Source organism: Polyodon spathula, chromosome 2 (genome assembly GCF_017654505.1).
Source record: "Polyodon spathula isolate WHYD16114869_AA chromosome 2, ASM1765450v1, whole genome shotgun sequence".
Classification (NCBI taxonomy): Eukaryota; Metazoa; Chordata; class Actinopteri; order Acipenseriformes; family Polyodontidae; genus Polyodon; species Polyodon spathula.
The window spans coordinates 56280308-56352396 of NC_054535.1; the positions used below are offsets into that span (position 1 = coordinate 56280308).

The following is a 72089-nucleotide window of genomic DNA, read 5'->3' on the forward strand; positions in this document are numbered from 1 at the left end:
AATCAATATTCTTTATTGCCACTGAAAACGCAATATAAAAACAGTTAAACACTAACGTTTGTTACATATCTGTGTTTTACCCAGGTCATGTGTTAATTGGTAGAACTGATTATTTATAAATAATTATTACGAATAGAGTACGAATGTGAGCAATGTTGGATTTTGTTTGTGGTTCTGTGTCTGGATTTAAAATTGGGGTCATCAGCCATGGTTTTAGTTAAATTGCGCTGTCAGCTGCAAACATACTTTTAGTAAGATATTAAAACAACTTTAATTGCAATATGCTACTATGAACAGGCTGGTTTTAGGGTGACGTCAGGCCAAAAAGGAGTACACAGAGACAGGCAGTACTGGTAGGTGAAACTGAGACGCTGCGACGCTCAGTGCGTTTATTGCAAATAAAAAGTTTAAACAAAAAAACAGCACACGGCACTTGAGACCAAAATAAATAGACAAACAAAACGGATTAACACTAACAAACAGTGGGCGATCAGACAAACAAAACACGGTGAGTCCAAACAGTTGTTCTATTTACTTTCTTTTACTTTATTTTACTTTGTTTTACTCTCCTTCTCCACACCTGTTATCCACTCACTGAAAACACAACCCCAAGTGAGTAAAATGTGCATCTATATATACTGTTGTGCCGGGATTAAATTACTAATTAATTATTCACTTGAATCCCAGCACGTGAACTAATTTGTGCAACCCCATACTCACATATTATTAAATGCTTTATCCTGTGCATCATTACCTATACACCAACATTAACACACCACACGCAACATATAACACAAAATACATACAGGGGAGGTGCACACTGCCACAGTTACTCAGAGGACACCCTGACAAATACAACTTACCTAAAAGCCAGCCTCCTCTTAGAAGCCCTTGTTCACATTTTCTAAATAAAACACTGTTCTGTAGAATGGATGTATCGTGGCTTCCACAAGGGTACTTGGCAACTGCATCAGTGATCATACAGTGAGCATCACAAATCACCTGCACATTTATGGAATGATAGTGCTTTATGTTTTGGAATTCAGGTTCATTATATGACTCTGGGCATAATGCAACATGCGTGCAATCTATGGCAACCAGTACATTGGGGAAGCCTGCCAATTGATAAAAAGCATGTTTGGTATTCTGCCTCACCTTTTGGGAATTTGATATACTGTATTACTCTATGATATAGTGCTTTTGTGACATCAGTCAGCATCTTTGACATTGACGATTGACTGATGCTCGATCTATCACCAGCTGTCGTCTCTATGGCTCCTGTCGCATAGAAATGTAGAGCTATTGTAACCTTTACTTTTACAGGTATTGCGTGACTTCAGGCTGTTGTCGATTCTTACTCACTTTTCAACATATCACACAACTCTGTTATTGTTCCAGCATCTAATCTATATCTACACAGAACCTGCATAGGAGTTAGCTTTAAAAATGTTAGTCACAGTCTTGCTATCATGGGATGAGGGTAAGGTTGTCTTCTCCTCCCTTTTCTCTCTTGCTGCACGCTGAGACTCAATGCTTCTATGTCCTCCATTGTTGAAAACAACTAACTTGCGACAGAGGTCACACCTTAAATACAACACAGGATAAAATACTGGAAGGTAAACCAAATGGCATACTACAACAATAAAAAGTACAAATAAATCTATTTGAAATATAAACTTAAACCCAAGGGAAAAAATATCTCACAAATCGTACTAGTTACATTTCTAATTGCTTTTACAATCACTATTGTAATCTTTACTCATCCCATTTAACTAAGCATAAAACATTCTTTTTTTGTTAAAAAAAATGTTGTAGCAAACAAGTAGTTTAATAATAATAATAATAATAATAATAATAATAATAATAATAATAATAATAATAATAATAATAAGTTCATTTTAATATGATAGAGATAACATTGTAATATGAATAGAACTATAAATGTGCTTTTACTGTTCTCAGTCCCGACAGAGTAGAGGAATTCTTTGGGTTCCCTTTGCATCAAAGTCCGGCAGCACTTTTTCATTGTCGATAGCCACCTAGTGGTGAATGTTCATCAGTGCCAGTCTGGTTAGTCGCGTCTTTGACATGGTGCTGCGCAGGTAAGTTTTCAAACAGCTGAAGGAGCGCTCAGCTGAAGTAGTGGGCATGAGCATGGTAAGCAGTACTTTTAAGATGTGGGTGTAGGGTACAGTATCAGTGTCCACTAATATTTTGCATATTTCACTTGGCAGTATTGCAATGCCTCCAGAGCTCAACTTCTGCATCAGTCATTTGTACACTGGGCATCATAGCCTCATACTCCTCTTTTATCTCACTTTACATAGCTTGGGTCAGCATTGGCAACTTTTTGTGTAGGGGATATTGGGCTTTAAGTCCAGGCAAAGAACTGCACACTTGATCATTCAACTGTGTGGTGAGATTGTCCAAAAATGGAAGAAATAGGTTCAAGTGCCAGTATTCCGGTGGCATTAAAGCTGGGACATTCGATCTCTGTGTTTAAAGTCTAGCTATACGAGGCATTGAGGCAATTATTTCAATATTTGCAGCCAGTGCATAGGCACTTTCCCACAAGTTGTTATAGGTGCTGTCTACTCTTTTATCCCCAAGCAGTGAAACTAAATTGCTGGCTTGACTGGCTTTCTCAAGATTACAAGACTGGTTCTGAAGAGCATTTGCTGAGTGGAGCGAGATACTGCAGTAACCCTTGGCACACAATAATACAGACCAGAAATTCAAATAACTCCATTGCTCTGGCTATGGATACAGCAGTGCCACTACACTTGTGGTCTGAGTCTGTTTTTAAATGATTCATTGGTGGCAAACAAATTTTCATATTTCACAATGACAGTGGAGAGACATGCATTATGCTGCAACCAGCAGGTGTCAGAAAACTTCTGTTGCTGCTTAGTGTTACTTTTATCCTGAGAACATTGCATTAGTTTGGAGATGCAGTCACAAAAGCCACAGTCTCTTGAACGGTATTCAGTATCTCGTGAGCCAAAGGGATTCTCGTTGAGTGTGTAACTGCAAGGTTTAGTGAGTGGTTTCTGCAGTGCACATACACTGCTGAGGGGTATTGCTCCCTGAGGCGGGCCTGCACTCCACGTATTTTACCACTGATATTTCTAGCACCATCATAGCCTTGTCTGACCAGGTTAGAGGAGTTCAAATTGAACTGCTGTAGGTGGTTCAGAAGCAGGGTGGCAAGCTTCTCACCTGTTGTATCGCTTGCTGAAAAAAAACCCACAAAGTCCTCTCGCACAGAGAACTGTCCCGATGATGAATGATTCACATACCAAAGAATAAGGGACACTTGTTCTGTACAGCTAATGTCAGTACTCTCATCTCCAAGCAACAAGAGCCATTTAGCATTTCATCACAAATTCGCTTTCCGCACAGATCAATAATTTTGTTTTTTACTTTGTGGCTGCAGTACTTTGCATTGCCTGGCACTTGCTGCAACTGCCTTCTCAGTGCTTCAACTCTTTCGCTCGGTATTGTAAGAAAGCTCTGAAGTTGCTGCGCTCATCGGTGTGACCCCTGATTGAAATGTTTTGTTGACTGCAAACCACAATTAAATCTACTATTACTCTCAGAACTGACTGGGCTTTATTTAAAGATGTAATTATGGACTGTTGCTTGTTATCACAAGCATGTAAAAAATTCAGCAGCACGTATTTGAGCACGTTTGTGTTGTAAGGTGTTTTGTGACGGTTTTCTTTGTGTTGCTCCAGTCCACAAGAGGCTGTGATCATAGCACTATGTCACCAGATGAAAATATCATAGAGGCAAAATATCTTAGATTGTGTGGTCCAGTGGTTAAAGAAACAGGCATGCAACCATGAGGGCCCCAGTTCAAATCCCAGCTCAGCCACTGACTCATTGCATGATCTTGAACAAGTCACTTAACTTCCTTGTCCTCTGTCTTTTGGGTAAGACGTTGTTACAATTGACTGCAGCTGATGCATAGTTCACATACCTTAGACTAGTATTTTGTAAAGTGGTTTTGGTCCACTATGAAAGATGCTATATAAAAACAAATATATTATTATTATAATACAAAGCACACCATCCTTTGCTTCACTAAATTGCAATGTTGGATTCAAGGCCTTGACAAAGAATTAATCTGGAACTTGCCAAAAATACAGCAGAATGGTGCTGCCCACATCCTTTGTGGCTGAAATTGGTTTTTAAAAAGCACTTCATTTTATTGAGTAGGATGCTGTATTAAGTACATCTGCACTCACAAGTCCAGTATCTTGTACATATTCAGTCTCAGATATTGTAAAGGTGTTGTGAAACCTGTTTTTTCCCTCTGCCCCTTCTGAAACTGTCCAGAATGAAAATTTAAAAAAATGCCAACAATAAACAAACACAATTGTAAATAGTGTTTATTACACCATAAACTAATAGTGCTGTAGAGGATTAATACAAATTCAGCAATTCTATGACTGAAGCAGCAAGTTTTTTTTTTGTTTTTTGTTTTGTTTTTTTTAAGATGCTCTTTGCAATGAAAACAAGTTTGATAATAGTGCGAGTCTAAAAAGTCTAAGATTAGATTAACACTTGGTGTTAACATTTACACAGTTAACAATAATATATATATATATATATATATATATATATATATATATATATATATATATATATATATATATATATATATATATATATATATATATTCTTATATTATAAGTATTCATATAATTCTTACTTCTATTCAGTAGTACAATGACCAGTGTAGCCGACTCGTTTTTATTCATATCAAGAGCAAAATGTACACGTGGTATTTGTTTTTTTTTGACATGGAACGGTTTTTGTTCGTAGCTCGTACTATATTATATCGACAGACTTCTTACATGAATATACCAAGTGAGAAATAATTGTGAATTGCTCAGTTGGCCAAAGAAATCCCACACAACGTTTGTGTGTCTGGGCCTCCCACTTCTAGTTCTATTACTTTCTGAACTCCTTTTCTTTCCCCTATCTTCTGTACTAACAGTCTTGCTATGTGAATCTGCCATATTGACTTTTTCCCACTTGACACTCAAGTATCACCACAAAAAAATATTTCCAGTTTTGTTTCATTTAATTTTTCACCTTTGCTAACGTAACAACAACATTGTGTAGGCTATAACGCGAGGATTGAGATTTAAAAGAAGGGTAGAGGTTCTAAACAATATTACGACTGTGCTGCTGCTTGTAAAATAATAACAATAACGAAGTGCTGACAAAGTAGCAAAATCGTAGTAGTGTTCATGGTGGGTGATACAGTTTATTAAGTGACTGCTGGTGTAGTGCCGTTCTGATTTAGTGCTGACCCCTGGCGACAGTTCCGGAACTGTGCTAGCTGTCTGGTAATGTGCAAGACAAGACAAGATAAAACAAACAAAACACCTACAGTATTTTTCCCTTTAGGAACAGGGTCTCTCACAGTTCTTCTTAGTTTATTTATACAAACCAAAACGAAGGAAGAGATTACAATTCTCCGTCCCCTTTAATGCTATCACACATGACCCCTTACTGGTCAATGCGTTATTGCAACCCCTTCCTGACTGGCCAACTTCCATTGAACCCTGGGAAAGAACTGTTAGACCAGCCCGTCCAAGAAACTCACTGCTTAGCGCCCTCACAGGTCGGGAGGATGATTTACAACCAAGAATCATTGTATCTCTGTCACATATCCCACCGAGTGAAGCCGAATAAACAGTTGGCTGAATCTATCTATCCCATTACTCCCCCATCCCGGGAAAAATAATCTGCATTTTGATGGTCTTTCCCTGCACAGTGTACCATGTGGTACATGAAGGGCAGATACGCCAGATAATAAGAGTTATCCGGGCATTGCTATCCTTTATTGTGCTTAACCACTTGAGTGGGGTGTGGTCTGTGACAAGATCAAATAAATGTCCCAGCAATATACACTGCTGGATATTCATGATGTGGGCGTAAAACCTGGTCCATCAGTCTCTGAAAGGCAGTGGGCGCACCATGTAGCACAAAAGGCATGGTTTTAAAGTGAAACAGCCTTTCTGGTGTTGAAAATGCAGTTTTCAAACAGAACTGCAGGTCAAGGCGATCTGCCAGTATCCCTTTTTCAGGTCCAGAGTAGATAAACTTTGCCTTTCACAATCTGTCTAGAAGTGCATCGACCCGAAGCATAGGGTACGCATCAAACTTGGCAATAGCGTTTACCTTCTGGAAGTCCACACTGAAGTGATTGGTGCTGTCTTTCTTGGCCACTATGACAATTGGACTGCACCACTCACTACTGGAAGGCTCAATCACCCCAAGTTCGATCATGTCCTATACCTCTTTGCGAACGCCACTTCGACAACTTTCCAGGATCCGGTAAGGTCTCTCTTGTACTTTGACACCTGAGGGACAGCGTAGCAGGGAGAGATCTGTGCTGACTTTGCTGCCGTGTTCACAGTGCTGCAGGAAGAGGGGAGCAGTCGTCCAACAACCACCTATGAGTTATGGCAGTGACACAGGGAGGTGGGAAAGTGGGTGTGTGGACTTTCTCTCTCTCTGAATGGCTGGGAGGTGGGTCTTGGGGAGATTGTTAGCCCTATAAGATAATGCTCTACTGTTTTCATGGGTCTGCCCTTTTAGACGCACCAAGTGTGCGGAAGCGCTGGTCCAGGACTGAGAACCAGCCGGGAGAAAAGAAACGGGAGTAAAAGAAACTGAGAATTTAACAGTGAGATAGTGAGAGCGGGGAACCCTTGGGCAGACCCCCGAATATTGTATCAGAACAGGCTAGTGAGCCGGTAGCATAGGTTGGTGATGCAGGTCACATGGGTAGCGGCGACCGGGATATCACTGCCAAGTGCAGCACTTTTTCCTTTGTAGTTTTATTACTGTTTTATTTTCCCTTTTTCTTTTTGCCTTCTATTCTTGAATTATTGTTTGAAGCACCTGCGAGTGCGCTTGCACCCTGAACTGTTTAACATTTTTTGCTATTCCCATGGTTCTGTTTACCATAGTTGGTAAGCAGACCACGGACCCTTGAAATAAAACTGGGCACCTGTGTGGTGTTGTCAAGTTCAACTGTCTGTCTCCTGTGTCAGTGAATTACCCACCACCCTTCCACAGACAGACAATGTCATGTTCAACCAAATTAGTCCTGCCGGGCAAGTCAGAAAATACATTGCTGAACTCCTCAATAAGCTTACACAGTTACTTTTGCTGATCTGGAAGCAATTGTTCCCCCTTCAAAATTATTTTATTGCTAGAAGTCTCTGGACTGGGGCCATCCTCTATATTGCCTGGAGCTATAAATAAGACCTCCCTTGCCTGCCAGGGTTTTAATAAATTTACATGATAACTTTCACATCATTACAGCGATCAGGCTGTCTAATTTCATAATTCACCGTTCCTATAGCCCAAATCACTTCATATGGCCCCTGCCATTTAGCATATAATTTGGATTGAGGTTGGAAGCAGCAGTATTACCTTGTCTCCTGGTCGAAAGATTTTAATTAGTGCATTTTTATTGTAATGCTGTGCTGAGCCAATTTGAAGTTGTCCTGGGCCAAACAAATGACCAAATCCAGGCAATCTCTCAGTAGGAGCACATGCTTCACTACATTTTTGGATGGGCCTTTGTGCTCCTCCCACACCTTTCTCTACAGATCGAAGCTATACAAAAGCTCGAAGGGGGAGAACCCTGTTGAACTCTGTGGCATCTTTCTCACTGCAAAAAGTTGGTAGGGAAGAAGTGATGGCCAATGTTTTTGCTCTTTTGTTACAAAACGTCTCAGCATCTGCTTCAAGGTCTGATTAAATCGTTCCACCAAAACACACATCTATGGATGGTAAACATATGTACTAATGGGACTTAATTTTTACATTTTATATACCTGTGTAATGTGTTAGACAAAAAGTTGGTCCCATGATCAGTCAAAATCTCCTTAGGGATCTCTACTCTAGCCATTATCTGCACTAACTGTGGCTATTGCATAATCTACCACTACTAATATATGCATATACCTGGGGTCAGAAGGTTGCAAAGGGTCCACTATGTCCATTGCAATGCGTTTAAAGGGAGTGGAAATAATCGGCAGTAGAACCAAAGAGGCGGGGCTCACCCGACCCAACGCTACTTGCTGGCAGTCTGGGCATGTGGCTCCATATTTCAACACCTCAGTATAAAGACCTACCCAATAGAATCAAACCAATATTTATTCCTTTGTTTTGTCAGCTCCGAGATGCCCCGCAAAAGGGATATCATGCGTCAGCCGGGGGAACCAATAATTGTGTTACAGGCTGTCCTGTGCCCGCGGCTAGATTTACTCTATACAGTAATTGCCCCTTGATACTGAAGTGTGGAAATACTAGCGCCCCAGCGCCATCAACATCCTTACCTTCAATAGACCAGACCTGCCCCCAAGCATGCACTAGTGACAGGTCATTATGTTGGCCCCACACTATGTCCGCGCTTGAGTACCACATGTCTGGTATATTGAGAGGGGTGGGAGTAGCATCTGCCCTGGATGGCCCAGTAACCTTGCCCTCTAGGTCACAATGCATTCCAACTCCCTTTGACTGGCGTTTGTTACCATCCGAGCCCTCTGCCACCAGACCCCAGCCTTGTCTCAGTGATGCTTCCTCCCATTTTGTAGTCCTTCTCTCTTTATTTGTTTTTCTAGGACAGAAAAAATAGGAGAAAACATTTCGTCTGGAAAAGGAAACACATTACCAATTTGTTCCTTTTTTTTTTCTGCCATGTTTAGGTGTGCGACTGAGATGGGCCATTATTTGCATTAATTCTTTGACTTTTGTCTCGGCCCAGAATAACTGAATGTGGCAACCTTTCCTTCACCCCTACTACCAGGTGATGTTTCATTGGTCCTACCGATAAGTATACATTTAGTGTGGGGTATGACGCCGTGTCTCCATGGATACAAGAGATGGCCATCTGACCTTGTGGCCACCATGACACACCACCCAAGAGATCTAATTAAGGTTTGCTCACACCATGTCCACTAATGCATGTGTTTTCACATTTCCTAAAACCACATCAATCATACAAGGCCCCTCCCAACCATTTTCCCCATGTTTACCTATCTCAGGTGTCCAATTACATGTGACCACATCACTCTCCATGGCAGCGGGGCATGACCTGGCCAGATGTCCCTGTTGGTTGCACCTAAAAAAAAGTTGGGGGGACAGAAGGAGCACTGGTTAAATATCTGTCCCGTTGCTGGTATGGTAAATGGGGCAGGGGCAGCACCTCTACTTCAGCTGGGGGCCAACCTTGGTCTCCATGAAGGGGAGGCAAGGGAGCCCATTGGGGTCGGCGCTCTCGGAGGTCTGGGTCCCGTGGTTGATGATGGTAGTGGTGGCGGAGGAGAGAGAGGAGGGGCTTGGCTGCTCCAAAGGGCGGAACCAACAGTAACCCTGTCCCGGTGGAGAGTAGAGAGTTCTCATAATACTCTGCCAGTTTCATAGTGTCTTCCAGGGTGTGGGGGTTGTGGCTTCATATCTAGGCTTGGGTATCAGTGCCGATGACATGGCAGAATTGCTCCCCAACCACTGTTTCCCCCATTTGCAGGTTGGCCACCAGGCGTGTATCCAGGGATCTTCGGTACTACCTGAACTGTACCCGGTGAGTCTCTGCTGTAATGTTGAAGCAAAGGAGGATGGCCAGCTTGACCAGGTCGTAACTGGTGGCGTTGAGGTCACTCATAGACTGGTAGGCTGCCTGAGCCTCCCCAATCAGACAGGGTCCCAGCTGGTTCGCCTAGAACTCCCGCAGGCATGAGGCGGTGGTAGTCAGCCACTCAAACATGACCAGGTATGCCTCTGGGTCATCCTCCATCTTCATCGCCCAAGCCTTCGGTGCTGACATCACTGGTGTTCCTGTAGGGGCTGGTGCTGTGGAAAATGCCAGTCCTAACTATGCAGTGTAGCGCTTCTCCCTCTTTCTCTCCATTCTCCCATCTGCTGTCCAGCACCTCCAGCAGCTCTGCCAACGCGTTGCAGTCCATGATCTTGTGTTCTGACACCACATTTGACAATATGGGTGAGTGGGGATAGGAGCAGGAGTGATGCAGTGCAGTAATTAAACAGACCCTTGTATTCCAGTTTGGAACAGTGAACAGTAGTGCTTGTGGTGGGTGATACAGTTTATTTAGTGACTGCTGGTGAAATGCCATTCCAGTTTACTGCTGGCCCTAGGTGATGGCTCCGGAACCGTACTAGCTGTCTGGTAATGTATGACAAAACAAGACTATAACAAGACAAAACAAACAAAACACTCCTGTACTTTTTACATTAAAGGAATCCAAGAAAACCTAAATACAGAAGAAAGATACATCGTTTGCATTGTGCTGTAGTTCATTTATTTAAACAAGGTTTCTTCCTTGCCCCCACCAACTGAAAGTGTCCTGTTTTTTCACTCTTGCTATCTGGTCACCCTAGAAGAGCAGGTCACTCCAAAAACAGCACACCCATGTGAGAGATGCATTACACAAGTGATATCCACCAGCAAAATTGAGATGTCTACCGGTAGGTCTACTGTTGTGAAATTGTGTTTACATCGATAAGTGGAATGTGCTGTGTCATGTCAGGTTGAGAGGCCTGCACCACTAACACAGATCAACCAAGAGTTTTCCAGTTTCATAATGAATGAGCAACAATATACAGACAGAGAAGTTTAATGGGAGGGATGTCCTCACCATTTATCATTGGGCTGAATACATTGTGCGGTCACACCAGTATGTTCTGTGTCCACCATAGCTACAGTATCTTATGACAATGTTGTCAGGGAGCACACACCTGTTCTGTAAATAGCCATCCTTATGCAGTGCACTTCACACAAGACCCCGACTCCAGGGAGCAAATTGTGATGCTATGTCTGCAAAACCAATCCCCCCCGATGATAGATGTCTCTTGTGTTATCTGCAGAGAGCTGCATGTTGTTCGTCTTACCTGATGATGGCGGTCTGTGGTTGTTTGTATTTTGTGTTGCCTTGGACCTTTTGCTTCTTGTAAGGGAGCAATACTGAGTTATGGTTGAAAATCCAAACATTGAAAAATCTTCATTTTGTTGTCTTAATATCAACTCTAACTGATGCATTAACATAGTTTTTTGCTATATATATATATATATATATATATATATATATATATATATATATATATATATATATTTTATGGTGTATTATCCACTGCTTTCAACACCTCCACTTTTGTCTGCAAAGACAATGCATGTTTTATTGCACTGCTTCTTAAAAATTGCATTAATGGATGATCATTATGGCAACTCAATAACTAATAATAATGGCAACTCGAAATGCATCATAAGATCAGTAGTTCCAAATCAACACTAAAATGCAGTACCAAGACACTACTGTGAATGCAAGTTAATACATTTCCCAATATCCTTTACGCTGTTGTTCGAACTAGGGCAATTTGTTTTATTCAATTTTTTCATCCCTGGAGAATCCAAACTAATTTGCACAAACAGGTAATTTGTGTTAAGTGAATTTATATTATAAGAAGTAATTAACAATAAGCGACTGCTAAATGTGTCCGGGACCATGTAGAAAATGATCAAGAAATCCGATTTATTCGCTTTAGTTTTAATGAGAATTGACTGCATATACACAAAAACAACTAGTGCAAACAAAATATTTCAATTTGCTTCAAAAAAAAAAAAAAAAAATGGTGCACATTACTGGGAACCCCTTATTATTTAACCCCTGTTAACATGCATCATTTAACAGGCTACTCCTCACTCATTTACACCTATTTCAGAGGCATGGATTGCAATTTTTCCCACTCAAACCCCTTAAAAATGGCCTTCATTAATATAATTCCATTAATTTAATACAATTCTGTAGATACATACATGTCATAATCCTGTGCAATAGAAGCCATTATCTTAAGTTAAAACTCAAATTTACTATGAGATAGTAAACTCAAAGCGAGGAAGAAGATATTGGAGGGAAGGTCATTCCTAGTCTGGTACAGAAAATGTCAATCCACACTTAATCACTTTTGGCCGATCCTGTAAAATACTACAATATGCGTGTGATTGTAGTATCTGAAGCTACTTTCTTTGGACAGTTAATTGTGTGAACAGTCACGTTTAATCCATATTGTTATTGCTAAAATAGGATTCTCTCCTACTCCCAGTACCTCAAGCAAATCAGACATTGATAGAGCACAGCACTTAGTATGGGAATGACCACAGGCAGTGATTAGTTTAAAACATATTAACATCAATAATAAGAACTAACCAGGCTCAAAACAGGCTCAACCAGCAGAGTTCCAATTTGCAAGGACCTCAGTGGCACCATGTGTGATCTAATTTATGGTTTAGTTCTCTCCAAGGATTGTGGTTCCAAACATTGCTCTGGGTGTTAATTAGGTTCAATGTAAGTTATTTTCACCTCTAAGGAAAAATTAATTCCACCTCCCAAAGACTTCATATCAGCAATACAATTCCTTGCCATGTAACCACTTTTGCTGTGCTCTGCTATACTTGGTTGTTCTTTGAAGGATTCTTGCCCTAGGCACTCACAGTCTAGGACGGAGGAAGTTGGGATCCCAAGGCAGTGCCAACAGTTTTAAATGAAATTTGCCTTGAGTCGTGACGGAAAGGCTCACTGGGACCTCGTTTCCCAAGGGTAATATAAAATCATTGCAGTCTGTGATTTTGTTATAGCTGACCTTCAACGAAATGTTCTCCTTTGTCTGTTTCTTTTGTAGGTTTTTTCTGCAAAACAGCCACAAACACTTACTGTTACATTTTGAAAAAAGTCTGCAGATTAACACTCACATACTTTAACCAGACAGCATAGCACATTTATAAACACATTACTGAGCACAATAGTAGAATTTAAGGACTTAATGAGTAGGGTTAAATATTACATTCTAATTTTTAAAAAAGCCCTTGAGGATAAAGTTCATTTAGTGCAATTATTTTTTTTTTAGTTTAAACCTTTCTGGAATAACTTTTGACAGCTAGGACTTAATGTAATCATTTTCCATCTATAATTGTATGATGGTAAAAGAAACAAAGACCACTACACGGACATCTAAAATTATGCTTAACTACTGATACAATCTCTTGGAAGATGAGCAAAGATGGTCTTAAAACTGTGTTTGAAGTACTGGTACCTGACGTAAGCCAGATTTAATCTATGTACTGTAAAATCAGATCGTCAGAATTGGTTGCCTATTTTACCAGCCTCAGATCCCTTGCTTACTAAAGTTCTTGGTATCCCTGAATAGATAATTGTGCAGCAAGTCTCTCAAGTGCAGTAGTACCCCAAATATGATGCATTTATTGGTACTTATAATGCAGAATGACTTAGTTCTTCATTTTATTAGTGCCACATCAATGTATGGTATTGGCTGGAAATTAATAATATTTGGTTTACCACCAGACTCATGGGAGGGATTGCTCATTAAAACAAAAATGGGATGATTACAGCCTTCTTTTTTCAGTGGTAAAGCTGACCATGTTCAGAGCGGGAAAGTTTTCAAAGTAGATGTTTTTAGTATTTTTTCTTTTTTTTTTTTATCTGACAGCTTTTATCTTGACTTTAACCACTGTCATGTAACTAACACACCATTCAGTGTCAATGATTACAGCAGTACTACATTTTCTTTAAATGTCCTCTTCTAAAGTCTCTTCAGGGGATGTGGACATTTAATGAAACAGGTGCTATTGTATACATTTACACATCAGTCTGACAATTCGTTTTATATGTAAAAACTTTTTGTTTTATCCATGAATGACTTATTTTTGCTATTCAAGAAACGTGAAACTGATTTGTTTCTAGCTAAAAAGAAACATCTGTGACTTTCAATTGTGTTCAATTTACCCCCAGAACTCAAGTTTATTCACCATATACTAATAATGCATTAGGATGCTGTCAATGACACAATTAAAAAAAAAAAAAAAAAAAAAAAAAGCCTTTTATAGTTCAAAAGATTTCGTTCTAGAGGCAAATAAAGCCTTATGTTTAAAATAGCTTTTGGACTTGAGGTTAGTGTTTAATATCACAGCACTTACGATGATACACTCTGAAACATAGTATGCTCTTTATTGAAAAAGGGCTGTATTTAGATTCGCCACAGTTTAGATTAATTGGATAGACCCCACTGTGCCCTGCAAAAGTACACAATCAGTTAGCCCACTGTCAAAAAGTTTTGCTGCTTCGTTGAACTAGCAAAAAAGATGATCCACAAGCCGGTAAATGTGGCTGCCAGTCACCCAAGTCATCTCATTCTGCCTCATTAGGTAATTCTCTCCATGTGAATAGATATAGAGGAAGTCACAGGCAATTAGCACAGTAGGTTAGTGTATTTGGCTGCAGGGGTTTAATGAAAACCTCATATTAAAAATGTTTCATTTGGATGCATTTTCATCTTCAGGTCTCCTGTAGCAGGAGAGGGATTATTTCAGTATTTGACTCATGTTGTGTGTAGCTACTGTATAAAACAAAATTGTAACAATGTTCAAATTATTTGTACTATTAATATATAATATCTATATATATATATATATATATATATATATATATATATATATATATATATATATATATATGGACCGTGAAGCTGAAGTCTGACTTGCTATACTAGATCAGGTCCCTAGTCAAGCTGGGGTAGTGAACCCAAATAATAGAAAAATAAAATCGATTTGTAGTAAACCACCAAGTGAACTCAACAAATGCTACGTTTAATGCGTGGGTAGCGCTGATATTTGTTCAAACGGACTCCTCAAGCCGATCTGGAAATGATCTGCTTCATCCCTTCATGTCAAAGTGAGACTAGTTTGAATTATTCTCCAGGGTAGCCCCAAATGTCTCAAAACTAGACTACTCTGGGGAGGAATATTAATGCAGTAATAAATACATTACAGATCTATGCCCTTAAATACAATTATCAAACCATCCTGTTTATTTATTTATTTATTTTTCTGTACCAGAAGCCGATCTGAGTTATGTGCGGGTGGGAATGTGCTTCATCCTGCAGGCACTCAAAGCAGCCATGCAGAATAAATCCAACCAGTCTCACGTTTGCATAAACTGACAAAAACTAACAAACCATGATCTTGGGGTTATTGAGCAGTTCAGTCAAATATATATATATTATATATATACCCGATATATATAATATATTATATATATATAGTTAAAATAAGTTTTTAAAAAGTTGTAGATGAAAATAACATTAAACTACAATTTTGAAATAAGTTAGCTTTAATTTCTCTTCATAGGGGATTGACTTCAGTTTCATACAAAAATAAAAAAATAAATCCGATGGTTTGATAATTTATTATTTTATAGGGTACATGTGGTCTGTGCTGAGGTAGGGCCTTTCAAAGGTTTGGTGAAAAATTAAAAGGTTCCTGACTTATAATACTAAAAAAAAAAAGATAACAGTCCAGCATCTGGGACTTTAACTGTGAAATACTCTCAACAAGGGCGGGGACCCTGAAGGAATGATCTTGTTACATGAGCCATTTGCTGATTGGGTCAGCAAAACTGTGTGTCATTGACAGGCCACTGTGGGATCTGTAGTTCTTGGAGAGCCTGTAAACAATTCAATCAATTAAGAGGTGTTCTCATTGGACGCTGCGTGCATGCCGCCTCTTCGCTCATTGGTCTGCAGCAACTGCAGAGCAATGAGCGAATGCCGAATGCGGCAGGGAAGTGGCCGGGGAAAGTCAGTGGGTGGATGCATCACAGCTGCATGTACAAGCAACAAACAGTAAATGCCAGCAGGAAGTGAAAACTCTTTTTATACAGAATACACAACAGTAAAAAAATATATATTTATATATATTTCAAGTAATGAGGAGCAAAACATTATATATTGTTTTATAAAACCTAATTTTACCCCCCCCCCCCCCCCCCCCCAACCCACCACCATTAATCCACAATTACCACAATTACCCCAAATATTAGGTAATTCAGTTGTTTAAAATAAAATAAAAACATGTTGCTTTTAAAAATTGAGATATTTTCTGGGTATAGGCAAAGAGAGTGGGAGTTAAAGGCATCGTTATACATTGATATTATTGAGCATTATCGTATACACATGGTTAAAATATGCCACTATCCCATCCTATCAAACTTTTGGGATCGGGGCGGGACTGTAAATGTGGAAACAATCAGTAGTACTGTGCATCTGACAGCACAATACCTGGAACAATGAACAGCAAGGAAAAAAAGATAATTGCGATCGCTCTGCTGTACCAGAGAAAAAAAAAAAGGATCACTGACATCCTCAAGAAAAGAAAAAGGTACGGCGAATATCATTGGCTGATACAGGAGCACCGGTTTGACAAAGGCAGATTTCAAACCTAGTTAATGTTGTAATTATACAACTCTGGAAAATCTGAAATCAGAACCACAAGCTTTTACTCCATGTTATTTATTTATTTATTCCTCGCAAAGGAGCCTCCTATATTCCTTTGATTGGCTACTGGTAGTTTACGTCACGTGCGGTGCTACATCCGGTGTGAATGGCCCTTTATACACGCGCTCCCATTTGAACTACAGCTCCAAGAACGCATACCAAATGGCGTAAGTGTTTTTTTTTTGTTGTTTTTTTTTTCTTTTTATAGAACGTGACAATACTTTCACAAACTCAGCACAGCATAGAGTTCTACGAAGCCCAATTTTTATGACCCGCTTCTGACCCAGACCCTCTACTACAGGACCCGACTCGCTTTAATATGACCTGCAATCCGACTTCAACCCGCAAGTGTTTGTCCTTTACCTACTGCCTGTGTCAACTGATTCTCATGCTCTCATTCACACAAGATATCGCTACCATTCTACACAGATTGAGTTTTGTGGCTGTCGTTTACACATACATAATGACAGGTTTTACAAGCAATGAATCCAGTCACATCTTTATTATTTTCATTCGCTGTGATTCCAAAAGAATCCCATACTTCCGATTTACCTCTCGAACTACATGATATAAACACTGCGCTATCTTTTGTTTCACCTTGTTCACAAACATTTTTAATATCACCAAGCAAAAGTGATAAAAAGATCTTGAGACGTACCAAACAAGTAAGAACAACACAGCTTATTCAGCTGACTCCTCCCTAATCGCCTCCTGCTTCAGTGCAGGAAATACTGGTACATTTACCTTCTTATATGTTATTTTTGGATAAGTTTACACACGAGTACAATGAAAATGTTTTTGGTGATTCAAATTCATACCTGAAAATTATTTTATTTTCGTTTCTGGGTCAGGGAAGTGGGTCAGCCTGGAAAGAAGCGCGACTCTGTCGTAAGACCGTATTGATTTGAAAGATAAATGAGAAGCAGCTGCAAGTAATAAGGCAGCTGCAACCGTTTACCTAGATATCATGCAGGATTACATATAGGGGCCAGGGTAACGCTGATCTTTTCCTTCGTTTGGGTTAAACGATTGGAGAGAGAGAAGGACTGAGAGAGGAGCTCTCAGAGTGGATTGTGTTCGTGTTTTGTATTGTTGTGTCTGTCCGTGTAATTGTCTGTTTTTGTATTCAGCACTAGACAGTTAAGCACACCTCCGGAGCTGTCGCCAGGGTCAGCATGATCCGGAGCACCACTACACAGCACACAAGCTGTGTCTGCACCGAGCATCTGCACGTCTGCACGCACCCAGGACTGTTGACCGCGTCTTGTGTTTTGGTTCGGGACTGTGCCCTGTTTTTGTTATCCCCGCGCTTTACACATTGTTGTGTATAGACAGGGATTTATTATTTTACGGTCACCAGACCTGGATTATAATTAAAGCACCTTTTTTTCACTGAAATACCGTTGTCTGCCTGTCACTCCTGCATCGCATCACCGCTACACTTGTTCCCCTTACCAGCCACTTTGCCACACGTGGTGTCAGATTCGGGATTATGGACCGCAACACACTGGCGGAGCTGCTGCAGGCGCTGGAGAGCAGACGTGACGAAGAGGAGAGAAGGAGGGAGGAGCGCTACAAGGCGCTCATTGAACGGGTAGGGATGGCTGTTGCTGCAGCGACGACCCTGTCCACAACACCGGTGATGTCGCCCCCGAAGGCACGGGCGATGAAGATGTCGGTGGAGGATGACCCGGAGGCATATTTAGTGGCGTTCGAGCGGCTGGCTACCGCGGCGGCTTGGCCGCGGGAGCTCTGGGCCAGCCAGTTGGGACCCTGTCTGATCAGGGAGGCTCAGGCAGCCTACCAAGCCCTGAGTGACCATCACGCAACCGATTACAACCTGGTCAAGCAGGTTATTTTCCACGGCCCAAACATCACTACCGAGACCCACCGGGCGCGGTTTAGGGAGTACCGGAGGGCCCCGGAGACACGCCCCAGGGTGGTTGCAGAGCGGTTGTGTGACCACATGGTGCATTGGCTGACCACCGGGAACAAGATCGCCCAGCAGATGGGGGAAGCCATTGTGATAGAGCAGTTCTGCCATGTGGTCGGCGCCGAAACCCAGGCGTGGATACGGCGCCACAACCCCGACACCCTGGAGGAGGCTGTCAAACTGGCGGAAGACTTCGAGGACTCCCTGACTTCTGCCCAGGTCGGAATCCTGTCCGCCCCTGCACTTCAGAGCAGCCGACCTCTCCCTCCCTCTCCTCCAACACCACCACCCCCCTCGTTCCCGGGACCCAGACCTCCTAGACCACCAACCCCATTGGGCCCCCTTGCCTTCCCCCCATGGAGACCAAGGGTGGCCCCAGCTGGGGTAGAGGTGCTGCCCCTGCCCCGTTGCCATACCAGCAGAGGGAAAGATTTCTGACCTATGCCCCCTCTGTCCCTCCTATCTGTTTCAGGTGCAACCAACTGGGACATCTGGCCAGGTCATGCCCCGATGCCATGGAGTGTGACGTGGTCACGTGCAATTGGGCACCTGAAGCGGGTAAGCGTGGGGAAAATGGTTGGGAGGGGCCTTGTCTGATTGATGTTGTTTTGGGAAATGTGAAAACCCACACGTTAGTGGACACAGGGTGTGAGCAAACTTTAATTAGGACAGCTCTCTTGGGCGGTGTGTCGTGGCGGCCACAAGGTCAGGTGGCCATCTCCTGTATCCATGGAGACATGGTGGCATACCCCACACTAAAAGTATATTTATCGGTAGGAACGATAAAACGTCACCTTGTAGTCGGGGTGGCGGAAAGGTTGCCGCACCCAGTTATTCTGGGCAGAGACTGGCCAAAATTCAAAGAATTAGTGCAAATAATGGCAGTCTCAGCCACACACGTAAACGTGGCAGAAAAAAAAAGAAACAGATTGGTGATGTGTTTCCTTTTCACCCCAAAATGTTTTCCCCTCTTTTCCATCCTAGAAAAACAAATTAGGAGAGACAGACCACGAAATGGGTGGGAGCGTCTTTGAGACAAGGCTGGGGTCTGGTGGGAGAGTGCTGTAATGGTAACAAACACCAGTCGAAGGGAGAGAGAACGCAGTGTGACCGAGAGGGCGAGGTTACTGGACCGACTAGGGCAGAGGTTATTCCAGCCCCTCTCAATGTACCGTACCCGTGGTACTCAAGCGCGGACCTAGTGAGGGGCCAACAGAACGACCCGTCACTGGTGCACGCTTGGGGGCAGGTCCGGTCCATTGAAGGTAAGGATGTTGACTGCGCTGGGGAGCTAGTATATCTACATTTCAGTATAAAGGGGCAATTACTGTATAGGGTAAACCTAGCCGCGGGCACAGGACAGCCTGTAACACAATTGTTGGTTCCCCCGTCTTGTAGGACCGAGGTCATGAGGCTGGCGCATGATATCCCTTTTGCGGGGCACCTCGAAGCCGAGAAGACGAGGGAACGGATATTGGCTCGATTCTATTGGCTCAGTCTTCATACTGATGTGTCGAAATATGTAGCCACATGCCCAGACTGCCAGTGAGTAGCGCCGGGTCGAGTGCGCCCCGCCCCTTTGGTCCCACTGCCCATTATTTCCACTCCTTTCGAGAAAATTGCAATGGACATAATGGGCCCTTTGCTACCTTCTGACTCTGGGTATACGCATATATTAGTAGTGGTGGATTATGCAACGCGATACCTGGAGGCAGTTCCATTGAGGTCCACTAGTGCAGCTGCAATAGCCACCAAAGATTATGGCTACAGTAAGGATCCCCAAGGAGATTTTGTCTGATCACGGGACCAATTTTTTGTCCAATACGCTACAGCAGGTGTACAAAATATTAAAAATACGTCTCATCAGGACGTCCGTTTATCATCCACAATCGGACGGTTTGGTTGAACGCTTTAATCAGACCTTAAAGTCGATGCTGAGGCGATTCCTACCTCCTTTTTGCGGTGAGAGAAGTGCCGCAGAATTCAACGGGGTTCTCCCCCTTCGAGCTCCTGTACGGCCGGCAGCCTCGCGGCATCCTCGACCTGCTGAGGGAGGGGTGGGAGGAGCACAAAGGCTCGTCCAAAAATGTAGTGAAGTATGTGCTCCTACTACAAGATCACCTGGATTTGGTCGGTCGTTTGGCCCAAGACAACCTCAGATAGGCTCAGCACCGACAACAGCAGAATTACAACAAAAATTCACGGATTCGAACCTTTCGACCAGGGGACAAGGTAATGCTGCTACTTCCCTCCTCAGAATCGAAACTGTGCGCTAAATGGCAGGGGCCGTATGAGGTGATTCGGGCTATAGGGAAAGTAAATTATGAAATTAGACAGCCCGATCGCCGAAATGAACGTGAAATTTATCATGTCAATTTGTTAAAGCCCTGGCAGGCAAGGGAGGTCTTATTTATCGCCCCAGGCAATATGGAGGATGATTTAGGTCCCTGTCCAGAGACCCAGAGCACAAGATTGATTTCAATGGGGGAACAATTGGTTCCGGATCAGCAAAGAGAGCTGCGTAAGCTTATTGAGGAGTTCAGCGATGTTTTTTCTGACGTGCCATGTCACAGTGCGAGAGAGACCGTACCGGATCCCGGAAAGTCGGCGAAGTGGCATTCTCAAAGAGGTATCGGATATGCTCGAGCTTGGGGTGATTGAACCTTCCAGGAGCGAGTGGTGCAGTCCGATCGTCATAGTGGCTAAGAAAGACGGCACCAACCGCTTCTGTGTGGATTTCAGAAAGGTGAACGCTATTGCTAAGTTCGATGCATATCCTATGCCTCGGGTCGACGAACTTTTAGACAGACTGGGAAAAGCGAGGTTTATTTCCACTCTGGACCTGACGAAGGGATACTGGCAAATCCCTTTAACCCGCAACTCCAGAGAGAAAACCATATTTTCAACACCAGAAGGGCAGTTCCACTTTAAAACCATGCCGTTTGGGCTACATGGTGCGCCCACTGCCTTTCAAAGACTGATGGACCAGGTTTTACGCCCACATCATGAATATGCAGCAGCGTATATTGATGACTTGGTGATATACAGCTCCACCTGGCAAGAGCCTTTGGCTAGGGTTACAGCCGTTCTTCAGTCACTAAGGGCAGCCCGGCTGACAGCAAACTTGAGGAAATGTGCATTTGCCAAAATAGAGACACAATATTTGGGATTTTTAATGGGGAATGGAAGGGTGAGACCTGTAGTCACCAAAATCCAGGCTTTGGTTGATGCAGCGATCCCCAAAACCAAGACTCAGGTGAGGTCACTACTGGGCTTAGCCGGTTATTACCTCTGCTTCATCCCCGAGTACGCCACAGTTGTTAACCCGTTAGTCGACCTCACCAAAAAGAGTGCTCCAAATTTAATTAAATGGTCAGCTGAGTGTCAGGGAGCGTTTGATACTATTAAGCGTACACTTTGCCAGGCTCCCACTCTTATCACACCTGATTTCACTAAGAGATTCATCCTCCACACCGACTCTTTGGATGTAGGTTTGGGTGCAGTCTTGTCCCAAAAAGTAGCTGGAGTAGAGCACCCCATATTGTACCTGAGTAAAAAAATGCTACCTCAGGAACGCAACTACTCCGTAGTCGAAAAAGAGTGTTTAGCCATTAAATGGGCTACTCACTCTTTACGATACTACCTGCTGGGACACTCATTTGATCTGGTCACAGACCACGCCCCACTCAAGTGGTTAAGCACAATGAAGGACAGCAATGCCCGGATAACTCGGTGGAATCCGGCTTTGCAGCCCTTCATGTACCACATGGTACACCGTGCAGGGAAAGACCACCAAAATGCAGATTATTTTTCCCGGGAGGGGGGAGTAATGGGGAAGGTAGCTTTAGCCGAGTGTTCCTTCGGCTCCACTCTGAGCGGTGGGATATGTGACGGAAAGATGAGTTCTGGTGATGAATCTTCCTCCCGACCTGTGAGGGTGCTAAAGAACGAGAGGAGAAGTATCTGGAAGGGCTGGCCTGACAGTTCGTTTCCGGGTCAGGGAAGTGGGTCAGCCTGGAAAGAAGCACGACTCTGTTGTAAGACCGTATTGATTTGAAAGGTAAACGAGAAGCAGCTGCAAGTAATAAGGCAGCTGCAACCGTTTACCTAGATATCATGCAGGATTACATATAGGGGCCAGGGTAACGCTGATCTTTTCCTTTGTTTGGGTTAAACGATTGGAGAGAGAGAAGGACTGAGAGAGGAGCTCTCAGAGTGGATTGTGTTCATGTTTGTATTGTTGTGTCTGTCCGTGTAACTGTCTGTTTTGTATTCAGCATTAGACAATTAAGCACACCTCCGGAGCTGTCGCCAGGGTCAGCACGATCCGAAGCACCACTACACACCACATAAGCTGTGTCTGCACCGAGCACCTGCACGTCTGCACGCACCCAGGACTGTTGACCGCGTCTTGTGTTTTGGTTCGGGACTGTGCCCTGTTTTTGTTATCCCCGCGCTTTACACATTGTTGTGTATAGACGGGGATTTATTATTTTACGGTCACCAGACCTGGATTATAATTAAAGCACCTTTTTTTTTTCACCGAAATACTGTTGTCTGCCTGTCACTCCTGCATCGCATCACCGCTACACTTGTTCCCCTTACCAGCCACTTTGCCACAACGGCACACCACAGGTCTCTTTTTGAACTGCAGTACTTGCCCTATCTGTTGTTGTTCCTCATTCTGGCCTGACCTCACTGCTCAGCCATAGCCTGTCACACATGGTGTCCAGGGAGGGATCACCAGCACCTTCTGGACGCAGGCCAGAAGAGATACTGTAGAAGGGTACTGCACTTTTTGGTTTTTTATTGGTATTATTATGTGTGGAGTGAGGAAGAATGGGAGGCAAAAGGAAGTTGGGAAGGAGACAGCAGCTGCTGCAGCAGCAACAGCCGCAGCAAGTCTGCCTCGCCTGTCTGTGGGGGAAGGAGTGGTGCTTTAGCTGTGGGGAGCCCTGGCACGTATCCCCTGGCACCTTCCCCATATGGCAGGAGGAAGAAATGTCCCAGAAGACCCAAAGAGAGGTGAGGAAAAGGAGGCAGAGAGGAAGGAAGGCACAGGAGGAAGAGGAGTGGTGCACCAACTGCATGTGGTAAGGGCATGAGGAGCACCACTGCCTAGAGGTCTTCCAAGATACAGATCTGGAGTGGGAGAAGGTGCATCCACAGCCCAAGAGGGAAGAGCCTGAACATCCTGCACCTGAGTGGGAGGAGCCCGAACATCCACAGCCCAAGAGGGGGGAGTCGGTGCGTCCACAGTCCAAGAGGGGGGAGTCGGTGCTTCCACAATCCAAGAGGGGGAAGGCTGAACGTCCACAGCCCAGGTACCCACCAGCAGAGAGAGAATACCTGCTGGTTCCGCCTCCACCACCGTGGCAGGACTGTTTGTTGCTCCCACCACCTGCAGAGGGAGAATATCTGCTGGTTCCACCTCCACCGCCTTGGGAGGACTGGCTGTCACTCCCACCTCCACCAGCAGATGGAAAATACCTGCTGGTTCCATCTCCACCTCCGTGTGAGTACTGCGTGCCACTCCCACTTCTACCAGCAGAGTAAACATGCTTGCTGGTTCCCCCACTGCAGTCAGAAGGGGAGGAGCCCCTGCCGCCTTTGCCGCCAGAAGGGAAGGAGCCCTTGCCACCTTCCCATCACTGCCACCACTATCATCCCCAGCACGAGGAGAGGAGCAGGAGCTGCCTCTGCCTCCACTTCTACCAGTAGAGGAGACATGCCTGCTGGCTTCACCCCTACCGACAGAGAGAGAGAGTCTGCTGGTCCAACCACCGCCAGCAGTAGGAAAAGACCGGCTGGCTGCACCGGCACTTCCTTCACCACCCCCACAATCACGAGGAGTGGAGCAGGAGCTACCTCTGCCTCCATCACCACCTGGAGAAGAGGAGCAAGAGCTGCCTCTGTCTCCACCACCATCACCACCAGGAGCAGAGCCGCAGGAGCTGCCTCTGACTCCACCCCCGCCAGAGGAAGAGAAGCAGGAGCTGCCTCTCCCTTCATCATTGGAGAGACCAGGGCAGGATGCTGCCGGTCCTCAACAGCCCTTGCATAGGTTGCTGAGGGGAGCACGGGGGAAAACTGCTGGGTCGCAGTGGCTGCGAAGAGGGCTAACCCCAGCACCACCGCTAGTCCTGGCTCTCCTTCTGCAGTTGCCTCCCAAGGGTCCACTGCCGCCATCGCTTCCTGAGGGACCGCTGCTGCCCTGCCTTGCACTGCCCATGGATGCCTGCCTTGCACCATCCAAGGATGCCTGCCACACACACATCGCTCAGAAATGCCACTCACACTCCGTTCTACGTCTGTATCGCTTGCGGTTGCCTGCTGCTCCACATCGCCTAGGACTGCCTGCTGCTCTGCATCACCTGGGGCTGCCTGCTGCTTCGCATCACCTGGGGCTGCCTTTGTCTCTTCTATATCCCCTAGGGTTGCTGAAGGTCTTGCTTCGCCTGGGGTTGCTGAGGGTTCCGCATTGCCTGGTGGTGCCTGCCTCTCCTTTGATTCTCCTAGGGTTGCTGTTGTTCCTGCTTCGCATGAGGTCGCTGAGAGCTCTGCTTTGCCTGGGGTCGCTGCCAGCTCTGCTTCGCCTGGGGCTGCTGCCTGGCTTGCTTTGCTTGGGGTTGCTGCCGGTCTTACTTTGCTCGGGGTCGCTGTTAGTCCTGCAAGGTTGCAGGAAGCACTGGGGCCGGCGACCATGAAGAAGATGGGGGGGCCTGGAGACCCTCTCCCCCGACAGCATTTTCGCTGCCGGACAGTGTATGTCAGGAGCACCGGAAGAGTGGGTGCAGGACCTCCCACCATGGACACCCCCATGGGCACGGTGCTTCCCCTCTTCCAAGACTTTGAGACTGAGGGGGGAGGTGGCCTGTGGCAGGCTGGCGAGTGGATAGAGGCCCAAAGACTGTAGTTCAAAAAAATAATTATTTTATTATAAATACACAAAAATAAAAGGGCACAAGGGCCAAAACAAAACGATTTAAACACAAAAAGAAAGACAAAAAGCAAAACTAACAAAAATAACAATTTCCAGGCTGGGCAATGCCTTCACTGGATTTATCAAAATTCAAAAATCACACACCAAAACCACCAACCTGCTTCCACAGCTCCCTCCTCCCAAATGAAAAGCAGAGGCCTCCTTTTACGTCAGGTGGCTGGGCGCTGATTGATCATTAATTAAACTAATCATCTAATCAACCCCAGCCACCTGAACACAATGAACCCAGGCAGGTAGTGGAATTTAACCCCATCCCTGCCAATTTCTAAAGGGCAGAGCTGTGCTCTTCCACATGGCCACTGGGGCCATGTGTGCATTGCACAAGGAGGGGGATATGTAGCAGGACAGTAGGAATGCCCTGCTGTTTAATCGTATTATTTGTTTATTTTTAGAGCAGGGTTTACTCCTCCACCCCTGTGCAGTTTATTTTGTGTTTATTTATTATCATTTACTGTATTTATGACGGCATAGCCATGTGTTTTTGTTTTTAAAAAAACCTTGTGGTAGTGTGTGGCTGTCGGCTAAAACCTTGTGGTAGTGTTAAACTAGCCAGCAGTAACACAGTTAATAAACTTGTGCAGATTGTGACCAAGGGGTAATAGAATAATTACCAGCTAGTTAAACCCCTCAGCCACGGTACATAAACCCACAACTCTCTGCACTTCGGGGTGGGGTGTTCAGAGGAGGAACTGGAGAGAGAGATAGATTCATTTAAAACTAAAAAACCGTACAGGAACAGTGAAGGCGATTTGCCCAGCCTGACCTGGAGTTTATTATTTTGTTTTGGGTTCAAGATTTATTTGTTTACCCCTTTTATTTTCTGTGCTCTGTGAACAATGTTTGTTTTGTTCAAATATTTTATTTATTTTTGTTCTTTAATAAACGGCGCACCACGCGTCTCTTTTTGAACTGCAGTACTTGCCTGTCTGTTGTTGTTCCTCATTCTGGCCTGACGTCACCACTCAGCCATAGCTTGTCACAGTCATTTACACGAATGCGAGCATTGTGGCACTGCTTCAGTCAATGAAATCTGTCAGAACAGGGTGAAATGACAGTGACAGTGAAACTACGGTACTAACGGACGACTGAGATGATTGACAGTGACCCCCAGCCATTCAGAGTGGAATGGAGATAGGACAGACAGTAAGTATAAAAACTACATAAACTAGAGATGATTTCTAAATGATTATTTTTGGTAAGAAAATAAAAAATAGTGAGTGGTTTTACTGACATTTATCCTATATACATTTATTTCAGTGAAACTTTTGGGGAATTTGACGTTTAAGAGATTTGTTGACTCAGAAATGTCTTCATCTAGACAATGTGGGGAAGCTATAAAAAAGGCTAACAAGATGCTCGGATACATTGTGAAAAGTGTTGAATTTAAATCAAGGGAAGTAATGTTAAAACTGTACAATGCACTAGTAAGACCTCATCTTGAATATTGTGTTCAGTTCTTGTCACCTCGCTATAAAAAAGATATTGCTGCTCTAGAAAGAGTGCAAAGAAGAGCAACCAGAATTATTCCGGGCTTAAAAGGCATGTCATATGCAGACAGGCTAAAAGAATTGAATCGGTTCAGTCTTGAACAAAGAAGATTAAGCGGCGACCTAATTCAAGCATTCAAAATTCTAAAAGGTATTGACAATGTCGACCCAAGGGACTTTTTCGACCTGAAAAAAGAAACAAGGACCAGGGGTCACAAATGGAGATTAGACAAAGAGGCATTCAGAACAGAAAATAGGAGGCATTTTTTTACACAGAGAATCGTGAGGGTCTGGAATCAACTCCCCAGTAATGTTGTTGAAGCTGACACTCTGGGATCGTTCAAGAAGCTGCTTGATGAGATTCTGGGATCAATAAGCTACTAACAACCAAACGAACTAGATGGGCCGAATGGCCTCCTCTCGTTTGTAAACTTTATTATGTTCTTATGTTCTAATATCGAAAAGTAGCAAGCCTAGCTATGACCAACAATTATTAGCAGGATTTAATATGCCATATTTGCTCGACTATAAGTCAAGAAATTTAAACCCAAAACACAATCATGAAGTTGTGGGGGGGTTGACTAATACACAAACAAAAATATGAACTGATCTATAATTTATAGTTAGAGCCTATATTTACTGATTGAGATGACCAGTGGCAGCATGAATGCTATGGATGGGCATCATCATCATAATCATCATAATAATAATAATAATAATAATAAATAATAATAATAATAATAATAATAATAATAATAACCATATTATCTTTTTTATTGTGTGATCCTGTAGCATAGTGCTTCTGTGGGAAACAGCAGCACTTCCATTGTCATGGGCAAGTCCTTGTTGCCTTTGCTGCCAGAGGAAATGCAAACATCTCAATACTTGGCAAAAACGATTCTGTGACATTTTCTATATATAAATAAAATGAATTCCAGGTTTATTTACATACAGGAGCTGTCACATAAAACACAGACACAGTTTCATTAAATTACAACCAGGACCAGACCACCCTTCACGTTCCATTGAAATACATACTTCCATGTGGGCAAGGAAGGAAGTGGAGGTGGGGCTTGTATACAAAAAAAAAAAAAAAAATTACTATTGTATGCTTGTGGCAGGATGGCTTGGGTGATGAAGTCAGACCCGGAAGACAGTGGACACAGACAACAGACTGGGGTAATGAAAATGCTGATGCGCAAGTTTAATTTAAAATTAAAAGATTTAAACGCAAAACAAAGCACTCAAAATAAACAGCTCATGGGCCAAAATAAACAAACACGGAACACAAATAGCAACAAGTAGTATGCTGGTTGTAAAACTAGCATATGTGGGAATTGTTATATCCTGTAGTGATAGTTTTCAAACCTCATGCTTCATTCCACCTGTACATACTCCTCCCATGCAGCCGAGGGATCAACTGGATCTTCATTATCTTAACCCCACAGCCATAGTTTACATGAGTTTAATAAATCTGTGTGATTGTGTGACAAAGTGCCCACCCCGGTGTGTATATGTTGCATATGTTGTGTTTTAATGTTGGTGTATAATCATTGGTACACGGGATATAAATGGGTCTGTGTAACACAAGTGTTTAAAATGTATATTTGTATTTAGGCAAGAGGATTGCACAGCACTTCACGTGCAAGTAAAAAGTAATAATATGTGAGCATGGGGAATTGCACTTTATTAATTCATGGGTTGTTGTACCGCAACTCATCTGTCTTGAAACTTGCTGTAGGCAGGGCTAAGTTAAAAAATGTAGGTGCACACTGAAAAATTTAGGGGCACACAAAAATAAATATAAATTTTGCTTAAATGTATTATTGAATATCTACAAATCTTTTTTTCTTTCCTTTCTTACATAACACTTGTGCAGTTCAATACTTTTGCATCAACAAAATTAAAATGGACAACTTTTTGACTTACATGATTTTTAACTGCCTGCTAGCATCTTCCTCAGAATGTGCTGGCTGTTTATGGTAGTGGGATGGTCTGGCTGACATTTCTGGATGTATGTCTCACCGCACCAGGGTTGCCAGATTGAGGGAAAATCCCCCATTTGTGGAGGAAAATCAAAGCCATGGGGGAAAAATAGGGGGAAAGGTTTCATGGGGGAATGTGTGGGGGAAAATATTTTTTAAATAGGGGGATTCCACAAAGCTGCTGGCAGATATTGGTAATAGTTTTTATTCACTTATCATTGACAAGAGCACTGATATCATTCATACAGACACTCTCTGTTGTGATTAGATAGCTTAGTTCTTCAGTAAAGAAGATTGTGTCAGACCTTCTTTAAATTATTTCCAGTGGTTGAGATAGATGGAGAATCCTTTGTACACACTTTGTGTACTGCACTGGAAGAAGATGGATTAACATAGAAAGCTTACATGCTGAATACAGTAATTACGTACCCTTTCTCTTGTAAAACATATCCAGCATAGATTGCTTCATATTTATCATGATTTTCTCAAAGCACGCTGTTTCCATGGTTGCAGTTTTTGTAAAGGTGGCAACTGTTGCATATGTCACACATGATTCGCACTGCAATAGGTTATCTATAAATCAGCCATATCTTCGAATTAGCCTACCTAGGTGAGACAGGATATGCTGGGTGGTGACATCAGGCCAGCAGCAGGAAGAAAAACACAGACAGTACTGCAGGGCAAATGACACGGCATGAGCCTTTTATTTTTAACAACAAAAAAATAAAAATAATATTCAAACAAAAAACATTGCTCACAGAGTGAAAAACAAAAGTTCAGACACAAACAAAACAACCCCTTCAGTAGCCTTCACGGATCCTTAAGTTTCGTTTATATTTACTTTATTTTTGTTTTCTCCTCGCTCCCTCTCATGCACTCCTTCGAACTCCCACCCAGAGCAAGGAGAACTGCAGGCTTTTATATTGGTGACTGGGGGATTAACTAGCTATCAATTATTTGATAATCCCTTGGTCACATTCTGCACAGGTTCTCTGCGCAGCGCTCCCAAGATATTATCAAATGTTTTCCTACCTGCTCCGGTGCTGCTTCTCATCATTCAGCTTCTCCGTTCGGCTGCAGGAGCTCCTGCGTTAGTCCTTCCTGCTCTTTCCAGCCTCCAGCCCAGCAACAGCACCGTCCAAACCACAGCTTCATTTCTCAACTTGTCTGCGTCTTTATTAGACACACTGGCCCTCCACTAAAACCTCTAAAGCTCCTTCAACAAGACATCGACATTCCCGTCGTCAGCGTTTGCCTTGCCATAATGCCTCTTTTTAATCCACCACAAAGATCTGTCAGCTGAACATTCCTTTACTCTTCGCTTGCAATCAAGCACCTCTCCTCTGCTCCCAGAGTCAGCACAAATTATCGTTCCTTCAGAAGATCCTGCCCTTGATTTCTATTAGCTACATTCAATGTTTTAAAGACCATCCAGTCGATTTCATACTCCATTTCAACGTGTGGCAGCTTGTGCTTTCGACCGGTCACAACATGCTCCAACAACACTGCTGTTCTGCAACCTTTCCACCGGCGCCTCTCAGTCCAGGGCTACCACAACAATGCCCAGGCAGCTTCATCCGGTACTGCGAGCTCCGTGTCTCAGTACTGCAATCTTCTGGCTTGCTGCAGCTGTGCTTTCACAATCGATGAGGGCTAGTTCAACTTGTCAAATTGTGACATCTAAATACTGTGTTAATGTGTGTGTGTGTGTGTGTGTGTGTGTGTGTGTCTATCTATATATATATATATATATATATATATATATATATATATATATATATATATATAGACTAACTCTCCTAAAACCTGTAAAGAAGATATTCAAATCTAAAAGAATACGCAATTTTGCTTCTACACCGACAAGGATTTTAACCACAATAACCAAATATATTCTACGTGGCTTCACTCAAACCAATGGTTAATTCTAATCATAACTGCTAGATGGCAGTATAACACCACAAATTTTATACAGTCTCTAGCTGGTTTGCTATCACTGTGAAGCTTACATGCTCCAGTTTTTCTATACATTCCTGCAATTTGTTGTCACTCTGAGGGATTCACAGGAGTCCCCCTCCTCCTCAAACTTTTGTAGCAACTGACATTCTCCAATCTCAACTCTTCCCCTCTTCAAGCACCTGGTCATGAAGCAACCTTACTCAGCTGTTTTTGAGATGCTCAGTATCTACCATCATAGTAACATCCTTTCCCTGCATCACACATCATTTCTTGTGACTTATTCCTATTCCCAGATTCGTGTTTCCTCATCTGGTGCTGCTCCTCCAATCCGAATAGCTTCATCAAAGTCATCATTTCATCAACGCGAGCCGCTAGTCAGTCATGAAACCATGTCCTACGTTCCAGTCAATGTCCTCCTATTCCCAAATAGACAATGAACTGCTCCCGACCAATCAATAGGTTTTGCAGACGCCTCGGAGCAACACATTCTTCATCCTCTCTGGTTCTACAGTGGTCTCAGATCTCTGCAATCCTCATCTCTGTCCAAAAGCAGCCTCATCTCTGGCTCCATCTAAATCTGCCTTAACACTGAAAGACCAATATCTACTGCACTCAGCAGATCCCTACACTCTGCAGCAGACCACCGCACTCTACCGATCGTGGTTCTCCTTTCTCTATTGCAGATCTCTGCTTCAGCACACTCTGCACACTACTGACAGCACTCCATTGTTTTCTTCCTCAGACCTCTGCTGTTCAGCAGATCCCGCCCTCTACTGTTAATCGCTCCTCACTCCAGCAGATCTCCACTCCCTCTTCAGATCTGTTCACTACTGCAGCTGCAAAAGTCACTCTAGTTTACTGTTTAAATCTGCAGCTGCACTTCTCCAGAGCCTACAATGCTCCAGCCTTCCTCCAATATGCAGATCGTGGCAGCATTCCCACAATCAAGGCTAACGCTAATCCTCATTCCAATCCCAAATTCTATTCATATCTCTGCTCATCCTCCCAAATGTTACAGCATTAATACTTGGTTTGAGACGTGGTATGAGACTGAAAATCTGTCTTGATTATGAGCTAAGGATTTCCACTATTAAGAGAATAACTGGCGTTGCGAAACCCAAATCTCTGAATGTGAGTTTACCTTTTCCATTTCAAACAGCAAACCGCTGATCGATCCTGTATTAACTAACACATAGAAATGTGGCATCTCATCTCTGCCCTCATTTCTAGAATAAGGGACGGAAAGGCGTCGTGCTTCCCCAGTAGCCGATTCATGTTCGTTCAGTCCAGCTGCCACCTCAGCCCTCAGTTCCAGCTCTCCTTCTGCCTCTACTTTCGGTATCCAAGTTCAGTCAGTTGGTCCCATTTGGCCTCCTTCCTCTCCACCCTCGCCTAGTGAGTAGGCCTGCCTCCTCGACTCCGGCCTCACCTCCGAGCAAGCCTCCCGCCTCGACCCCTCCCTCTCTTCCAGAGCAGGCCTCCCTCATCTCCTCCAGCCTCACCTCCGAGCAGACCTCCCCCCTCTCCACCCTCGCAGGCCTCCCTCCTCGACTCCCTCCTCGCCTCCGAGCAGACCTTTTCCTCTACACCCTCTCCTCCAAGCAGGCCTCACTCCTCAACTCCACCCTCGCTTCCCAGCAGACCTCCCTCCTCTCCACCCTCACCTCCAGAGCAGGCCTCCCTCCTCGACTCTCCCCTTCCCCCCAGCCTGATCACGAATGTGGGGGAGCTGGTCCTCCTCTGCAGTGGATTCCTACATTCATTCATCCTTCCCTGATATAGTTGCTGCTCCTTCTAAAAATGCTAGCATGCCCGGAGTGGGGGCTACCTGTCTGCCGGGGCCACTAGAGGTTTTCCCCTAATCAGCCTCAAGGGGTTTTTTCCTCTCCAATGAGCAGCAGGTATACACATAGTCATATCCCACTAAATTACCCATCCTCCTGTTTGTCCCGTTTGTCCTTCTAGTCTTGTTTGTTATGCGCTGGCATGTGCTCTCTTTTGTTTGTCTCACGGTGTGAGAGATTTGGTGAGAAGCCGGGGGTCCATCCTTTTAATGGGCTCGTGTCGGCATCGCCCCTCTCAGTCAGTGACCACCTTCTATCCTAGCTTCCATGTCCAGCTTTGCTGGTCTGCTACTAGAGTGGGCCTCACCTGCTCTTCTATCCTAGGTCCGGTCCTTTCTAGCCGGCACTCTGTCCTACTTACCGCTCCCTTCTGCTTCTTCTGCCCTATCCCTACCCACCAGCTCATGCCCTGTGAAATATATATATATATATATATATATATATATATATATATATATATATATATATATATATATATATATATATATATATATATATATATATATATATATTATTAACTAATAACAACAACAATAATAATAATACAAAAACAAATACACTGTATCACAAGGTCTTTATTTTCACTGAGAGAATGACACATTCACAATGGGGAAAGTTCAGTGTCAGTCACTACCGAGGTCATTTTATCCAGGTAGGTTTTGTAAAATTGTTCATTCTAATAGACCTAATTTCCACCGAAAAAAAGAGGTTCTTCATGCTTGGATTGTATGAAGTGTTTTTGAAGTTTATTTTATTATCATAGAAAATGTCTTTTATTAGAATTTTTCTTTTTTTGTGTGTTATTTTATTGTTTTAAATATTGAAGGCTATAAATGTTTTACTGATGATTTGATATGTATTACCCAAATTGTGTTCCCTCTAAAATACCCTATACACTTAACTAACTTAAATGCTGAAGTTTCACGAAAGCTGCTAGGATATGAGAGTTGGTGGAGACAGCATGGAAATGTCCTTGTTGCTGTACAAATCTGTACCATGTTTATTTTCTGGTAAAGTTTATTTGGATAAATATTTTAATACTTTGTGGGGATGATGAACTGAACCCTGGACCAATTATGTCTAATATTTAAGCATGGCTGATTTTGAATAACAATATATTGTTGTGTGAGACTCAGCAAGATGTAAATTGGTCGACAGTCAAAGGTCAATATTTTTTTTTCATATCAACATTCGTACCATGTTAACAAAAATTGATCAGCTTAGAAGTTGGACTGAAATGCATAAACCTGATGTGTCACCTATTTCTGAAACATGGTTATCCACTAAAATTGACAACAGTCAAAATTAAATAGATAATTTTATGATATATTGCTTGGACCAAAAAAGGGTGGGGTTGCTTTGTTTATATCAAATAAGTTTCAATACAGAGCCCCCTCCTCCGATCCATCTACTTTTGAAAACTTGAGTAAGTTTTTAGGAGAGGAATTGATTTTAATGGGTGATGTAAATTTAAACTGGCAAGATAGGAGTTCTGAAAAAGCAAAAAGCTTGCTGGATGATTGGCACTTACATTAAATTACTAATCACCCTACTACGATAAATACTCAGTCAGGTAATCACTTTATTATAGACTGGATTATGGTCTCAAAAATTCAGACAGTGACCCAGTGTGGGGTACTAGCAGATGGATTTAGCGACCATTGTCCAGTCTATTGTATTTGGAAGGCTAAACCGAATAAATTTGCGCTGTATGCCTTTGCCTTTATAAACGGAATAAATTTGCGCTGTAAATGTACCATGCCTTTATTTCTTAAATTACATTGATACAAATGTAAAAAATCTGCTTACCTTTTGGCAAGGAATTAATACATTATTTAATAGAGGGAAAATGTTTTTTACTTTGTATTTAAACCTGCAAGAAAAAATGATTAGTCACTTGGTGCAGATCTCTAATGCTTTTAACCACTATTTTACAAATTTAAGTGAACACGCAAGTACATTAAAAACTCTTGATTATAAAACTCTTACTGGCTGCAATTTTGAATCTTGCCTCAAATTTAAATTTTAACCGGTAAATGAGGGTGAAGTATATAAGCTCTTAATGCAAACTGATGTGTCAAAAAAAGCAGATGCTGATGGGATAGAACCCATAGACTCCTTAAAGCTGCTGCATACCCCTTGAGAAGACCACTATATTAATTAATATGTCTCTTATATCTAGTGAAATGCCTCACCAGTTAAAACAAGCTACAGTATCTCCCATATTTAAAAGTGAGGATGTTACGGCACTTGATAATTATAGACCTATATCTGTCTTACTAGTATTATCAAAGACTATTAAAAAAATGTGCTAACTTAATTGACTAATCATCTAACAACAAATAATGTATTTACTGATCAATCTGGTTTCTGAAAAGCTCACTTGATCACAACTGCATTACTAAAACTAACAAATGATATACATCAAGCAATAGGGGCAAAGAAACTCACTGGTGCCATTTTTATTGACTTCTCTAGAGCTTTTGACCTAGTTGACCATACAATACTTCTTAATAAGTTAAGTAATCTTGGAGTTACAGGTACTACATTGTCGTGGTTTAAATCATATTTATCAGAACATTCTCAAACTGTTCTTTTCTTTGGAAAAAATAAATCTAACTTCATGCCTATATCCCTAGGTGTCCCGCAAGAGTCAATTCTTGGACCTTTTATTTTCTATTTTTATTAATGAAATACATTTGCAAGAAAAGCTCTATATATATGTATGCAGATGATACTGTGTATACTATAGTTCTCCCTCCCAACCTGAGAGGGTGCTAGATAAAGGGAGCAGAGTGCCCTGGACTAAAAGGCATGATACTTTGCTCCTGCAGGTAAGTGGAAGTCTAGAAAAGGAAGGGAGCTACGGTACCCGAACTCAATGACCCGGATGGGAAATGGCGTGGCATCTGCGGATTGGAGGTGCAGATGCACTCGTTACCCTAGGGGTCATGAGTGAGGGTATAATTATAGGGGAGTAGCAAAATAATCTGTTCCTTTGTAAATGGTTAGAAACAACCTAAAATGAGACCCTGTGTTATAAGAAACATGAGTGTTGTGTTTTGTTAGTTTGTCTAGTTAACTGTTTGTTTGTCTGTTTTCACACCTATCTGAACAAAAACTGTCCTTGCACCACAAGTACTTAACTCATACACTGTAGGAACTGTGTCAGTGTTTTGTGTTTTGTGTGGGTGATAAAAGACTGGACTTTTGTTTGCGGGTCAAACCCGTGGGATTTTACAAACTGAAGTGATACACGCCGCTGTATCACTTCCATCATCTATTATTTACAGGTGTTTGCCATAAGGCTTTGGACAGTGATTTCAATAAACACCCTTGCACCAGTTCGTAATTGTGTGTGTGATTTGTACCTGCACTGCACTGCACTGCACTCACCTGTATCCACTCACCACTTTGCCACACATGCCTTTTAAACACAGAACAATTCTGGTTGGTCTTCTTTGCACTCTTTCTAGAGCAGCAATATCCTTTGCAGTGACCAGAACTGAACAATATATTCTAGATGAGGTCTTACTAATGCATATCATGAAAACAAGTCCTGACAGCCCTATATTCCACTTTTTAACTATTAGACAAAATGTTTACAGAATACTTATCAACTGCTATCAGTGCCATGCTGCATGATGTGTTTATTATTAATAGCATTATAATTAAATTATACCAAATCACGTTTTTATTTACGAAGGAAAAACATAATGCATGTTTTTGCTGAATTTATAACATGCTCATCCAGCGTGTGTGTGTGTGTTTAACATACTGATGCAGTGTGCGTGTCTGTTTGTTAACATGCTGATCTAGCGTGTGTGTGTGTGTGTGTGTTTTTTTTTTTTATTTATTTTTATTTTTATGTTGATCATGAAAGCGAGTTGGAGCAGCCCAGCTGTGCTCTTGTAACCTTTGGTTGTGCAGCAGTCCAAAGATTTTTGACACACTGTCTGAAGCGGTGTGCTGGATCCTTCTGAATACACATAAACTTTCATGTTTACACAATGAGACCTTTAGCTAGCCCTCTGGCGGAAGGGTGGTTCATCTAGCCACAGATTTCCAGAGGTTTAATTTCCCCTACTAACCTTGGTTAGGGTTTTTTTTTTGTCTTTACTCTCCTGAGTACTAATGGACCACGCTGGCACCAAAGCGAGCAAGCACAGGTTAACAAATGGCTTTTCCTCATTCTGGAAATTCTTATGTTCTTCTGGATGATTTTCTCCTTATAGACTCCATGATGCAGCTCCAGCCAAGGCTATGAAGCAACCTTCTCTTCATTAGGGGTTACACTACTATCAGGTAGGTTAAAAAAAGGCCTCAACCTACCTGGAATTCTTGGGAATCACTCTCAATACTGTTGCCATGGAAGCTCACTCACCCCAACAGAAACTGCATCACCTCAGAATTCTCGTTTCCCAATTTAAAAATTGTTCAACATGCAACAAAAGGGATTTGCTATCTTTACTGATTATGTAAATTAAGCCATCAGAATAATTCCTCCAGACCAAGCATTCATATCTTGATTGCTGGATATTGCTAAATCTGTTAGTGATCACCATTTTTTACAACAAAATCATCTTATCAGTCGAGCTCCATCTTAGACGCATCATTAGGATTTGGGGGCGTGTTCAACTTTTCCTGGTTCAGCAACCTGGCCAGCTCCAATCCAGGATCTTCCTCCGCAACAATGTTCCTCTGCTCTACGTGAGCTATAGGTTATCCAATAACAGTAACTTTCTCTTTAAAGCAGTTCATGTGCCTGGTCTTCTCTATCCCATAGATAAAGCTCTATCTCGGTTCCACTTTCAGAAATTCCATCAACTGGTCCCATCAGGCGATTCTCATGGCCTCCTCATTCCCCAATTTCAAGAAATTATTTTGGATTTAATTCCCAGTTTCTCAACAAGATCTTACATGGCCAATTCTATAACTCCATCTAGCAAAGCCTCTTATAAATCAGGCTGTGCAGCCTATATGTCTTTCTGTGCCATGTCTTCCGTTTTATTGACAAAATTCAATCAGATGCTTGCTTCATAACCTACTGCTATTATCATCGCCACTCATGACTGCAAACCATTCACCTTTTTCTTTGGGGATACAATTCCACATCTACCTCTCTAGTCTCAACCATCTATAAACCTTCTTCTCCAAGGCATCAAAACAGGAAACAGCTTTTCCTTTTCAAAAAAAACATACAGATTCCAAGCAAGAGGGTAACCATATTCAGTTCCACCAAACTCTCCCTTATAACCATATTCTGCTATGACTAAATACTTAGCAGCGAGACATCCATCACTTTCTTAAGTACCTCTCTTTATCTTGTATATACAAGCATCAGTCATTCGTCAGTAGTTTTCTGCTCACCTATCGAAATTACTGTCAATTGCTCAGTTACCAGCTTCGCACTACTCTGCCACTCCCTCAGAATCGGAGCAGCTACAACCACTGCAAAACTTAACATTAACCAACATCTGGTCAAAAAGCTTGGAAGATGGACATTATCTGCAGTAGAGTTGTACATCAGGACATCAGTTTCAGACCTTAAAAATGCTCAAATCCAGATGTCCATTATTTAAAGCATTTTTATCATCATCCACTTTTGGGGGGTCGATGGTCCTCCATCACCTGGCCTTTCTCCTCCACCTTCCACTGCCTCCTTTGCAATTGTATCTCCCTTCTGGGGGTCGTTGGTCCTCCATCACCCGACCTTGGTGAACTCTGACCAATGTTGGAGGTTGCACCTCAAACAAGGGCATTCTACCTCTGAGCCTTTTTATAATTAAAAACTGTTGGCTGCAAATACCATTCTTTTCAACATTCAAAGTTTGGTGAAAAGAATGGTATTTGCAACCAACAGTTCTTTATTATAAATTGCTGCCTGAAATAACCCTGTACAGTCTAAATGGTGAATACTATATACAAAACATTTGATCAAAAATATACCATATGGTTAATTTGTACACCTATATAGTGGCAAAGAGTTGACCCTTTAACGAGGTAACTGTGTGTCTGTGTAATCAATTTAGGTTGATTGTTAAACAATTACAGATGGGATATATAAGGTCTGTGGTGTTGTAGCTCTCTGTCTGAGAAGAGTGGAACAAATGTGAGTAAAGACTTAACCAGCATCTTAGTTAGGGGTTCATTAAAAGTTTAGTTAAGGTCACAAAGTTAGCAATTTTTGTTAATTTTGTTTTTTTGTAAAGTTTTGTTTTTTCAAAAATATTCTAAATCTATTACAACTTAATCTATGGCTGTACACAGTATAATGTTAATGTCTCTGCATAGTTAAATATAACTTTCAATGTGGACATCTTTATTGTCCTAACTGCACAATACCAAATATTTTAATCATCCACATGTATAAATACATGACAGAAGGTTTTATTAATTGTAATACAACCCATGTGGTATGCAGTACCATGAAAAAGTATTTGCCCCCTGATTTTCTGCATTTTTGCATATTTTTGACACTGAATGTTATCAGATCTTCAACCAAAATCTAATATTAGATAAAAGGGACCCTGAGTGAACAAATAACACAACATTTTATGCTGATTTCATATATTTATTAAAGAAAGTTATGCAACACCCAATGGCCCGTGTGAAAAAGTAATCACCCCCTTAGACTCAATAACTGGTTATGCCACCTTTAGCAGCAGTAACTGCAACAAACGCTTCCTGTAATCATTGATCAGTCTCTCAGAGCACTGTGGAGGAATTTTGGCCCACTCCTTCATGCAGAACTGCTTCAACTCAGTGACATTTGTGGGTTTTTGGGCATAAACTGCTCGTTTCAGGTCCTGCCACAACATCTCAATGGGGTTTAGGTCTGGATTTTGACTAGGCCATTCCACAACTTTAAAAATTTCTTGTTCTTCAACCATTCTGATGTAGACTTGCTTGTGTGTTTTATTGTCTTGCTGCATAACTCAGCAGTGCTTCAGCTTCAGCTCGCGGTCAGATGACCTGACATTCTCCTGTAGAATTCTCTGATACAGAGTAGAATTCATGATTCCTTCAATGATGGCAAGTCATCCAGGTCCTGATGCAGCAAAGCATCCCCAAATCATGACGCTACCACCACCATGCTTGATTGTTGGTATGAGGTTCTTACTGTGGAATGCAGTATTTGTTTTTCACCAGACATAACAGGAACCATGTTGGCCAAAAAGTTTCACTTTTGACTCATATGTCCATAGCACATTGTTCCAGAACTCTTGAGGACCATGCAGGTGCTTTTTGGCAAACTTGAGATGAGCATTCATGTTCTTCTTAGTGAGCAGTGGTTTCCGCCTTGCCACTCTGATATGAATCTCATTTTTGCCCAGTGTCTTTCTGATGGTGGAGTTATGAACTGCAGATCCCTGGATGTTGTACTAGGGTTCTTTGTGAATTCCTGGACGATTTTCTGCCTTGCTCTTGGAGAGATTTTGGCAGGATGGCCAATCCAGGGAAGATTCACTACAGTCCCAAACTTTCTCCATTTGGACAATATGGCCCTGACTGTGTTTTTGTGGAGCCCCTGAGCCTTAGAAATAGCTTTGTAACCCTTTCCAGACTGATAGGCGTCAACAACTTTTTTCCGGAGGTCTTCAGGAATTTCTTTTGATCGTGGCATGATGTGCCTGTAGAACCTATGTGCTGACAAATTCATTCTGATGGTAAGGGACAAAGTTAGTCAGATTTATATTGGGCAGGGCTGGCCCAAATCAGGCCTGATAAAGCACGCACTAAAATTAACACACTTTAGTAAATACCATGTGAACACAGCTCATCTCATTATTTTGAGCTGGATGCTCGTTTAAATGCATCAGCATGCATTACCATAACAATCACATATTCATTCTGATCACCAAAGTGTGAAGCACTAAATTTAGTGCGTGCCATATGCCAAGTATTGCACACTATAATGAATTAAATTGCAATAGTAAATTAGGAAATCATTAACGTGTACACTAATTGCATTAATGGAGATTCATTGTCCTTTTTGATAGACTCCTATAGCAGGCTTTTTTTTTTGGACAGATAAAAAGATTATAAAATGCTAACTCCTAAAATATACAGAACGATCTGGTGTCCTGTGGTGCTGCTACTAACTATTGAGCACAGTAATCTGGACTGTACAGAACTTTTGTTTCATGATTTATACAAACATGACAATACCTGAAAAACTGGTACCCTACTCATGCCTGCTATGTTAACGTCATTTATCTGCCTCATGTTCTTCTATTGATCTCAAACACGATGTGTGATCTCATAGAAATATTTATCACTTTGGTCCTCTGGAAGACTTTCTGTGTGCTTAAAGATAACCTGGCACTGCATGATCAAGGTAGCATAAAGAAAAAAGCAGGCAAGAAATAGTAGCACGTGCATTATTTTTGTCACTTCAAGAAGACTTTCAAGGTTTGTAATGACAGTTTCCTTTGCAAGTCTGTGGAATGCAAATAGCTACTGCCAGCGGGACAGCGCTATTAAGTGTGTTTTCTTGATGTCAGGCAAGGTGAAATAAAATAGCAGTTAACCTGTGACCTTCACAGTAAAGGCCTATTAATAACAACTATTTCACTTGAGTTTCATTATTTTTGTCTAATGTAGATGCCTACACTGCACTCACTCACTCTCTCTCTCTCTCTCTCTCTCTCTCTCTCTCTATGTATGTGTATGCATTTGTTAGGCTCTGTTGATTCCTTACTTAAAACAAAATGCAGTTACAATATTTATAGTTCAGCTGTCATTATATTAGCCAAGGTTCTATATAATTTGATGAATTCCATTCAACCATATACTACAATGGCCCATATGCATAAAAGATGGCAGTAATTTCCATTCAATTTTTTTTTTTATAAAAACTACAGCCTAGTTATTTTATCCGCCAGTAATGGTTTTAAATGTGATTTACCATCATGGATTGTTAGAGATTTTATCTTACCAATTGTCAGAGGTAGACAAACGAGCTGTGTCACCTACTTAAGATGTCAGTGGCTTACACCGTCACGTTATGGCTACGGGACATGTCTGGAGACAGAGAGGTTGTTCAAAATACAGAGCTATTGGGTTTAAAAAATGAAGAAATACAATGCACACACACAGACATGTACAGTACTTGTATCTGTTCTTGGGATTATTTTCATCCAATCTTTGGTGTCAGTATAGCACCAGTTTTATTTCAGTGGGTCCTGGATCATGCAATTCCTAGTGTCACATTCATCCTTGTTCCAGGGAGAAAGACAAATGAAGGAGTGATCAAAACATGCATTACCTCCCACTTGTCTTTTAAAATGGTCAGGCTGTGAAGAATGTTGTCTTCACTGGAAACATTCTAAAACATGTTATTTGCAAAAGGCTAGTATCTGCATTTGTTGGTTTGGGAAAAAAATAGGAGGAAAATAAATGAAATTGCTTTTGCTCTGTTATGTGATTTTGGTGGTTTTGCAATGTCTTTTCCCATCAACGCTACTGCCACATGTCAGGATGGACTTATTATGGGTGTGGCATTAATTAAGTTTGAATGATTTTAAGTTATTATTGTTATTATTATTATTATTAATAAGTCATTAACAGATACTTTTAAACAAAATTACTTTCAAAGACTGGGGGGAGAGACTATGTATTAACTGCTGCAAAGTCACTTACAAAAGACCTTGGTTTAAGTCTCATCCGAAGGATGGAGCACAAGGAGATTACTTGACTTACTCAGTGTCACACATAGTGAGTCAGTGGCTGAGCTGGGTTTGAACTGGGATCCATTTGGTAACAATTCCCTTACTCTAACCACTATGCCACCAAGCCTTCTATACAGTTAAGACCATATAGTACTCTCCCAGCTCACAGACTGTACTGTGTTTATTTTCCTTAAACTCGCGAGCCCCCCTCAACATCGTAACCTCCAGATAGACAGGTAGAGGTTCAGTAACTCTGGTTTATTCAATACAACTGCGAAATAGGCAGTTGCTCTGTATAACTCACTAAATGACTGCCTCCCACCTATACACAGCATCTTGGTTACACAAGCACAGTTTTGAAATAATTCAAGTATAAAGACTCTTGGGATTATTTGTAAACTAAAAGGCAAGATTTGTTTTACTGAAGTCAGCAGCCTGTGCAATACTGTAAATAACTTTTTTAAATATCTAGAATTTTTAAGAAGTTATTTACAAACTACTAACCAAGATCATGCAACAGTCTCTTGACACAGGGGTTGTACCAACTGACTGGAGAATTGCGAACGCAATACCGATCCACAAAAAGGGAGACAAAACCAAACCAGGTAACTATAAACCAATAAGCCTGACTTCTATTAAATTTATGGAAAATATAGTAAGATCCAAAATGGAAAATGACCGATATGGTAACAGTATCCTAGGAGACAGTCAACATGGTTTTAGGAAATTGAGATCTTGAGTAACTAACCTGCTTAATTTTTTGGGGAATGCAACATTGACAATGGATAATTGCAAAGCATGTGCCATGGGTTTATTTAGGTTTCAAGAAATCTTTTGATAAAGTCCTGCATAAAAGTTTAATTCTCAGACTGAATGCAGTAGGAATTCAAGGAAGTGCGTACACATGGATTATGGAGTGTTTAACATGTAGAAAACAAAGTACTGAGGAGAAACCTCAAAATGGAGCAAGGCAACCAGTGGAGTACCACAGGGATCACCATTAGGTCCTTGCATATGTCTAGATATGTATGTATTTGTTTGCCAGTACTGTTCTTTAATCATCAGTGATATGTAGTATTTGAAATTCAGTTGTATCTGTGTTAATTAAAACACCTTTTGCAAGAACTAAATAAACTGTAAAGAGAAGATACCTCCTGTAATTGTTTATATATTAATCTGTATTTTACAGGGCAAAAAATATAAAATTAAATGAGAGATGCTGCTATATCATCTGCAATGCAATAGTTCTGTACCCAGGGAAATGGTTGCTCAAAGACAGACACAATAGCACAGTGGTAACATTATCATATTTTGACATAAACATTGTAATATCCTGAAATTTTACCAGAAAATTACTTACATGTAGGAATAAAACTATTGGATAGAATTTGAATTATCCAGTGTTTCAAGGGCACAGTGCACCATTACAGTCTGAAACTCTCTGTAAATCTCTGAGCATCTTCAACTTGAAATAACTGAAACACCTTGATTGCTTAAATTGACAAAGGGTTATCACTTTGATCCAAAGATATGGACCAATTCTGTACAACCCCAGATTCATTGTGTTAAATCTGCATGGAATTACTGAGCAATTTAATTTGAAAGCCGTTTTGAAAAACAAAACACAATCGCTTTTATAAAGTAACTTTTACTCGGTTAAAATAAGTCATTCAGCCTGCAAGGTATACTGTGCATGATCTAAACTCCACACTGGGGCTCATATGAATTCATCTCCTGTGAGTATGATATTGCTTCTTTATCCAGACAATCAATCCAAACTACTAGAGCCTGGAAGGCATTTCATGTACTGCTGAACTGGGTTAGCCATTGTTATCTCAAACCACTTGAAGGAAATCAATAGCATACATGTAATCTGTATTCTGGTTTTGTCCAAGTGCCAATTTTAGGTAGACCACATTGACATTTAACTGAGTTTGCTCAAAAACCGATTCAGGCAAAATGTGGGAGGCATCCAAATTTAATTCAGTGTACAATATATTACCCATAACTTGTCAAGAGTAGTCACCTACAGAATTCTTCAGCAAATACTTGTAAATCTTACTGAGACCTACTATTTCCTAAATAAACCAAGGTTTATAAAAAGTTGAGTGTAACAGTAGGGATATGTGTATGTGTCAGAAATAAACACATTTTCTACTGTAACAAGTTAAAGCTAGAGCTCCCTGGAGAATAACAGGGAGAGAACACTTGCTTGTGAAGTTTCAGGACCACTCACTGGACTTTTAAGTGGAACAATGCTCAAATGTAAGGCACAGTGGCCTGTCATAGACTGCCTCCTAGCTGAAAGGAGAGACTACACGTTGTTATAATGATCAGCTACGCTCTATGAAAGCAGTAGGGTGTAAGTTTGAATGCTGATAGAGGGACACTTTTCAAGCAAACATTGAAAATATTCGAAATCAATGTTTCTCTCTCACTACATGTTTTTTTTTTTTTTAACTATTTGCATTTATGGGGACCCCTTTGACTTTATAAAATCTAGCCTGACTCCATCTAGCCTGACTGAAATGGTTGCTAAAATGAAATGTATAACTTGCTCCTTGGACCCTGTTCCTACTTCTTTTATTAATTTAAGTCTTCCAATACTAGATCCTGTGGTAACCAAAATTATTAATGAGTCCTTGAGCTCAGCAACAGTACCTTCAGCCTTTAAATGTGCTGTGGTCACACCATTGCTAAAAAAAAAAAAAAATCACATCTACATACTGATATTATCTGCAATTACAGGCCTATTTCTAACCTGCAATTTTTGTCAAATGTTGGAGCGTGTTATGGTTCATGAATTGCAAACTCATTTATTAAAATGTGAACTTTATGAACTTTTTCAGTGAGGCTTTAGTCCATTACCTAGCACAGAAACAGCCCTTGTTAAAATTGTCAATGATCTGTTTATGGCTGCTGATTCTGGCTTTTTAAGGTTGGCTCATACTTCAGACTCCAACATAATTTCTAGTCAGTCGAGGGTCTCCGACCTTATACGACAGGTCGGAATTATGTCATCCACACTCTTACGATGTGCATCTTTTTTGAAAATTCCTACAGCTTTTTCTCATGCACCTGCAACCTGAAATCGCATGGAGTCAGATAACGTCGAAAAATGTCAACATTTTCAGCATGGTCGGAGTGAATCTGCACAGCTTTCGTAGCTGTCTGCACCTGACGTATTGCATTTATCTGCGGCAGAAGTATGAACCAGCATTCTGGTTCTCTTGGATCTTAGTGTTGCATTTGATACTGCTGATCATGTCATTCTAGTTGTCTGGGAACCTACGTGGGGATTACAGGCACTGATCTTTGCTGGTTCAGATATTACCTGTCTGATAGAAAGCAATCTGTTTCAGTGGGTGGTTATTCTTCTGCCTCTAGTCTCATATCCACAGGTGATCCACAGGGTTCTATACTGGGGCCTCTCTTATTCATCATCTATATGCTGCCACTCGGCTGGATAATCCGTCATCAGCCCCCTGCACCACAGAGATAACACGGACACAAACAAAGGAGATAGCTGCTTCCTCATCTAGCGCTCAAAGAATATCACAGTCATTTTCAGAGCTTTTTGAGATGCTATAGTAATAAAATAATGACTTTGATTGCATTATTGAGGAGTTTGGTGATAAAATGAGTGATCTGGAGAGGATTTATCAGTATGCACATCTATAAAGAGGTATGTGAAAAATACATCAAAAAAGGGGTGGGGCTTGGCTGGAGATGCAGTACTGATGTTCCTTTGCCATGCAGGGCCTTTTAAACCAGTTTAAACCTGTGAAAATAAATTAGACCTGACGTGCCTGACAAGTGCTGCAAAAATGTAACGCAAAGGGTTAACATGGTTATTGATGGGATTGAAATTAGGTCTAGCTCTGAAATGAGAAATATTGTTTAACCTTTGAGTCTCACATGCGGAATGTTACAAAGGTATCATTTTTTCATCGCTGCGACCTATTCTCTACCTGATGTGGAGAAGCTAGTATATGCCTTTGTCTCTTTTTGACTTGATTACTGTCTTGCTTGCGGGTTCATCAAAAAATACTCTCAGTAGGCTACACTATGTACAGAATTCTGTAGCTAGGGCTTTGGCTACATGGGATGGGTTTTCCAGAGGAGAAAAGAAACAGGTAAGAACAGATACTAAAAGTAAACAATTGCTACTCGTGCTGGCTTTAAATCCACAGAATACCATTGTTAGTTTGTTTGGTTTGGCCCTTGTGCCTTTTGCTTTATAACAGTCTTGTTTTGTTTAAACCTTTTATTTGTTTAATAAATGCGTGTGACAGGGTCTTTCTCGTGTCACGCCTGTGGGTAACCACTGTTCAAGCACACAGAGAGACAGACGTGGTGTTGATGTTGAAAACGCCGGCACAGACGTGCAGGTTTTATTCACAAACAAAAGGAAAACAAAAGTAAAATAAAGGTGGTCATGTGACATTACCAGCGATGGTAACACACAGAGGACTAGTACATCAAGTTGTACAAAAAGTGCAAAATAAAACCCACAGTATAACAAATTATAAATCAAAGGTGCCGTAAAAACGGCAGGCCTTGCAGCAGTCCCGATCACAGCGATTTCCATGCTTTTATACCGACGCTCCGCTGAGACACACCCACCCGTCTGCTGGAACAGCTGATTGCTTTCAGCTGCTGCTCCACACAGACGGGTAATCGTCCCCAGCAGAGCGCCATAGCAGCTAAATAATTAATTAAATCAATATTAACAATTAACACAAAAACATACAATAAACTACATATTTCCCCATGTGCAAGGCTTACGCTTTGCCGCAATGCGCCACAGCGCTTTTCATACCCCAATCGGCTGTTGTGTTGTGAATTCATTTCCTTGTCTGACATCACCACCAGCCATCCTATTTACAGTGCTAGATAACATAAAGATTGTTATTATCATAATTACATAGGAAGCTTGCTGCTTGACACTCTGTAACTGCACATGTAATACAGTAACACAAACTAGCTGGTAGAACCTCTGCATGAAACGGATGGAAAAAGTCCAGAGATAGGACTGCCTTGTCACACAGAGGTTTGGGGCAAGTTTTTGAGAATATTATTTATTAACTGTATTTTCTCAGTCCATCAACATGAAAGAATGAAAATAGAAAACATTTAAATGTTATTACATTTAAAGTTTGGGTATTGATCACAAAATGTAGTCACGATGGTAGTTTAGGCTTTGAACATGAACAACGGTGTTTCACAATATCAAACATCTTGACAGTGGTTGATAGCCAGTTTTTTATTATTATTATTATACAATTTATCACACACAAGGACACTTACTCAACATGCAGTGAACCCAAAGACGAAATTAATACAGAACGATACCCTTGGCAGGACTCCCCCCAGTTAATTGAAAATAATCGAAAGCTGCAAACCTTTGCTGGAAAGGTGAGCCCAGTCTGAGCACATCCTATTGATTTGCTGTATCATAGAAATTTCACGTACTGTAGGCCAACTCATGTTGGGCCCTGCTACTGGAACAGTGAATTTAATCCACTGGAAATGTTCAGTTGTCCAGAAGCATATAGTTTATCTTATGGTGTATGTCTAATTCACCTTGAATTACATGACAATGACAAATGGATCTCACATACAGAATTACCCTCAGCTGGAAGGTTAACCTGTCATCTTCCTTGTGTATACTGTGTCCTACCAAGGTGGCTATAATAACTGTAATATATCAGCTGGTAAAGTGCAGTAGGTGAAAAGAGGTGACTCTGTCTCAGGGCAAGGGATATTAATTATATATGTTTTCTTCCAAAAGCATTTTTCTAATAGAAAATTAGACCATGATATCCAAGCCTATGTTTATAAATAAAGCTTTTAATAAAGGATACCTGAGAAAGATGATTATTGTGTACCAATAAAATATGTCCAGTTGTAATAAATTGCTTTTAGACAGAGTATATTTTTGGGGGTTAACAAAACTCTTTTCTCTTTTACAACTCGTACAAAAGTACAGAAAATAACCCAAAGCTCACTTCACTGTGGTATTAATAAGATGTAAAGTGCAGTTCTCGAGATTTACTTAAACACGTAAGTGTGAAATCTGAATGCAGCATATTAGTGATATATTTTTTCTAAGTGACCTGTTCAAAGGGATAAAGAAACTGAAAAGCTGGCACTAAAATGTATTCTGCTGAAAATTCAGCACAATGACAATGCACTAAAGACTAAAGTTACTGCTATTAATGTCAAAGATGATGCAAATTGTATAACTACAATGAAAAAAAAAGTTACATTGAACAAAATGATTTCTGACTTTCTCTGTATGTAATCCTCATAAAAAAAAAAAAGTCCTGTTCTCTGTCCTGCCGAATTTTGGATTGTGCCCCCCAACAATTCCTGACAAAGAAATGTTTTTCTTTAAACTTCATGAACATCTTGGATTCCTTGTTGTCAAGCTGTACCAACTAAAGCTTCTTGATATTACTGATCTGGAATTATTGGCTGAATCAGTGTATGTGTGGAGAATGTCTACCATGAAAGGCTAGCTTCCACTTATGTCTAACTATAATGCACTGGTTAACTACACCGGGAAAAAAATAAACAAGAAAAGTAAAAGATGGCAATAAAGATAACTGTGAAGCAAAAACATGAAAAGCTCTATCAAGAAGGAAACTGAAACATTTCCAAGCCTGCCCAGCATATTCAGAAGACACCTCTTCAATGCATAGCTTCTTGTATTACTATAAAGAGAGAAAAAACGGTAGTAAAATTAAAGTAATGAATTATTTATCCTATAAAGTAACACTGCACACTGCAGTTCTATACCTGTGCTATGTCCAGATAAGGTAAATAAAAGTAAACTGGTGGAATCCTGTGCACAGCCACGAAAGATGCAGCTCACAATATGCATTCATTTATCCTATTCCTTTTCCAAAACACCCAGCATTCTCCATGCCTAGGCATTCTAAGGTGTAAATGCTAACACATTATGGATATCAGCAACATTATACAAAGGTCTGATGTTGCTCACTTCTATTATCTATTATGTCAAGAGAAATATATACATCAGGTTTGGGGTCTGGGAGTAATTTACCCTCTAATTTTAACACAGAGAGTAGCATTTATTTTCAGGGGTTAAAATGCAATATTAGTTATCATTAGTAATCTCGATAAATACTGTAGAAATGTAATGGTAATGGGGTAGGGATTAAAAAAAGAGCCTTCCATTTTAACTGCAATGTTAGTTTGAACTACTGCACGTGTGTTCAAGGTTCTTTATTGGCTCAGCACATTTTTTTTCGAGGTATCACACTGACTCTGGAAAAGTTAATTACATTACTTATATATTAACATTAATTGTTAAACTCAGTGAACATGATAAAACTTCAATTTAAAGCCATACTTATAAATACAGTTAGAAAATGCAATAAAAAGTTAGAAAACAGTTATTTTAATATTATAAGCACCTTTTTTTAGCTTTTGCCCCTGACGATGGTTCCAGTTGGATTTGTAGCTGGACTGGAGTGTTTGACGCTTCAACCTGAGTAGCTGCGAATTTTTCTTATTCTTGCTGTGATTGGCTGCAAAGACAACAGAGCTAGTCAGAGATTGGTTGATGTTTGTTGGTTTGTTTTTTTCTTGTGTACTTTCCTAGTAACTGAAGTACTATGGGAGATGTAGTTATTAGTGGAATTTTCAGGGGAGGCAGACAAGCTGTGCAGCAAATTTAAAAATGGCAGGTACATAGCTTATCTGGACCACTGCATACAGTACTTATGGTTAGCTATGTTGTGCCTCCTTTTTAAAACAATGTGTTTTGTCTGATTCCAAAATACATGCCCCTGTTTTGTAATGTAAAGGATACCCTTTAAGTGCAAAAATACATTTTGCCAGAGACTGGACTTGTTTCTAGCAACTTTTAAAATATGAATCAGGGGCCTCTTTCACAAAGCACTTAGAAGCATTTAGTAGGCTTCTAACTAGTTAATATCCTTCTAACTATTTCACATAATTCTAGGTATCAGTAAATTTAGAAAGACCAGCTAAATATTTAGAATGATGCTAATAAATACCTAATGATTTTCCAGAGAGTTTTACAAAGCACTGTTGAATGTTCTGCTACTGTTAATTACATTCTGAACCTAGATGCCCATCAGGCATTTTCTAGTGGCCGCCTTTACCTCAAATGGGAGAGTCGACGAATCTGAATATATACCATATTACACTGATCAGTGACAGCAAACCTTTAATCATTGCTTGTGACAGGGTGCCAACCCCTTTCAGGTATTGATATTATTCTCATTTGTATTATCATTATTGTTACAGTTATTATATTATGTTTATAAGCGGGTGAACGAAAACCATTCGTCGTTATTATTTATTATTTGAGACGAATGAAAAATCTGGTCTAATAGTGTTTAATTGGCGTGGGTGGGGATAAAACCCCATCCCTACAAACCTTGTGGCTGGAGCCTTAATAAGGTAATTGTTTGATTAATAGGTAATTAAGGCTCCAGCCACAGAATATAAAAGACCCCACTCGGGCTTATAAAGGAAAAGAGTGAAGGAGAACGATAGTAGACTGAGAGCGAGAGTGAATGTTAACACAATTGTGAGATTCAAAGGTAACCTAGAGTTAATGTTTGTGTTTGTTTTGGCCAATGTGCCCTTTTCATTTGTGCTTTGTCAAAGCATTTTATTTAAAGATTTAATAAATATACTGCTGCGGCAGTTTCAGCCCCATACCTCAGTTTGTCTGTGTACTGCTTCCTAGACTCTGAAACTTATTTTCACGCTTTTGTATTAATTTTTAACCAATAAAATGATCAGAAAATGTTACAGCCCCCACCCCATGGTTCATTTGTTGCAGGAAAGGGTCCTAATCTTGGCAAGGTTTTTTAAATGGTGAAAATTGTGTGTCAGGTACATCCTAAGGGCACTGAAGTGGTTAACTTCTAAGTGCATCTAGCAGGATTAATGAATGATTTTAAAGAATACCAACAAAATCTAGCGAGAGACCTGCAATATTGCCTATTTTAATGAAGGTAACATTTCTTTAGTAATATTACCCTTAATTCCCATAAATAAAACATTGATTTATGCAATGGATAGCATGTTATTTTGAAAACAAAAAAATACAGTAATTACACAAGCTATAAAATAAAACAGTAAAAAATAAATCAAATTAGTAAAAACAACAATAAAAATATGTATAATTTGTCTTCATACATTTCTCAGCTTTCGTTTCCTTAATTTGTCTTCATTGTTAAGTTTTTCATGGATTGCTGCCCTGGTCATTGTTGGGATGATTATTGCAAACCTTTTTATTACTGCATCTGGAAAATAAACAACACTATATATATATATATATTATATCTAGATGTCACAGTACGGGTAAGATTCCCTATCTACCAAACATAATATATATTTATTTCGAACAACATCAGGGATAAAGCTAATATAATGTATGTGACATGATGCACGGTAATCAATAACAATAATTTTCCCCCCTTTCGATTAATTATTAGCAATAATAAATACCCTTCGAACAAACTACAGGTACTTTTTTCATACAAACATATTATTACTTTAACTTTGCTTTGACATAAAAAGCAGGTTTTGATGCAATTTCTTTGCTTGCATTACATAAGTGTCCTGACAGACCATGGTTGCCAGAACAGCCCTTCCGAAGACCACGACTACCAGGTCTTTTGCCATGGGGGTGTATGATGTACCTGCACACCCACATGCCTGCAGTGCATGCTCTGCAATTCCAAGATTTTGAACACTATGTAATTTTTACCACTCATATAGATGCCATCATTTATGATTGGAAAACTGAATTTAGCTTAAGGTAAAGGTGTATATAGAAATTGCTTACATTTAGAGAAGTAATTTAAATGGTAAAAAGTGTATCAAATATACTATAATTAACATGAGATGAATTATTAGCGAGGCAAAAACCTTCATATTTACTGAACTCAAGTTGAATATATTTTGATAGACTCTTCAAATTCACTAAGGCATTTATATTAATTGTAAACTTGGGTGTCATTCAGGGGTCATGAGCAAGGGCACCTCCCCCTACTCCCTTCCTTCCAGTAGCATCTGCTAATCCCCAATTTAAACCCTATGCCTTGAGTTTGCTCTCTGTCTTGAGTTTTTTGTTTTGCCTCGCTATGCAGCGCAGACTCAAGACTACAGAAGTAATTTTCAAAAAATGACTACTCACCAGCAGCATCTATCTTCCCCATCGGAAACAGAATTTTAGGATCGTCAGCAATACTTAGCTTCCTCCCACCATTAATACAATGAGAAAATGCCTAAAGAAATCCAACCATCCTACTGCTCCACCTTTACCCGACAGCATCACTGACCCATTCACCTCGGCCTCTGTTGAACCCCCCTGCTTCAACCTTCACTGATCTCGCCATGCCTGTTCCTGCTGCCACAATTATCCAGGTCTCCAAAACAACACACCTCCACGCTGCTTTAATCGTCTTCATTCCAGGGATACTTCTCCAGTTTGTCTCTTTCTAAAAGATTGTCCCACCGATAAGCTCCTAAAAAAAAAAGGAATCCCAATTACAACAGGAGCAATCTAAAGTTTATAACTAAAGTTCGGGGGGAGTGTCAGACACCAATCTCAGCGTCACCAAATTGAATCATTCAATTTACACATTAGCTAATTAAGATTGTTAGCACTATAAAAATACTCTCTTCACTTATCTTTCATTTGTGTTTTTTGATTTCATAGTACATTCATGCATAATGGACAACATTCTTGACTAGTCAGTTTCATCGGATGATGATTCTGTTTGCCATTTCCCCGGAGACAAGATCTACTCAAACAGTTCAACCAGCTCCTCCCAGGTCAACTACACGACAACTTAGATTGGCGGTATTTACCACTCCAACCTTCTCTACTCAGATGTCTGCTTCTCCAGAGCCATCACTGGATCCCTTGTCTTTTCCCTATCGCCCAACACAACAACTGGCTTGCTCTCTTGCCCGCCGCAGCCCCCGCTTGGCAACTCATTCCTCCGGAACTCCTGACATCAGAGAATGGATGTTCCCCAGGCTCCAGCATTATCTCCATAGCAACAACATCCCCTTCAGATCTACAGCACGTCTGAGTTTGTTTAATATTTTTTCTCTCACTCTGCAACATTCTTCCTGCCGCAGGTGCTATGACGTCGCTTTCCAGCTTCCCCAGCACCCACTGCCCCAACTCCACAAAGAGTCTACATCTGGAAGACACCGATGGCGGGACCTTCGAAAAACCTGTCAATCTAAGGCACATTCAGCGGATTCTGAGCATTTGGATCCAGAGACTGTTTCACAGTCAGCTCACTCCTGCCACGATTCATCCCAGAGTTCCAGCAGCCACCACTGTTATCCAACAAGCCCCCCCATGTACCTCCAGTTTTCAGACAACCACCCTTTACTTTCTCCCTCCAGTGTCCAGTTTTTTCTTAGAAAATGCTGTGGCCCTGCCTCCTCCTGGAAATGCCCTCATTTACATCCCCAATAGAACCAGAGGATCTACTGGGGCGTCCAGGACCAAGACATATCGTCCCCTTTTTTTTTTTTTTTTTTTTTTTTTTTTTTACAGGTCTCCGGCTCCATGCATGTTCTGTATGCGGTTCCACCACTCACTCCACGATTTCATGCTCCCTTACCAACCCTCCACCCTGTCCCCTCATGTTCCTCCCTCAATTCTACTCATTCTTTCATTCCCTCAAGATCAAAAGACAACGAGGGCTGCAATATTACATTCGAGAGGACACCAGATTTGTAACAATTTCAATAAAGGAATCTGCTCCTACTCTGCCTGTAACTTCCTTCACATATGCAGTCATTGTGGAGAAGCCCATTTCCAAATAGTTTGTTCCCTCCAACTGTAACCTTTCAAGTTTTCCTCTCCTGCGTGCTGACAATCCTTGGCTTTGTGTGATGTGTGGGTGGTGATGTCAGGTTCAGGAAGCAAGTCAAAACAAAGTATGGTGGGGCAAAAACTGAACCGCAAGAGCGCTCATTTATTAAATAAGTAAAACATTTAAACAAAAACACTGAACAAAAAGGGCACAAGGGCCAAACAAACACTAAACAAGTAGAATGCTGGTTGCGAAACTAGCATGCACAGCAGTTGTTTAGTTCCTTTTTCCTCACAGACTTACGTCTCTCCTCTGAATCAGTTGTTTTAACATGCAACATGACATCCTTGAAGAGCACACGGCCTTAGGCCACTGCGCTGTGGTTGAAATGCATTAATTTTTTTAAGCTTACATCCATGTCTGACCAGCTTTCGCTGAAAACCTGAAGGTTGCTGCTTTATTCTAGAAATACTCTATTTCCTGTTTGAAAATATCTAGTTTCCTGTTTGATAGATACCACAGAATGGAACTGTACACAAAAGTAGCATGTTGCTTCCTTGTCCAAATCTCTGATCTCTGATAAATTGTAGTTCCTTGTTTAATTCATAATAAAGGAATAATTAATTAGGTAAAAATAAATATTTTTTAAAAAGGCAGAGGAATAAATATATTTTGAAATCAATATTTTTTAAATTAATGTAGACATTAATGTTTATATTAGAAATGTATAAATAAATTATAATAATAAATAACAAGCAGGAAAAACATATCATTAATTGATTTGGCTGATGCTTTTATCCAGAACAATTGACATTTGTATACCTATATAAAACTTACATTTCAGATATGTATATATAAAAAGCATATGTAAAATAGTGGTTAGAGCACTGTGCTCTTAACACTGCTGCTTTGCCTAGATTGGTCCGGTAAAAAACCCCATTGTATAAAATGAATAATTGTACATAAAAAAAAAAAAACAACATCACAATTGTAAGTTGGCCTGGGTAAGGGTGTCTAAGATAAAAAAATAATAATTTTCAGGCCTGGTTGGTACTTGGATGGGCTAAGTTGTGTAGTTGAGGGTATCTGCAGGTAAATGGTGTTTACCCACGTTGAACTTGGGTAATGTGTCATTTACCCACTTCTCATAAGGGATACAGAGTTTACTCTCCTGTGATGTGCAACTCCGGGTTAAAGACAATGTATTTTAACAGCGAGCATGTGTGTAGTGTTCAGAGAATCTGTGCGGAGCGAAGTGGTGACAATTCCGCTCACCGCTCATAATATCCTCCGTTCTTTTTTGCTCCGCTTGGCTCGCTCTTTTATTTCGCTCCATTCTTTGTGATTCCCGTTCCGCTCCCCCACTCCAGACAAAACAGGCACGCTATTAAAAAAGATATATAATAATAAGTAAATAAACTAGCTGTTTTCCCTCATCATGTTGCCAATTGCGGGTGAAAAGATGTAATGTACATTCAGAAAGGAATACCATTTAATTATCTTTATTGCAATCACCTACCTTGACCCAATTAAAATAAATAAATAAATACAATCCCTGACAAAGTGCTCAGAGAAGTTATCTAATTGAACTTGATGACGCTTTCTCATTGTTATTGTTTGGTACTGAAAAAATGAGTACACCTCAAATTTTTCATATCAAATTAGCTTTATATAGGAGCTTATTTGTATCCAAATGATCTCATAAGTAGCTTAAAGCAACCCACAAACACATATGAGTGAGTCGACGAGGCTGACAGACTACCGTGTACTAGTCTATGAACTATCCTTAAGAGTGCACAAAACATAAACCATGTTCACAGCGCTGTATGTTGCATAACTATAGAACTGTAGCACTATAACCGCAGGCAGATGGACACACGCACACGGGTGACGTTTCTTACATTTCTATATGGCACAAATGCAGCTCCGCAATCGGGAATGTGTGTGTGTGTGTGTGTGTGTGTGTGTGTGTGTGTGTGTGTGTAGAGTTTAGATGCAAAACGCGATTTAAGCCATTCACACCAAAACTGTGTGCGAGTGAGGTTTTAGTTGAAATATAAATATATATAAAAAAAAGTTATGCCGAGTTTAAAACATGATAGCTATTTTAGGTAATGCAAGTGATAGATGCATATATTGTTTGCAATGATATAGAATTGGTAACAGTTAATTGTTTTTAACTGTTTTGTCCGTATTAAAATAACTAAATATAAAGTATTTCCTTACCTGATTTAGTGGGTACAGCTGGTCTTTGGGTCGAGTTGTTCCAGTGTGTGGCCATGTTTAGGGGTATGCGCACGCGCAGCTGGATCTTGCTATATAGCAAGGGAGCGCTCATTGTAAGCAATGGGGGACGTCAGTTTGCATGTAAATGTTGTATACTGTGTGAAAGGGCTTTAATTGATATTATGAATTTTAATAATGGTTAAAAGAAATGTAGATTGTGCATTTGTTTCAGGTTAAGGTCAATAGGGGTCCTGTAAAGAAATGTATGTATTTATTTAATGTCTGTAGCTTTGGTTTAGTCCTGGGGATGGGCTAGTGAGGAACAAAGGTGTGTGTGTGTATATATAATATATATATATATATATATATATATATATATATATATATATATATATATATATATATGTGGACACAAGGAGTCCAGTACTCTCTCTGACATCCCTATTCTCGGTATATCCATAAAGGTCATGAACCACACTCAGACAGTTTCGTTAAAGCAAATCAATTACTACATTTTGTATAAATGTTTTTTTTTTTTTTTTTTTTGTAGATGTTCTTTTTTTGTTGAATTTATATTGTTTGTTGCAAATAGTTTTCTTTTGTTTTTGGAATTATGTTATGCTTATTTATTATTATTATATATTATTATTATTATTATTATTATTATTATTTTATCAAAATACTCGAGGCCTCAATAAATGTTCACTTTTTGTTTGGGCAACCAGAAAAGTGTCAACTTACTTGTTTATGTGCTGCACCCTACATTAACCTCTCGACCTGATACATTACAGTGGCAAAAGGTGTTGTGGTCAGAAAAAACTAAATTGGAACTTTCTGGTCTAAATGCCAAGCGTTACGTTTGGCGCAGACCCTACACAGCACATCTCCCAGTCAACACCATCCCTACAGTCAAGCATGGTAGTGGCAGCATTTGCCATATGCTTCTCCTCAGCAGGGGATGGAAAGTGTGTTGAAAAATAGAAGCAAAGTAAAGGCAAATATTAAAGGAAAACATGTTTCAGTCTGCTAAAGACTTAAAACTGAGGCAAAAATTCAGCAGGACAATGATACAAAGCACAAGGCCAAAGCTATTTGGTGCTTCCACCAAATATTCTGTTGACGGGTCTGAATACTTATGCAATCAACATATTTCAGTTTTTCTCTATTTAGTTTTTGCTGACATTTACTATAACTTATCTTACCCTTAGAAGTCTTCAGTTTGAGCATTCAAGTTTGGAATAAAATATTAAGTTACTTTTGCATGGCACTGTATAGACATACAGTATATAAGAAACATATCGTGGCTAAGCCAACTGATAAAGGCTGTCAAGTTATTGAAAATTACTAAATGTACACAAGGATTATTGTTTTCATTGAGTGTATTTCTTCACGTATAATGACCGTTAACTTTTTATTACTATTGAAAGCAGATATTGAAAGGATATACATGATTTAGACATGACAAGGCATTTTTATAAAAAGCTAATGTAGTACATCAATAGTTTAAAGCTTCACAGTAGATATTTTATTTAGCTAGCTGGCTTCACCAAAATATTTTTTTTTCTGCGTGTCATTTTTTAATGAACACTAATAACTTATATCTCTCCAACTGTTAATAAATTAAGTTATTATGCATTATGCGTATTTCTTTTAATGGATGGAAATAGTTTACTATGATAAAGGCTGTTTTGGTAATTTTAGATAGTGCTGAAAAAGCTTATGGCATCATGATGTTCAATATATTATTAACTGGGATGATTTAAAAAGCATTTTTTCTAACTTTATAGTCGTGTATCCCAAACATCAGTAAGGGAACAGGTATTAACATATTACATGCTAGGATTTTGGACAGAAAATAGATACAAAAGACTAATTCTCAAACTGAACACAGTATGGTTCCAAGGACATGGATTAGGTTAATATGTAGAAAGCAGAAAGTACTGATTAGAGGAGAAATGTACCCTTTCGGTATTAGATCCTCTGCTCATCCTAATCTATATCCTAATCTACGACTTAGGTTCTGCTATAGTAAGCAAACTTGTTAAATTTGCAGACGACATAAAAAAAAAAAATAGTAGTGGCAAACATTATTGCAGCAGCAAAGGTCATTCAAAATGATCTAAACAGCATTCAGAACTGGGCAGACACATGGCAAATTATATTTAATATAGAAAAGTGTAAGGTACTGTATGTAGGAAATAACAATGTGCATAATAAATACCATATGGGAGATACTGAAATTGAAGAAGGAAACTATGAAAAAGACTTAGGAGTTTATGTAGTTTTCATCTAGACAATATGGGGAAGCTATCAACAAGCCAACAAAATGTTTGGCTATATAGTGTTGAATTTAAATCAAAGGAAGTAATGTTAAAACTTTACAATGCATTAGTAAGACCTCATCTAGAATATTGTGTTCAGTTCTGGTCACCTCGCTACAAAGATGATATTGCTGGTCTAGAAAGAGTGCAAAGAACAGAGACTATAATTATTCCTGGTTTAAAAGCATGTCATATGCACACAGGCTAAAAATCATGGGGCCGGAACCAGGGCTGCAAGAGGAAGGGAGTGCTTTGCAACTTAGGCTCAGCCTGTAGAGCAGGGGTGAGATAGAGAAAAGGATGGGCCGGACTCCGGGTCCCTGAAAACAGAGTCCTCTGACTTCTCAGAGAGTTTTTACAGGCTCGGCCTCGTGACTGGGTCCCAGTTAAGGCAAGATAAAGCACAAGAGCTGTGAAAGAATAATGTGGCCGGTGATCCTTTCTGATTGCATGAAGAACCTATGGATTTATGGGAACTCTAGGTCGGGAAGTGAGACTCACTATCCCCCCCAAAAAGATGGACCACTGGCTCCCCACTGCACCTACACCTGTGAAGACAAACAAAGACCACATGCCAATGTATAACATAAAAGCAAGAAGAGACAAATATTGACAAACAAAATAACTAGACAATTAAATGGTTAAGGGCACTAGCTATGTGATGGCCATTCACTCGGTGGAGGAAAAAAAAAACCTGTTAGGAGGAAAACCTGTGGTGGTCCTGTCAGATAGGGTGCCCCACTCAGGGCATGCTAGCTATAGACTGAAGTGGTGCAATGATATCGGATGGCAGCAATCGGATGTAGGAGTTGACTGCTGAAGAGGACCAACACCCTATGGCTGATGTGGGTTCTGGCTGCTAGAGAGGCTGCGCCAATTCTAAAGTGTTTGGTATGAAATTAGGGAGAGAAAGACCTGCTCTGGTGACGAGAGTAGTGAGGTGGGATGAGAACCAGTGTCTGGTAATGATGCTTTTGGAGCAATCATAGGAAGTCTGGAAGGAGATGAGGGGGAGAGGTGGTGTTCTTGGTGATTCCTTGGAGTGTCAGACATAATGGTGGGATGGCTGTATTATTGCAGATGCCTGGAAGATGGTGAGCTTGGATGATGAAATTATGGGAAACTAATATACAAACAATTGAAGATGAGCTGCTGGAACTTCATTCATTCATTGTTCTAGTGTTGCAGCAAGGTATCGAAGGAAGCATTCTGATGTTTCTGATGTATTACGTGAGAATACAGGTTTTGCATTTGAGGTGAGAGCGAGAATCGCAATGTGAATATTCTGCCTTCCCCAACTGGGAAATAATGTGAATTGAAGTGGCTGAGGGGGAATAACAGGATGCATTTAGAGAATGATTTTGATACTTGGAAATTGTTAATGAGATGACAAATGCACTCCAGTTTGTCAAGTGGGAAATTGGCTATTGACAGTGTTCTGGGTGATTCTAAGGAATTCTAGTCAGGTTGCTGGGCCGATGGTTTTATCTTCAAAGAGTGGAACACCTACTGAAGAAAACAGAGATTGCAAATTGGAGATTGCTTGAATAGGGGGGTGGGGGGGGGGGGGGGTGGGGGGGGGGTGGGGGGGGTTTCCCCCCTATAGAAAGAAAAAGTGGGAGGAATGGGTATGACTTAAGTGTCTGAAATATCTGATTTTGTGATGGCACTTGGCCTGCCGCTTTGACCGAGGGGCGGGGAGGTGCAGAGCTTATATGTTGTTGTGCTGTTGGAGCAGAGATCTGCTGAAGTGGTGATCTGTAACAGTGTGTGGTGGACTACCGTCAGTAGTGTGCAGTTGAAATAATGCAGTCAAATCACTTCCGGGTGGGATTTGTATCCCTTTTTTAATAGCCTGGCAACTGACCAGTCTTTAAAAGAAGAGCTGGCAGGGGAGGAATGCTGTGTCTGTTTTCTTTTGGAACGGCACAACTGGGAAAGTTGTGGGTCTGGTACTGAAGCAATGGTGGTAGATGCCATTGGAGGGATCAGGATGCCCCGTGGACTTTCAGGGTCAGAAGAAGAGGTAGGAAAATCCATGTTCGGTGTCGGTCGGGCAGTCGTGTAATCAGTAGGGCATTCATGCAGCAAGGACAAAGCCAAATCAAGAAATCATACAAAAAAGTGGTCAAAGCTGGATCGGGTAGTCGAAAAGTTCAGGATTCGAAAATAGAATCAGGGAGTCAGACAGGCAAGGTTTCATTCACGAAAATCAATTTAATATTCTCTTTCTCTCTCTCTCCCTCTATACGGCAAAAAAGCTAACTCAAGAGAAAGAGCTGAGCTGTGATTGGGTTTAAATAGGGAGTCAATGATGATAGACAGGTGTAATTAGTAAATAGCGAAGCCCTTGTTCACACCCCCTGAACATGAATTGAATCTATTCAATCTTGAACAAAGACGACTATGTGGTTATCTGATTCAAGCATTAAACATTTTAAAATGTATTGATTGACAATGTCGACCCAAGGAACTTTTTTGACCTGAAAAAAGAAACAAGGACCAGGGATCACAAATGGAGATTACATAAAGGGGCATTCAGAACAGAAAATAGGAGGCACTTTTTTACATAGATAATTGTGAGGGCTTGGAACAAACTCCCCAGTAATGCTGTTGAAGCTGACACCATGGGATCCTTCAAGAAGCTCATGTAAATATTGTAACTTCTCAGTACGGCACCATGATCTATTTTGTGTTAAATGTGTAGACTACCAAGTTATTATTATTATTATTATTATTATTATTATTATTATTATTGTTAATAATAATAATAATAATAATAATAATAATAATAATAATAATAATAATAATTCCCCACAACATGATGCTGCCACCACCATACTTCACTGTAGGGATGGTGTGTCTTGAGGTATGGGCAGTGTTAGGTTTGCGCCACACATGGGGCTTTGAGTTTTGGCCAAAAAGCTCTATCTTGGTCTCATCTGACCACAAAACCTTTTCCCACGTCACAGCTGAGCCACTCTCATGCTTTCTGGCAAACTCCAGACGTGCTTTCAGATGGTACTTTTTGAGTAACAGCTTCTTTCTTGCCACCATCCCATACAGGCCAGTGTTATGCAGAGCTCTTGATATGGTTGACTGGTGCACCATTACTCCACTCCCAGCCACTGAACTCTCTAGCTCCTTCAAAGTGATTGCTGGCCTCTCTGTGGCTTCTCTCACAAGTCTCCTTCTTGTTTGAGCGTTGAGTTTTGAGCGACTGCCTTTTCTTGGCTGCCTGGGTGGTGTGATGCAGCTTCCACTTCTTGCTTATTGATCCAAATGTGCTCACTGGGATATCCAAACACTTGGATTTTATTTTGTACCCTTTCCCTAATCTATGCATTTGTATTACTTTATCTCTAACTTCTGTAGAATGCTCTTTGGTCTTCATTTTCCTTCAGATTCACAGCCTTACCAATGATCCTTCAACAGTGGGGTTTTTATCCAGAAAATGTGACAGCAACTTTAATGGTTCACAGGTGGAGGCCAATGGTAAGGTAATTGTGTCCTTGTTAGGGCAATTTCTTTCATCTGTGCAAACTGAGAGCTTCCACAGCACTGGGGTTGAATACTTATGCAAGCAAGATATTTCAGTTTTTTATTTTTCTTAAAAATATTTCCCAACATAAAACCAATGTCACCTTACAATATTTGATTGATAGTGTTTAAAAAAAAAATCAAAACAGAACAAAATTTCAATGTACCATTTGTAATTCAGTAATATGAGAGAATTGGTCAGGGGTCTTAATATTTTTGCAAGGCACTATATATATATATATATATATATATATATATATATATATATATATATATATATATATATATATATATACACACACATACACATACACACACACGCGCACACACACACACACACACAGTATTCTCAATACTGTACTGTATTTAATTATTCTCTTTCAATATTGGAGAGTACGGTATTGTAGTAAGTTTATATCAGATTTATCAGATGGCTGTGGTACTTTGAAAGATCACACCCCCAGCAAGAATAAACTGAAGTCAGAGACTTCTCCGGTTGCATAAGCCTCCACATTTTCTTTCTATAATAAACACTTTTAATAATGTTCTCATTCCAGACTCGCTGTTCTTGAATAAGGCATACAGGATCAAGTAAGGGCTGACCATGGCAAGGAGTTTTACTTGTCCTTGTTTATGCAGTAAATGCTATCTGTGTACAATCAGGAAATATATCATAATCAGTCATAATTCCAAACAAAATCAACAAGGGCTCAGCTTTCTAAAGTTATCCTATGTAAATTATGACAACTGGTGTTTATTAATACACATACTTGTTAAATTGTAAGTTTGTAATGTATTGTATATTTATTTTTATGTTAAACCTTAACAGCTAATCACATAATTTGCATAATATTTAGCTAATTCATTGGCAGTGATGATGTTGGTGACATCTCATGACCCTGATATCTTAGGCACACTGATAAGAGGCAGCCCAAATCATTTGCATAGTTATAAATCACTAAAAAATTAAAAAAAGTTAACAAACTAAATAGGATTTGAAAACTAACAAACAGATCCATAAGAAAGGTAGTGATAAGATATTCAAACCTTTCACTGGTATATGGTTGTGTGCTGAGTGTTTAACTTAATAGAGAATTGTTTATATTTCTATGTGAACAGCTTGAAGCACTTCCCAAAAAGGCCTTAATTTCCCTTTGAAAAATGCCCTACATTGCAAGATACACTGAATAATTTTCTCTACCCACATTCAACCTTGATCCAGGTAAAGGAATACCAAATCCATTAGAACAAAGTGGGTGTATTCAGAAAACTGTGGAGGACTGCTGCCACTTCCAGCTGCAGACCTTTACCAACATGAAGTGGGATCCTCGCTGACTAAGGTTCTAAATTTGCTACTGACCCTTTCCCTTCAGAAGAAGAAAAATCTAATGCAAAAAGGCAATTTGCTGACCAGTATCCAGGCACATCTGTTTTACTAGAAAGTACTATTAGTCATAACTATGGGCCCTTTCAAGATGCCTTAAAATATCTCAGTATAGCACATAGAAATGTCCAGTAAAGATTGTGAAATTCAAAGCAATGTTGTATTCCAACCTCTACTCCCACTTACTCTAACTGAATTATCAGCACTGAAATAAAAAATAAGCATTTCACTTTGACTACTATATATTTCCCAGGTGTCTTTATTGAAACAATGAGTAATGCTGAAACAACCAACAATGAATACATTTCTATTGAGAAGGGTAAAGCAATACAACATGTGCAAGTGTTATAAGTACCTCGGAACTGTTAGAAAACTTTTGACTTTCAGTAATGCTTAGATGCAGGCCTCAAAAATAATTAAATAAACTATATATGAGGCTAATGTATTTCCACAGTACTGCAATTACAACTGATGACAAAAAAAAAAAAAAAAAAAAAAAAAAAAAAAACTTGTAAAAACTTATTTTTGGCCACAAACATACAAAACACGGAAAAAATAACTGTACTGAAAACACTGCAGATGGCTGTTGTCACAAACCTTTGCAAACCAAACAGAATTTATCCTTAATTTGTGTTGCTTAGGATTCTGTAATTAAAACAGTGGTTTAGGCAAGCTGAGAGAGCTCCTTGATAGAAGATGCAACACCTTTCAGATCTTGAGCTGCCAGTACCACCTAATTTCTTTTAATTGCATCCTGTAGGCCTCGAATATCAGCGTCTTCTTTGCGACTAAATCAAGAGACATCTGTTAGTGCAGACAGACTAACTTTTAGACATAGATGTTAAACATTCATTATTTTCTCAAGCTAATTTGTTTCTTTTACTAATGCAAATATTACTAATGAGTCACTTGTAAAAAAAAAAAAAAAAAAAAAAAAATTAAAATTACAAACAAATCAAATGTGAAATGAATTTAGCCCTATTTTGTTTATAAATCATAGTGCTGAAAACACAAATTAATTAATAAATAAAATAAACAGTACATGCTGATGCTGGTGAACTTAATTTACCCATATAAAACAACATATGACTGTTTATAATCATTAAGTAGCCTGTCAAGATACAAAAAGGCCATAGAAAAATGTCTAATTCTCTTGATCTTGTTGGAATGTGTAAACTCACGGCTGTCCAATTTCATAACAACAAAAACTTTTCTGGAATTCTGTTTCCAGTAAATTGAATCTTTAGGGACAATTGAAAGTTTCTTAAAAAGTGAGCATACAAAGTTTTTGGAGCCTTTTTAATTCTTGGGTGTCATAGGTAGGTAAAAGTTTTTTGCATTTATCTAGACTTGACACGTTACAATGTTCATAGCGACAGCTTAAGCCTGTGTATTTTAGATTCTATAAACTGTTATAGAGTTGCAAAAACAGGTATTCACACCCTGTGTCTTAAATTAGTTAAGTCACTAGAATTCTTGACTACCATTTGCTAAGATGAATCAGTGTTCAAAGAACATAGTACTTACCGGCCAAATAAAATGTATATATATATATATATATATATATTATATATATATATATATATATATATATATATATATATATATATATATCATAAAAAAATATATTAAACTAAATACATTTTGTGAATAAATTTGGGGGAGTTTCCACGTGTGGTTATTTACAGGTGAAGTGGCGATGTGCGTGCACGTTTGGGAGAGCAGCTCGGCGGGATCAGGTTTGTGGATGAAAATAGCGGCCACAGAGAGGGATAGGTTAAATCTCCTTTACTCGTCAGCATGACTTAAAACACGGGAAATACACGCCCCTTTTCACATAGAAACCCGCAATTCATGTGAAAACGTCCAGTACTCCCAATACAGAAGAAGGTGACTGGCACAGATTTCTATACGTAGAAGGTGTCTGGCACAGATTTTTATAATCCTACGTCTCCGCCTATTTTCAGCCATGGTGATCTGCAATAGCTAGGTTGGTCGGTTTTATTATATGCTTCACTATTAATTATTTTCTTTTTTTCTTTAATTAATAAGTCATGTGATCCATTAGTTGAAATATTATTCACTACTTACAATATGTCACACCCCACCAATGGACATCTGAAAAACAATTTGGGCAAGAGCAGTAAAACATATTGAAACAACAAGGGACAAGGCATTTACAAACCACAGATTTATTACATGAGCTTTAGACTGTGCTTTAGAGTTGCACTCAAACAAGATGTCACCTGACAACCATGGATTTCCAGGTGTGATTCTCTCCTGTACCTGTTCTCTGTGCATGGAAACCACATTTTCCCGAGCTGTCTGTGAAAAAAGCTTGAGAACACTACGCATGGCTAATTCAATCAATCCCCTTCTTTCCCCTTCATTTGCATGACGTCAGATGAAAAGAGGGTCTTCAAGTAAAATAAACTCAGCAAATGGAATTTTTCATTTGGCTCGAACACAATGTGTCGAGAAAAATTAGAACACGCATGGCGCTCACCCAATGTTGGAGATGGAGGGTGCCAATACTCATGTCTGCTACTGTAGATTGATAATATGCAGATCCCAAAGTGAAAAGTTTTACTACCACTGGATTGTGGGAATGCTGGTTTTGTGTTAAAATGTTTAGAGTTATGTTGTTCTGCCCTTATATGCTTATGGATGGTCATGGAAAACTGGGTAATTCAAAAAATAAGTATGAAATTTATAGAGAACTTGATTCACTGCAGAATTAGAGAGCATTATGAATGGAGGTGAACCATACACTTCATAATTTAACAACTTAACTACAATACATGTAACACCATTAACATGATCACATGTTAATAAGTATTAAAAATATTCTGATGAGTACCTCTTGTCCCCTCAGAATCAAGAACTGCATTGCCTTGTACATCTGTAAGAACAAGTGTCTCATCACTGGCAAGGGCTTCTTTCACCTTTTCTGCTACACCCATTACTGTAGCCTCAAACTCCATGAATCAAATCATCACTCTTCTGCTGGGCTTTAGCTTTCCACCCACTAGTTCAACAATTTGTATTGAGCGACAATTAGTAATTAAAAAAAAAATAAGAAAATTAAGTAATAGGTACTCCGCAATAAATCTTTAATAAGGTACTTGCCATCCTAACATTTCAAATCTGTGCAGCCACTTCACAAAAATATTTTCCTCATAATGGTAGTTGGTTGTAGTATAAGACAGTGGTGCGCAAACTTTTTATATGATGCCCCCTTCACCCACCCACCCACACTATTTTTCTAGAACTTTACCGATGCCATTAACAAACATAACCTACCTAAATAAATTCTTTCAGGTATAACATTTTTATTTAAACTGTTTAAATGCATATAACACCACAAACTGTTTTATTTTACTCACTAATTTAATGTGAAGGATGAGCTTACTCAAGGAATTCACTGAAATTGGTCTTTCCACATGTGATGAGTCATAAGGGATTTCGGTCTGTGATTCAGCCTCCCGACAGTAGATGGCATCAAACCAACTCGGGACTTCCCTTACCAAGGTCTTGTGACCATGACAAAAGTCATCTTTTTGAGGGCGGCACCTTGGTGAGGGGCGGAAGTACGAGTATGTAAATTCCAGCCACTGGAGTCAAGTGAAATTAAGGATACCTGTCAGTTTGGGATTGGTGATCCACTGACTACTGGGGCGGGGTTTGCATACTAAAGGAAACGTGCTACTGTGTTTGGGGGTGGTCCTAAGGAATAGAGGCGGGGGAAAAAAGGCTGGAGGGAAGTACGTGGGAGTTTTTGGACTGTGTCACGAATGGAGGCCTTACTAACTTGGCTCTTTTCTGTTTTTATTCCTTTTTGTTTTATTTTTGGATTTAAGCAGAGCGCGAAGAGGACTAAGAGGCTTCCGTTCCTTTATTTTTGATTACTCCAGCACTCCCTCCCTCACATCCTTCTTTATTATTTTTCTTTTTTTTTTTCGTGTAATATTAAATAAAATTTTAATTTTTACACGTAAATCACTGTCTGGAAAATCCATTTTTACTCACACGCCTCACAGTGTTATCAACTGCGTTTTAATGTCAGCAGAGATTAAAAGTATATGCCTCCCAACAGTGCCTCGCAATAAAGGTATCGACTTGAGGATCTCACCGCACTTGTGTCCATGCATGATCATGCACATTTTTATTGCAGCAGGGAGAACTAATGTTTCTTCTATACTGTGTGGCTTCATGTTTTTGTCAATCAAGTATGAAGCTTCTAACAAAGCTTTTAAGGACCTAGATGGAATTGTTACTTGCTTATCAAGCAAGCCGATCTAGCCTTTCAATTGCTTCGCTTGATACTTGAACTCGATTTACTTTACTCACATGCTCTGAGTGTTTTGTTTGCAAGTACTTTGTAGGCTTCACTGTCATTAGCTAAAATGTCTGAACAAATTATACATTGTGGTCTTTCCTCATTATTTACAAGTGTATATGTGAAACCAAATTTTAAATAATCCTCTTGGTACTTGCGCATTTTAGGATTTGATTTGGAGTTCAGCTTACCAACAAAAGCAGTAGAAATAGACAGCAAGGAGGTGCTTTGTTTCAACACAGCTGATGCTATATGAAGTTTTTCGTTATCATCCTCGTTTGAGAACATTTTCTTTTTTTTATTTTGTGAATCATCATTCGAACAAACATGACTTTGTGTTTGTTTTTTATTTGTACATATCAAACATTTATTCAACCATTTGAATCTCTTGCTAGTAGCTGACTGTTCGCAAACCATTAACCACACCCTCCTCTTGAGCCCTAGTTGCTGTTGCTATGTTAGAGAAAAAAAATACTGCAGACACTCAGAGCTCCCTCCTTCATCCTTTGCGTTTGATAGAGGTGAGCTGTGATTGGCTGACTGTGAGCAGCGTGAGCAGAAACAGTGGGTAATTGTATTTATTTTAGAAGCGGGATAATGGTTTTATTACTCAGAATACCGAAACGTCAAAATAGTCTCACGCACCACGCCCCCCCCCCCCCCCCCCCCCCCCCCCCCCAACACACACACACACACACACACACACACATTGCGCACCGCCAGTATAGGATATGAAATCATAATAATCATTAAAATGATGGCTCACTGAACAGAAAGGTTCTCACTTCTATACTGTCAAAGTGAGTTCCAGTAATCACACATAGTATCACACTCAAGTACATCTAGTCTCAAAATACACTAGGCGCTCTTCTGCTACAGGCAACAACCACAATACTACAAAGAATTAAAGCCACCAGTTTCGACAGAAAATTAAGGATCGCTGCAAGCCGATAAATCAAGCTAAGTAGTATGATAGTACGTTTTTTTTAAAGGACAGCTGCTTTGCTGCTTTTTTGTTGTTGTTGTGTGAAGTATGTAAAGCCTGCCGATTTGTCTTGTTAGTATGCAGTTTTTGGATATGATGACAATGTTTTTTTATGTTCTCTTCAAAAGTAACAGTTCATTTCCTAGAAGTGCTTACTGTAGCTACATATTTATAATTGTATTAAAAAAATTATTTATTCCAGTCCACAATCACATTTAAAAATAGATTTATTGTGTTGGTTGTATAGTACACCCTTGCTATAATGCATTTCATTATAAAAAACCTGGCTCCTGGACCCAAAGGACTCAAAAACAAAGGTGTTCATTTTCCATAAAGAATCACACCAGTATTAAGCGGGCTTCTTGGATAGGCGATCATATTTCAGGGGCAAAGCTAGAACATGGGAAACTATTTGGACAAGTTAAAACATAGACATTTGAAAATGTGGGCTTTTATTCGATTTTGAATATTTTGTTTTAAAAAAAGCAATAAGAAAAATGGGAGAACAAGCCTGAATACGTTATTGTATTTTAAAAGCGTCTCGGTTCTTGTTTTTCAATGTTTGTCGTGTGTGACAGAAAATGTCATTAGGCCTTTGCTTAGGCCTGGTCATCAGACTTTCATTGACTCACTGACTGTTTTAAACATGGACTGTGACCATGCACTGTTGTATAAAAACTAAACTTACCTGGCCAGGTTGAAGAGCAGCAGCAGATCCGGAGCATCAGTGGGCACATTAACAGCCATGGAAATTAAGCAGACAATGAAAGAGTTAGTAACATCAAACCAAACAAAGAACTGACCTGCACTGAAAATTGGCTAAACATCTGTTAATCAAATGATTGATCATTGCTGTAAACCTGTGGGGGAGTTGGAACAGGGTTGTTATTATTATTATAATTATTATTATTTATTTTATTTTTTTTATAAAACACTTACCTGTTTGAAGGAGAGCATGTGATATTCTGTTGTAACAGAGTGAAATGTTACGTATGTGGGTCTTCACTGAATATAATGTTCACACACAGAGCATGGGTGTTGACACACCACGCAGGCATGCAGATTTAATTAACACAAAGGTGCTGCCGCTAGTATACCAGCCCTCGTGTCAGATTTAATAAAGAAAACAAAACAAAGTTAAAAAATAAAAAAAAGGTTGCCAGAAAATGCAAGCACTTGTCTCACTAAAAGAGACTTCCCCCTCCAGAAACCTACTGCTGTTGTTCTCAAAGTCCCAGCCTCCCAGTGACTCTGGAGCTTTATGACAGTCCTGGCTGGGCAGAGCCTTCACAGGCACCATCTTGCAGTTGAAAGGTTCTGTAGTAGTTATCCTGCGGAGCAGATGCTCTCCTTGATGTATACAAAGCAAGCTTTCGCTCAGTGTCCGCCTGTGTAGCAATGGCATTGCATTCACCTCAAGCTGTGCGCAGATGCTTTTCCAATCTGGACCTCCTGATCAGCTCAGCACTGGGAGAGCCTGTCTGCTCAATTGGTTGCCTAGCAACGGGTCCCAGCTGCACATATCCACGCAAGAACCAGCGACAGGGTCCTCCCTGCCACACATATCTCAACAGAAAATACCCTTAAGACACAGCAGTGGTACTGAAGGTGGTACTGATCAGGCAGGGTCCCAGCTGGCTTGCCCAGAACTCCCGCGGACATGAAGCGGTGGTGGCCAGCCGCTCAAATGTGACCAGATATGCCTCTGGGTCATTCTCTGCTGACATCTTCATCGTCCGAGCCTTCGGTGCCGACATTGCTGGTGTTCGTGTAGGAGCTGGTGCTGCAGCTGGTGTCAGCCCTACCTGTTCAATGAGTGCAGTGTAGTGCTCCTCCCTCTTTCTCCCGTCTGCTATCTAGCGCCTCCAGCAGCTCTGCAAGTGCATTGCGGTCCATGATCTCGTTATCTCACACCACGTGTGTCAGATAATCTGATGCAGTATAGGAATAAAACAGACAGAGATTTGTAATCTGGTATGGAAAAGGTATTTTTATTTTATTTATAATCCAGGTCTGGTGACCAAATAATAAGCTCCGGTTATATACAGCAATGTATAAAACACAGAAAACAGTAACAGGGATTGCAGCCCTAAACAATAAACACCAGTATCTCTCCCACAATATGCAATCATGGTCACCAGTCCTGGGTCGCGCTGTAGTGCTTGTGGTGGGTGATACAGTTTAAAGAGTGACAATAGTGTAGTGCTGTTCTGGATTCAATGCTGGCCGTTAGCTACAGCTCTGGAATGTTTTAGCCATCTATGAACACACAAGTAACAATTATAGACAAGACAAACAAACAAACACTCACAATATTTCACTATTTACTGCACGGGTCCTTCCAGGTTGTATTTCGTAACCCCCCTTATATGCTAGGACTCGTGACACATTTACTATCTGCGGCTGCTACATCGTTTCCTTTCTGGGTCAATACATTCTTGCAATGGAGTCTCGCCTTCTTCCAGGCTGACCAACTTTCCAACCCTGGAAATGAACTGTTGGCCCAGCCTGTCCAAAGGACCATACCTTCGCTGCTTTGAACCCTCACAGGTCGGGAGAGAGATTTACAACCCAGCTTCATTATATTTCTGTCACACACGGTGTGGAAAAGTGCCTGCCCCTGTGTATATATTGTGTTATCTGTTGTGTGTTAATGTTCGTGTATAGTCATTGGTACACGGGATATAAACGGGTCTGTGTAACACAAGTGTTTAAAATGTATATTTGTATTTAGGCACAAGGATTGCACAGCACTTTACGTGCAAGTAAAAAGTAATAATATGTGAGCACGAGGAACTGCACTTTATTAATTCACGTGCAGTTGTACCGAGACTCCAATTGAATGATTGATTAGCAATCGAGTCTCGGTACAGCTGCATAAAAGCTACATGTTTTCACCCACCCGGGGTTGTGTATTCGGTGAGTAGAGAACGGGATTGGAGATGGAGGTAATAGTGATAAACTATAGGAATAATAGTTAAAATATCTGATCACCCTGTTTTGTGTAGTGTTAGTCCGTTTATCTTTGTCTATTTATTTTGGCGAATGTGCCGTGTCCTGTTTTTGTTGGTTACAACCATTTATTTTCTGTCTGTCTGTCTGTCTGTTCATTCATTAAATGCTGAGTGAAACCATTCGCTTAGCTCCACCAAACTCCACCTCTCT

The 72089-nt window shown here is 40.4% G+C and overlaps 1 long non-coding RNA gene across 3 annotated transcripts; it reads right to left on the minus strand.

The window, feature by feature from the left end:
* Positions 1-47042: 47042 nt before the first annotated feature.
* LOC121298547 lies at positions 47043-56413 on the minus strand. 3 transcript variants are annotated; one of them, XR_005947298.1, is made up of 6 exons: positions 56356-56413; positions 55405-55513; positions 52733-52815; positions 51482-51588; positions 49720-49833; positions 47043-48993 (listed from the first exon to the last, which is right to left on the minus strand). It is a non-coding gene; the product is annotated as an uncharacterized LOC121298547 (long non-coding RNA). The 3 variants fall into 3 exon arrangements; XR_005947297.1 differs by having other exon boundaries at positions 52638-52815; XR_005947296.1 differs by having other exon boundaries at positions 52485-52815.
* Between the last annotated feature and the right edge of the window lie 15676 nt (positions 56414-72089).